We start from the raw sequence: 71,736 nt of genomic DNA, 5'->3' as shown, positions 1-71,736 counted from the left end.
CAGTGAATATTAAATAAATTTAAGCATAGAATGAAGCCCAAATATAGATTATGATTAAAATCCAGAATTTAATTGATTTCAACAGCACCCAATGTAAAGATAATAACTTGTTGATAATATCCACAGACAGAAAATCCCCAAAGGGTGAAAACAAAAACAAAATGAAACAAAAACAAAAACTGGGGAAGGATATTGAAGGGGCAGAGGGAAGAGGAAGATTGTTAAAGTAAAATAAATTTGTAATCTTTCGTGGGAGGTGTCAACATTTTTTTTTTAAGTTGAACTTCAATGGGCATTGAGGAGGGCACCTTTTGGGGTGAGCACTGGGTGTTGTATGGAAACCAATCTGACAATAAATTTCTTATTAAAAAAAATAGGGGCGCCTGGGTGGCGCAGTCGGTTAAGCGTCCGACTTCAGCCAGGTCACAATCTCGCGGTCCGTGAGTTCGAGCCCCGCGTCAGGCTCTGGGCTGATGGCTCAGAGCCTGGAGCCTGTTTCCGATTCTGTGTCTCCCTCTCTCTCTGCCCCTCGCCCGTTCATGCTCTGTCTCTCTCTGTCCCAAAAATAAATAAACGTTGAAAAAAAAATTAAAAAAAAAATAAAGTTGAGCTTCATAAACACAGATTTAAGATGAGCTTAAAATTATAAAGGGGAAGTAAAGATTGTCTAAATATTACAGAGGGCAATAAAATGGATAAATCTTTAACAAGGTAGATCAGTAGGACAAAAAATAATAAGGGTGACAAGATAAAGTACATTACTGATTGATTCAGGAGACACAACATCGAATCATGAGCTCTACGAAGGAAATGGTGCTATGGTAAAAAGGAGTAGAAGAAAAAACAGACCTTTATAAGCCACAGAGATAAACTAGATATAATTTCATATATTTTACTTTTTGTTGTTGGGAGAGCCGGGGAGAGGATGGTACAGGGCTCCCTTCAAGTTAGTGGTCTAGAATTTTCCTTTCAAAAAAAAATTTTTTTTTAATGTTTATTTATTTTTGAGAGAAACAGAATGTGAGTCAGGGAAGGGCTGGGGCACACAGAATGCAAAGTGGGCCCCAGGCTCTGTGCTGACAGCACACAGCCTGACGTGGGGCTTGAACTCGTGAACTGCGAGATTGTGACCTGAGCCAAAGTCAGAGGCTTTAACCAACCAACCAGCCACCCAGGCACCGCAGAGTTCTTCTACCTGAGGTTCAAGCAGATGGCAAAACAAATTTCTCTCCTGCACTCTGCGTCCTTGTTCACTTCCTAAAATAGTGTAGGTATTTCTCCACTGTCCTTCTCACAGCCGCCTTCACCTCTACATTCTTTAGGCTGTAGATGAGGGGATTCACCAAGGGCGTGACTGCACTGTACTGCAAGGAGGAGAGCAAATCCAGGGAGGAACCCGAGGTGGGCATAAGATAGCGAATCAAACCTGAGCCAAAGAACAGGATCACTGCGATGAGGTGGGAGGAGCAGGTGGAGAAGGCCTTGCTTCTGCCTGAGGTGGAGCTGATGTGCAGGATGGTGGAGACAATACGGGTGTAGGAAAAGAAGATTGGGAGGAAGGTTCCCAGCCCATGCAGTAAGGTGGAGCAGATCAAGATGTCAATATTGATGGAAATATCAGAGCAAGACAGAGGGAAGAGGGAGGGCAGCTCACAGGTGTAGTGGTGGATGGTTTGGGCCTCACAGAAGTCCAGGTTAATAGCCAAAAGCACAATGATGACTGAATTGAGGGAAGCCAGGCCCCATGAGGCCAGCACCAGCCTCACACAGAGCTGGCTGCTCATCACCTGGCCGTAGAGCAGAGGGTGGCAGATGGCGGCATAGCGGTCATAGGCCATCACCGAGAGCAGAAAGGCTTCAGTCCCTGCGGTGATAAACACAAAGAACACCTGAGCCAGGCAGCCCTCCACTGAGATGGTTTTCTTCTCAGACAGAAGGTCCTTCAGTAGCTTGGGCACAGTGACAGAAGAGAAGCAGAGGTCCAGGAAGGACAGGTTACTCAGGAAGAAGTACATGGGCGTGTGGAGGCGGGAGTCGGTCCTGATCACCAGCAGCAGCATCAGATTCCCCATCACGGTCAGGAGGTAAATCCCCAGGAAGAGCACGAAGAGCAGAGCCTGGATGTGGGGGTCGTCGGACAGCCCCGTGAGAATGAACTCGGTGATGATGCTGTGGTTCCTCCAGGCCATTTGTGGAGGGGATTTCCCTGGAATAGAACAGAAATAGCGATGAGATCTGTCTCCTTCAGGTCATCACCCCTCTCACCATACATCCCTCGAAGCTGCCCTTACCGCATCTCAGGAAAAGTTTTTATCCTGTTTTGTTATCACCGATCCTACGTCACAGTCTTTGCGTACTTTAGAGAATCTTCTGCCCCTTCCGTTGGGGATTTCACTGGACCAATGAATATCTTTGGTTCACCTACACATTCATAGTATTTAGATGCTACCAATTCTTCTTAGACTTTAGAAATCGTCAAAAATCTAGCACATATCTGAGTGGTTTTCTAAACCTTCTTTCTTCAATTTCTCAACCACAAGTTTTTGGTTCAAAATCATCCAGTGATTCCCTACCAGAGTTGACATCCATTAGGCACAGTAGGTCCAGTGCCTAGGGCCACAGTTGTTGCATGGCTGATGAAAACATTTTAAATTTCTTTTAAGACCAGAAGAATCTGCATTCTATTCATCTTTATAACTGCAACATTTTAATATCTCTTTGTATGGAAAGAAAAGGAGCCTAGGGAGGCAAAAGTGCCTGGAACCATGAAAGTCATAATGTGTCCTTGCTCTCTACTTTATGAACAGAGCATTTAACTTTAGTAAGACTTTTTTAAATACAGAGAATTTTTTTAATCACTATCTCAATTGTTTCAAGGCAATTCTGTAAGATTTGATAAGGAATTATTAGCCATGGGGCAAAGAATTTTATCCCCATTTTTACGTGAGAGAAGTCTGATATTAAGGGATATTTTGTAATGTCATGTTGACAACAAATAGAAGTAAAAATAGGAGAAGCAGAAGTAAATTACATTATTTTTTTTCTAATTATCAGCCCAATGTCTAGGCTTAGTGCACAGTGATAAGGAACACTTTTCTTACTCAGATGCTTCAAATTCTTCTTCATCTGCCCTTAAACTCGTGGCCATTTTGGCTGCTTCAGACACCAGAAAGGTCTATTTGTTTCTGTGTTTGCTCACCTTCTTCTTCGTATGTTCTCCTCTTAAGCCCACTGACCCAGACTCTCCTGGGTCTTCCAGTGTCATCTATAAACCTGCTTTTTGCTTCTAGCCTGTCCTGACTGCCCAGCTCTCTGTTCAAACCACTGGGACACTTGCTCCCAGGTGCCTTATGGCATAGTCTGAACTGTGTGTCTTGTCTCATGTTAGACAGCGATCTCAGTTTTCCCCTCCGGATTGTGAGCTCCTTGAGAATATAGACCACAACTTGACAACAACAATCACAAATCAGCATTTCTCTGGCTCTCGCCTGCCCGTTAGCTTCTGATTACCTCTCAGATTTCTGTCCGATTATTTTGGAAGCCTCTCCACGTCATCTCCCGCGTGCCTTAGAAAAAAACCTCCGGACTATCCTCAGCACAGTCTCCTCCCGGACTCCAGCGGCCCCCACAGCGCTAGCGCCCCGCAGAAGTCCTGCTGACATTGCTGCCCCCCAGAGTCGCCAGGCTGCCCACTCACGCTGCGCGGAGGCCACCGCGGCTGAATTTCCAGGATGCTGTTATCTACCCAGAGCACACCGCCTCACGCCGCAGCCCCTCCTGCGGTCTCATTTTTGTAGAATCCACAGCATTGTTGCCACCACTGCAAGAGGCTGCTTGTAATTTATTGTGGATGTATCATTCTTTTATTGCCCCTTGCGGGTCAGAGTGAAGAGTCTTACGATTTTCTTTTAAGTGTTTTTTGCATCCGCTTGCTCTAGGGATCAGCTGTGTAACCAAGAGGACCAGATGGTGAGCAATTTATGTTAATCGTGATACTAAGAATCATTTTGAACCCTAGCTTCTCAGACTACATCCTATGTGAAGATTCCTTCCTCAGTTGGACCTCTGAGGCTAATACAGCCTGTTTTTGTCTGTCAGTCCACAGTCCCATCCCATAGTGGGCTTTTGTCTTCACAGAAATATTTAATCTTACTGATTCAGAGAGCCCTGCTTCTGACCCTTTCAGCTTTGCAGCCATCTTATGACTAGGTGCTAACTTGCATCACGAAAAGCTTAAATTCTGATCCCATTAACAAATCCATCAGCCCCACTTGAGTCCATCTTGGACCCAAGTCTGGGTTACCTGTGTGCCAGGACAGAGAGGGCAACGTTCACCTCTGTGTGCCTGCAGGACACTAGCTTCCGTCCAGGGGTGGTGAAGCATAACTGGAGAAGTTACTTCTGAGGATCCTGCATGGATAAAATTGTAGATACTGTAGAAAGTGAACACTGTATCTTGAATCCATACAAGCAAAGTAAAATGATACGTGGAAGCCATCTTCCCAAAGATTCCTGTATTTCAAAATATTTAGGGATATGGCTACCCTGGAAATCGCTTGCCTTCTTCCGCTTTCACTCATAAGGGGGACCTGGCTACAACGTCCGCTGGGGCGTCAAGCTCTCTCATCTGAAGAAGCTTAGCATTTATGGAGAATCCTTTTCTGTCCTGCCCGACACCCACATTTTTTATGGAAGAAGGCAACAGCGACTTCTCTTGGGTGATTTCAAGTTGTCACAGAGGCATGTCCCTCCCCTTCACAATCCCTCAGCAGCACCCCAGATTGATGCCTCAGACTTCTTTCATGACCAGGAACAATTAATCCCAGATCAATGAAGCATAAAAGTAAAGCAGACCGGCAGTTACTCTTGGGAAGGGAAGCTTCCATCCTGAGATGTGGCAGACGGACACCAGAGTTAGAACATGGATTGTGGGCAGGAGTGGACGGCGGGGGGGGGGGGGCTGGTCATGGAGGGATGGGAGATGTAGAAGGAGGATTCCAGCAGTGTCTTGGATAAACGCCTGTGTTGCCATTTTGCCAACACAGATGCCTCATACCCACCAGATACCTGGTCGTTCGATCGATTTCTCTTACAAAGAGATGAGAGAGGATATTGGGTATGTTTATGAGTTTATGGCTCTCAGGAGGTTAACTGTTGCAGGGGGACTTCCACAAGGAGGAAAAAAGCCTACTGTGCTTCTAACTGTTGTGCTGAGCAAGCAGGAAAATAAGTGCCTCTGACAGTCCACCTTTCTCTCTGATACCTTCATTTCATTCCAGGTGTTTGCTTTTTGTAATCCTTTGGGGTGCTGAAGCATGAGAGGGATTTATTCCTAGACTTTACTTTTTATTTTTTTTTAAACATTTTTAAAAGAGTTTATTTATTTTTGAGAGAGCACAAGCAGGGAAAGGGCGAGAGAAAGAGAGAGAGAGAGAGAGAGGCGAATCTGAAGCAGGCTCCAGGTTCTGAGCTGTCAGCACAGAGCCCAACATTGGGCTCGAACTCACAAGCCGGGACATCATGACCTGAGCTGAAGTTGGACGCTTAACCACCTGAGCCACCCAGGCGCCCCTATGCCCAGACTTTAAAGTGTCACTTCCTTAGTGTGAAGCAGGGAGGGAGAGAAGGTGTTTAGGGCAGCTGGTACAGATGTGTCATTCAGAGAAGCAGAGATATCAGAGTCCCATCTGGGGAGATGGTCCGCCAAGGAGTCAGATGTTCCCCCCTCTGGCTTAGGGACAAGGAACGGGTGGAGCAGACACCTCAGACTTTAGGACAGATGGAAGGGATCGTGGGGTGGAGGGGGGGGAGAGGAAAAGCAGCAGAATTGAAACATACATAGCACTTTACAGGCAGAAAAACAGGGGGGCCGCCAGAAAACCAGCCGAGATATTACCATTCCCCTGGCTTTTCTTGGAGGAGGCAACTCCACATGTTCTGTCTTCCCGATCACAAGCAGACTCTTGGTAGGTAAGTCCCGAGAACAGAACCCCCGTCGCAAGCCTCTCTTCGCAGAGTATAGAGCCTTTTCTCTTTGCTGTCAGTGAGTGAGGGAAATTAGAATGGCTCGAGGTCTGGAAGCACTGGATACATCACAGAATCAGGACTATTCTCCAGAACACCTTAACCTAGAGTGGGGTCATTGTTCAATGCAGGCCGCTGTATGGAAAGACAGGGACGGTTCTTTTTAAAGAAGCTCCTGCTCTGAACAACAGGCACACATGCCATGGATCCCTTCTCACATGATCTCAGGTGCAGTAACGTGCCTGGTGTTCATTTATTTCCTCTGTGCTCCTGAATACTCTCTGAGAGCATCACCTAAAGAAAGAACAATCTAATAGAACCAGTCAGAAGGCCATCTGTACTTAGGGAGCCACGGGGCTGGGTCAGGCCCCCAGAGGAAGCTGGGCCGCTGCCCTGTATTCCCTGAAGTCCCAGTCTGAAGCCGAGCTCGGGCCTCACTAACCGCAGTTCGCACTTAACTAGAAAGGTGAATTGAGTAGGAGGCACAGAGGTTCTCTCCAGGGCAGGATTTCAAGTTTCTGAGCTGAGGGAATTATTGAAAGCCTAGAAAAGACTATTATTAGGCTTGGGGTGGGAGTGGGGGTGTTGAAAAACAAGAGCCTAAGAAAGAGATTTGAAGAAAAACTGCTGGAAAATGGACATTTCCCCCATGGCATCATTGGCCTGAGAAAGCCCGTAGAAAGTGTTGAGAGAGGTGAGCTGTGACACATTACCGCCTGAACTGCAACTCATTTCCAGTGGACATCGCAGTTTTCCTCATTCCTCCGACAGAATCGTCCGTTATAATAGTTAAACGAAAGGCTATAACTCCACCTTGGGAATATTACTCAGCCCTAAGTTTCTAGTGTTTCTATTTTAAGCACATACTGAATTTTTGAAGGAGTTTATTAAAGAATGGTAATTGAAGTATGTAATGAATTGTTTTCAGTAAGTCCCACAGAGGGTTTTTGAAATGTCTGAAGTCAAAATTTTGTATTTCTGATTTAAGGCAGAGAAGCGTCATCAGCATTTATTGGGGCTCACATATAACTAACAAACACAGAGGGCACGTTACCCTTCACCATTGGTGGAGGATGCCACGGAGTCCGTGGTCCCTGTGGAGCTGTACTCCTCCTTCCAGACCATCCGTGTGGACCCTTGGCTCGCCTCAGTGTACAGATGGGCCCGGGCAGGGCCAGGAGGGGGTAGATGGGTGATGAGAGGGCCTGACTCACCCCACTTGCTCTGTGCCCACACGGCTCCCCTGGCCCCTGGGTGGCATGACCGAAATTGCCACAGAAACAACGGGTGGAAATTAAGATGGACACACTAGTGTTTCAGCAAGGCTCGACTTTAAACTTTAAACTCCTCCTCTTTCTTGAAACCTCCCCGTCCCCTTCACTTGTTTTTCTGTGGAATGCTTTGTTCCAGGACCTCAGTATCGATGTTGACATCCCGCTGACCTCAGTATATACTTAGGGGACTGGTAGGCCGGTGCCAGCCCCGGTCATGAGACCATGGCTGGAAGAACACATGATGAACGTGGCTGGCTCCGTGTCCCGGATTTGTATCGAAGCCGCCATATTCTGTATTTTCGTAGAAACCCCTCAGCCCTTTACCCCCGGGCGGGCTTGCAGTCTTGGAGGCATGAGCCTGCAGCAGCTTCCTTCACCTGGCAGAGTAATAACTATCTACCTTCTTCACACCCAAACTCTGTCTTCGCCTTACATATCTCTGTTCCAGAGCACAGAGGTCGGTTTTCACTAACATGAGACATGTTACATGTACAGCTCCCAGATGCCCATACGCGGGTTCCGAACACTTCTCCAGGGTGGGCAGTGCTCCTGGAGGGTGCTCCCCAAGGGACAGGGAGGACGGGCCCTGTGGGGGCAACTAGACAGGACAGAACAGATGGACACATGCGTGTCCCTGATTCCGGGCAGCCGCGGTCCCGCCCAGAGTGGTGCCTGTGACCCAGCAACCCTGACACCCTAATGCATCGTGAGGGCCAGGAACTGGAAGGGCAGGGCTCCCTGACCACTGGGTGCGTGTGCCCCTGTGTGAGCTGTTATGCTGGGTGTCTGGGGGATGGGGAGGTCTGGACGGCCCACCCTGAGTTCTCTGCTCCCATCTCCAGGCTGGTCATGTGAAGCAGTCATGGCTGGGCTGGATTCCCAAGTGGTGGGGCACATAGGTGTCATTCTGCAGACATGGTAAATGGGCCCAGGCTGGTGAGTGGGCAGGAATGGTCTCCTTTGGGGCCCCCATCTTTGTGGTTACTGGTTTGTTTTTATTTTTTATTTTTTTAACGTTTATTCATTTTTGAGAGAGAGAGAGTGAGAGCAAGCATGAGAGGGGGAGGGGCAGAGAGAGAGGGAGACACAGAATCGCAAGTAGGCTCCAGGCTCTGAGCTGTCAGCGGCGGGTCTGACGCAGGGCTCGAATTCACGAACTGTGAGATCATGACCTGAACTGAAGTTGGGTGCTCAACCGACTGAACCACCCAGGCACCCCTGTGTTTATTTTTATTTATTGATTTTCTAACTGTCTAACCACATCTTCCAGTACCTGTCTATAGTCAACTTTGGAGGGACTCAGGGCAGGCTTCCTGGAGGAGAAGGCCCTGTGCCAGGGCCTCTGAGTAGTGGGTGCCTTGGCCGTCATGTTGCAGGAGTGTGGAATGCTCTAGGGCCGGAGTGGGGCAAGGTATGGATGACTATTCCAGTTGGTGTTCCTGGGTGGCCAGGAGGACAGCCAGATACCAGCACACCTGCAGCCGTCTGCCTGTAGCCCTTTGTCTCTCTCGGGCCCCAGTAAATGTCATCCTCTGAGCAAGGTTAAATCCGGACTTAACTGAATGCTTAATATGTGACAGCATGTCAGCAAAAAACCCAAACCAAAACAAAAAAACTCAGTTCTGGGGAGCAAATAGTACTCCTTGTAATTAAGGCCAATTTAGTATGATTTTTGTGGTGTTTGGAAAGCGTCGATGCTTGACTGGCATGGCATCTGTAAACTATGAAGGTAAATAAGGTAAGAGGCAGTTTAGGACTTGACGTGATTGGGTGAGAGGTGGACCAGCAGATGGAGTGGTAGCAGTTTGGCTCAGCCGTGTTGGGAGACAAGGAAAAGGGGGGCGTGAGTGGCATTGCATCTTCTCAAGCCCCCCATTAATCCAAAGAAGCTCTACTTTGATCACTTTTATTAGTTTATGTTTTTATGTAGGATTTAAAAAAGAATATAGTCAGGGCTAAAAGAGGTTTGAAAACATTCGATCTGGTTTAGCCCTTTATTTTACTTTTGAGTTTTTATTTAAATTCCAGTTAGTTGACATATCGTGTAATATTAGTTTCAGGTGTCTAATACATTGATTCAGCACTTCAGTACAACATCTGGTGCTCATCACAACAAGTGCACTCCTTAATCCCCATCACCTATTTCACCCATCCCCCCACCCCACCCCTCTGATAACCACCAGTTTGTTCTCTATAGTTGAGAGTCTGTTTCTTGCTTTGTCTCTCTCTTCCCCCACCCTATGGTTGTTTCTTAAATTCCACATATGAGTGAAAGCATATGGTATTTGTCTTTCTCTGACTTATTTCACCTAGCATGATACTCTCTAGCTCCGTCCATGTCATTGCAAGTGGCAAGTTTTCATTCTTTTTTATGGCTGAGTAATATTCCATGATACTATACACCAACCTCTTCTTTATCCGTTCATCAGTCGATAGACACTTGGGCTCTTTCCGTAATTTGGCTATTGTAGATAATGCTGCTATAAACATCAGGGCGCATGTATTCCTTAGAGTTAGTATTTAAAATTTTTTCAAGTGTTTATTTATTTTTGAGAGGGGGAAAGAAGAGAGGCTGAAAGAGAGTGAGAGACAGAATCTGAAGCAGGCTCCGGGCTCTGAGCTGTCAGCACAGAGCCCCACACGGGGTTCGAACTGACAAGCCGTGAGATCATGACCTGAGCTGAAGTTGGATGCTTAACCGACTGAGCCACCCACAAACCCCTAGGATTAGTATTTTTGTATTCTTTGTAGCCTTTCATTTTAAATGAGAAAATAAAAGTGACTTGCATCAGATGAGACAGTTGGTGGCAAAGCATGATTTTCACGTAATAAGTTTTTGTGATACTCACAATTTAATTTATGCCACCAGTCAGATGCAACAAACAGAAGGACTATGAGAGTTTCACACTTAGTAATGAAAAAAGTGCATGGGGATGACATAATGGAGGATAGATTTCATGGAGTGCTTGGTTCATAGTAAGTATTTTAATAAGCATTTATTATGCAAAAGTATGAATAAATGTACTCTATTTTGTATATGTTGCATTTTAAATGTGTGTAGAGTGGTAGGATGTGTTGCTCAATGGTCAGGAGACTAGTTTGGACTTCAGATTAGGGGGTCAAAACCATATGAGTTTTATTGACCATAGAGGTGAATAAAATAATGCCAGGAAAGAATGTATATAGAAAGAGAAGTTTCCCAAGGTCAGAATTGTGGGAATAACATCACTTATAGAAGTAGTCAGGAAGTGGACACGACAAATAGACCGAGGTGAAGTTTTCTTTAGATCCAGGAGTGACACCCAGAGGATCCAAATCAAATTACCAGCGAAAGAAAAGGCTCATCAGTACTGTGAAACTTCATCGGTTACTGATGGGAGAGACTGAAGGACTTGGAAGCACCAGTCCAAGGATCATCCCTCAAGAATAAATCCTTTGGTTTACATGAATTTCTTCCGATGTTCCCAATCAAGATTGTGTAAGTAGCCATCCTCTCGGCTCTAGAAGTACCCTCTACTCAGTCTGCAATCAAAATTACATTATTGAAATATAGTTACCTGTTTATATATCTGTTATTCTTCTTTATTCATCTTTGTACCTTGACAGTGTTAGTTGGTGAACTATATATATATATACATATATATATTTTTAAATGATTTTTAATGTGTATCATTTTTTTGAGAGGGGGGCAGAGAGAGAGGGAGAGAGAGAATCCCAAGTAGTTTCTGTGCTGTCAGTGCAAAGCCCAATGTAGGGCTCAATCCCACAAACCGTGAGATCATGATCTGAGCCAAAATCAAGAGTCGGATGCTCAACCGACTAAGCCACCCCAGTGTTCCTGTGAAACTATATTTTGTGAATAGATGCACACGAGTTTAAAGATAAGAAGATATAAGGCTGAGGACAGCAGTGTTGGAGAATAACTATTTTTTTAAGGTGGGATGAAATAGCATGTTAAAATATTTGTACCTATGGGAGAGTGTTTATACCTATAGGTATAGTTTATGCCTACAGAGCAGACGAAGTTAAGAATGCAGAATAAAATGGTAAACAATGATGAAGCAAGGTCCAGGGAAAGGTGGCAAAAGATTCACACAACCCAATACACACACACACACACACACACACACACACACACACACCCATTGCAGGTATAGAAGGTGTCCTTCTAGACTATTTCACTGGCACTGAAAGAAAGAGTTAAAGTCATGTGCAGATATAGGTAGAATTTTGAGTATGGAAGAAATGATTAAGTGATTCTCTGTCAAGTGTAAAGGAAGGTCATCTACTACAATTTTCTTGTTATATTTAAGGAGGAAGGAGACTATTCATTCTGAAGGTCAAACTATGTTTGAAGCATACGCAGAATTCCATGGAGGTTAATGTCCTGGATACAGAAATGGAGAAAGTAGTGGGGCCTGTAGATGCAATGAAAGAACAAGCTGGCAAGACATTGAAGGCACAGACACGAGAGCTGCTAAATCGATGTACAGAAATAACTAAAATGAAGCTTTTGTGGGGTGATCGTCATGGACAGAAAGAAGGGATGGACTGAAGAACTTGAGTGTTTGGAAAGCGGTGCTGCAGGTGAAAAAGTGAGGGAGCTGTGAGGACAGAAGATTTCCATCAGAGGTTAGAGACAACAGTGGTGGAACCATTCAGATAAGATGAATGGTCGGACCTTGAGGGTCACTTTATTTGTACAAGTTGAGCAATGGTGACTTAGGGTAGACATTATAAGGAATTTGAGATCAGGTTACCAACATTAATGCTGAAGTTGGCTATTATGACATTGGGAGTGAACGGGCACCTAACACTAGAGGGCAGTACCAACGGGAGGAGGAAAAGGACAGTGGGTAGATCAAAACGGTGGAGGCAAAAAAAAGTGTGTGTTTTAGGGATGACCTCCCAACCTGTGGACTTCAGTGCACCTGAAGTGTAGTAGCCCAAGCTCTGTTCTCTGATAGGCCCATTACCCGGGTGTAGACTGTCTTAATGCACAAGTCCCTTGGTCCTAGTGATTAGTGTAGGAAGGGGGATTGGACTTAACTGGCCTAAGATAAAGTTTTTTCTGTTCGAACCTCCCATATCTCTATATTCAATTTTTTTCTCCATTTTTTTCTCTCACTACCTGTAAGTGCAGCCACGTCTTTTTCTCATTGTTAAAAATGTCTTCAACCTCGACACACCTTCTTGTCATTTTCCTCTTTCATTCTCTAAAACACCTTGAGAATGTGGTGTGAACTTATTACTTCTTTAAATGTGTTCTATTTATTCAACACACTGAAGTCTGGCTTCTACCCACCACCACTGCCACTGATACTGATTTTACACATTTATGGAAGAGAATATTTCAGAGCATGAGAAACCAGTCAGTATGTGTAGACTGCCCAGGTTTACATTGGTCCAAACCAGTTCTCCTTAAGACTAATCGCTGAAAAGCCCATTTATATAAATGTGCATTTGCCTAAAATCTCTACTAGCAAATTAAATTTCACATGTGAGGGATAGCTCAGTTGCTCTGGGGACTTGACCAATTCTTATTGCTGTTTTTCTATTTTCTTTTTCCTTGTAGTGTATTCAGGATTGTAAAATCCAACACCTCTTAATGCAATAGACAAGCAAATACTGTAGACACTTGTAAGCAGCAAGGTGGTACAAAGAGACAATTGTCATGCAAACAGGCTCCCCAAGGTCATGCAAATAGATAATTGTAAGTAGCAAAGCTGAAGGTGACGTCATCTAGAGAACATTCCTTTGTAAATTGAGAGACAAAAATTATAGCACTTCTTGTTCTTTTGCCTGATATGGAAAGCAAAACAGAAGTGCAAGGAGATTGAAGCTAACCACCTCCTCATCAGGATGGAAGACCAAGTATTTTAAATTTTCAGCATTTAGAATGGTTTCATTTATGTAAAGTTCAAGGACGGACTAAAGTAATAGTTTTCCTTCTTTTAGCTTTGGTCTGTGTTTTATAAGACCATGATGTCTAGAACTGAAGCTGCCTGGGCAAGTGTTTAGGGCCAGCCTCAGCCTATGGATAGTTAAACTGTCAGCTAAAAATGCCTGGGTCTGGGTGAGCTTCCCACAATTTCCCTTTTCCAAATGAATTTTATGACTGGGCAGCCCTTGTAGTTCTTGTTATGATTGCAAGACGCCCTTCAGAGACAACCATCAGGAAACTTTGAAAAAATAAGGATTTATTAAGAAGGAAAAAACAAAAACAAAAACAAGAGGCTCAAATGGTCAGTTATGGGCATGAACCAAGATCTCTCTATCTAATCGTGTTTATTCAAGTTGCCTGGGCAACCAAAGCCTAAGTCAGACCCTTGCATTCCAAAAGAGAAAAAATAACAGCTCTCAAGGCTTACCCTATAACAAGACTGAGGATGAAGTCCAAAGCATGAAGATGGAACAGTGGATGGATGGAAAGAACCCAAGTCATTGATGATTATTGAGCATCTCAACTAACTCTGGAACCATCCATCTCCAGACCTATTGCTAATTCAGTGATAAATCTTTTTACAGTTTATGTTATTGTTAATCACATTTTGGTTACTTGAAGATGAAAGCATGCCTAATGAATACTTTCTCCGCTGATTTAAGCACCTCTTATGACATTTAGTTCAGTTTTGTTGCTTCGTTCGTATGGGTTCTGAATGCTTATTGAGTTTAATCCTGAAGTTTTTATATTTCTCTCGCCATAGTGAATGGATATTTTTCTGGAAGATACATTTTTTTTTGTTTAACTAATGTTGTGGATGTATAGAAAAACTACTGATTGCATGAATATTCCAAAGTTGTTTGCCTTTCTGAACTCTCTTAGAATATTAATAATTTCTCATTTCTTTTGTTTTTAGAGAGAGAGTGTGAGGCAGGGAGAGGGGCAGAGGGAGACAGAATTGTAAGGAGGTTCCATGCTCAGCGAGGAAAAGGACTCAGGGCTTGATCCCATGACTCTGGATCATGACCTGAGCCAAAATCAAGAGTCAGAAGCTCAACAAACTGAGCCACCCAAGAGCCCCAGTAATTTCTCATTTCTAATGAGATTTCTTAGATTTCTAGGTAGATAATCATTAGCGACTCTGAATATTTGTGGATCCCTCCCATCCCAATTTGAATGTCATATTCTAATCTCGTTTCACTGTATTGGAGGGAAACTGCATAATCTTCTTAAGTAATATGAGTGGTGTTTCTTCTTCTTCTTATTTTTTAAATGTTTATTTATTTTGAAAGAGGGAGAGAGAATCCCAAGCAAGCTCTGTGTTGTCAGCACAGAGCCCGACATGAGACTCAAACTCATGAACTGTGAGATCATGACCTGAGCTGAAATCAAGAGTCAGGTGTTTAATCGACTTAGCCAGCAGGCTCCCTGGTAGTATTGTTTCTTTTCTTCTCTTTGTATTTATTTATTTTTGAAATGTTTATTTATTTCTGAGAGAGAGAGAGAGAATGGGGGAGGGGCAGAGAGAGAGGGGGACAGAGGATCTGAAGCGGGCTCTGCAGTGACAGCAGAGAGCCTGATGCGGGGCTCAAACTCATGCACTAGGAGATCATGACCTGAGCCAAAGTCCAATGCTTCACCGACTGAGTCTCTCAGGTGCCCCATGTTGTTTCTTTTATTAAACTGTAATTTCTTCAATCTGATATTATCTGTTATTATTTTGAAACCTGTGGTTCAATATTGATTAATTTTAAATATGTTTTATTGAAAGAGAGAATCATTAGAGTTTTTATTATTAAATATTTGGGGTCACAATGATCGTAGAATTTTATTTTTATACCTGTTAAGAAGCTATGCAGGTGGAATATGATTATTCTCGTTCTAACCTATTGATTTGAGAAGTCAAACCAATAGCAAAATTTATTTGGTCATGATTATTATTTAGATTGCCATTCTTTTTTTTTTTTAATTTTTTTTTCAACGTTTTTTATTTATTTTTGGGACAGAGAGAGACAGAGCATGAATGGGGGAGGGGCAGAGAGAGAGGGAGACACAGAATCGGAAACAGGCTCCAGGCTCCGAGCCATCAGCCCAGAGCCTGACGCGGGGCTCGATCTCACGGACTGCGAGATCGTGACCTGGCTGAAGTCGGACGCTTAACCGACTCCGCCACCCAGGCGCCCCTAGATTGCCATTCTTTCAGTATACTTTTGGATTCAATGGATTAATATTTCATTCAGAATTTTTGTCTGTGTATTCATTAGGGGATGATAATTAAAAAATTTTTAAGGTTTTTATTTATTTATTTTGAGATAGAGAGAGAGCGAGAGAGAGAGAGAGAGAGAGAGAGTAAGCGGGGGGGGGGGCAGAGAGAGAGGGAGAGGGAGAATCCCAAGCAGATGCCATGCTGTTCGAGAAGAGCCAGATGCAGTCTTGATCTCACAAACCATGAGATCATGACCTAAGCTAGAATCAAGAGTTGAGTGTTTAACTGACTGAGCCACCCAGGCGCCCCAGAGGATGATGATTTTTTTAGGTTTTGAATCAGAGTTGCTTTAGCTCTGAAAATGCATTAACAATTTTCCATATTATTCTGTACTCTAAAAAATGCATATAACATTGAAGTTTGGACTCACCTGAAAAACTAACCCTGCTTGTTGCCCATGCGAGCTAATCCTTTGACTTTTTTTGTTTTTATACATCTAATGGCTCAATTTTCTTTTTCTTGAGTTACATATTTCTTAAAATTAGACAAAAGCCTGCTTTTCAGATTTATTGGGATGAATCTTAGTATTTCATTAAAATTTTTATTCTTTATGTCAATGTATTATTGATTTCTTTTTCTTTTTTCTTGAATATATTCTACAGAGTTATGTCAAATTTTATAGATTAAAAAATTTTTCTTAGTTTAATTTTTGAGAGAGAGAGAGAGAGGGAGAGAGAGAACAAGGGAGGGGCAGAGAGAGAGAGAGAGAGAGAGAGAGAGAGAGAGAATCACAAGCAGGCTCTGTCCTGCTAGTGCAGAGCCTGATGTGGGGCTCGAACTCACCAACTGTGAGTTTATGACCTGGGCCGAAATCAAGAGTTGGACACTTAACCGACTGAACCACCCAGGTGCTCTGAATTTTATGGATCTTTTTTGAATGACTAGAGCCTGGATTTATTTCTCAATTCTGTTTTTCTGTTTTTTGACTTATTAATTTGTGTTTTCAGTTCTTTTATCCTCCTTTACTTATGTTAGGTTTTGTTATTTTCTAATGCTTGGATATGAGCTTTCAGAAACTTAATTTTTTTTCTTGTTTATTCACGAATCAATATAAGGATAAAGATAATGGTTGCACTGGCATTATTTTGTAACTTTAGTATATAATGTTCTCATGTTTATAATATTCTACAAAGAGTTTTGATTGCAGTGTTAACATAGGAGTTTTTTTCTTTTTACCCAAGTTTTGTTTAAAAAAACTTAAAAGTAGTTGGTATTTGTAAAAGTTATCTTCTGTGTAATAAACCCCCCCCTTTTTTTTTTAGAGAGAGAGAATGAGCGTGAATGGGGGAGGAGCAGAGAGAGAGATGGAGAGAGAGAGTCCCGAGCAGGCTCTGTACTGTCAGTGTAGAGGCCGACGCAGGGCTCAAATTCACGAACTCCTGAGATCATGACATGAGCCTAAATCAAGAGTCGGATGCTTATTTGATTGAGCCACCCAGGTGCCCCATTCCTCCCTTGTTTTCAATTCTTTCTGCGACTCCTCAGTCAGATGCCGAATCTCCTGAAATGATCATCGTATCTTTTCGACCTAATTATTTTGTCTTATTGATCTGTTTTGTGGAAAATCGTCTCACGTTCTGTTCCAACCAACAGAGCAGCCTTTCCAAAAGAGGAGCCCAAATCAAGAACTACTGCCTTTGAAGAACAGGCAAGCTCTGTTCAGACAAGCTCTAGAGTCTTTCTTCCAAATTATCTGACACCGTGTGGGAAGAGGTGGGAACAAAAGGAGAATGCAGCGGAACATAGTCTTTGTGATTTTTGCTTAGTAAGTGTGTCTTTGTTCACTACATTAGAGATATTTCCCCAGTGTCCTTCTCACAGCCGCCTTCACCTCTACGTTCTTTAGGCTGTAGATGAGGGGATTCAGCAAGGGCGTGACTGCACTGTACTGCAAGGAGAGGAGCAAATCCAAAGAGGAACCCGAGGGAGGCATGAGATAACAAAGAAAACCTGAGCCAAAGAACAGGATCACTGCGATGAGGTGGGAGGAGCAGGTGGAGAAGGCCTTGCTTCTGCCTGAGGTGGAGCTGATGTGCAGGATGGTGGAGACAATACGGGTGTAGGAAAAGAAGATTGGGAGGAAGGTTCCCAGCCCATGCAGTAAGGTGGAGCAGATCAAGATGTCAATATTGATGGAAATATCAGAGCAAGACAGAGGGAAGAGGGAGGGCAGCTCACAGGTGTAGTGGTGGATGGTTTGGGCCTCACAGAAGTCCAGGTTAATAGCCAAAAGCACAATGACAAATGCATTGAGAGAGGCCAGGCCCCATGAGGCCAGCACCAACCCCACACAGAGCTGGCTGCTCATCACCTGGCCGTAGAGCAGAGGGTGGCAGATGGCGGCATAGCGGTCATAGGCCATCACCGAGAGCAGACAGGCTTCAGTCCCCGAAGAAAAAAACACAAAGAACACCTGAGTCAGGCAGCCTTCTACTGAGATGGTTTTCTTCTCAGACAGAAGGTCCTTCAGTAGCTTGGGCATAGTGACAGAAGAGAAGCAGAGGTCCATGAAGGACAGGTTACTCAGGAAGAAGTACATGGGCGTGTGGAGGCGGGAGTCGGTCCTGATCACCAGCAGCAGCATCAGATTCCCCATCACGGTCAGGAGGTAAATCCCCAGGAAGAGCACGAAGAGCAGAGCCTGGATGTGGGGGTCATCGGACAGCCCCGTGAGAATGAACTCGGTGATGATGCTGTGGTTCCTCCAGGCCATTTGTGGAGGGGATTTCCCTGGAATAAAATAGAAAGGGGGTGATATCATCTATGATTGTTCCCATTTTTAAGGGCATCATCATGTCTTCTTATACATCTCTCCCTCTCTGCTTCGCTTGACCTTGTGCTCAGTATCTCAAGGCTGCCCTCGTTGTATCTCAGGAAGAGTTTTTATCCTTTCTTGTCTAGTATTCATGTACTTTAGAGAATTCCATTCTTGTTTCACAGGGATTTGCTGGATAAATAGTATTGCTGCCTTGCTTACACATTAATTGTTACTCAATTTTCACTGCATGCTCGAAAGTTCAGAAATCCTTACCATCTTGTTTCAAAAGCCATTATATGACATATCTACAGCGAATGTTTTAAGCCTTTTCTCTTTTCTTCATTCTTCTTGTTCAAAATAATCCAAGACTTCTTACTTCCTAAACAGCACAATAAACTTTAATAGTGTTTTTTTTTTTTTTTTTTTTTTTTTTTTTGTAGACAGAGTATATACAAAAAATCCTATTCGTTCTCACAGCCATTTTATGGGGTATTTTAGGCATAGAAATTTATCCCATGTTACCCCTGAGGAATATGATATTGAGCCCTGTTGAGAACAAGTAGGAGAGCCAGGAAATAGGTTCTGTAGTTTTTTCCTAATTCTCATCCCAGCATCTAGAAACAAAGACCACTTTTCCTGCCTTGACATTCAGACTTCTTCCTCATTTGTCTGAATCTATCTTTTGGCCTTTTTCACCCCTTTTGATACTAGAAAGGTCTATTTATTTTTGTGTCTGTGATTACACTGTTCTGCTTTCACATGTTCTCCTTTATTCCACTGACCCAAATTTTCATGTGACTTCCAGCCTCCCCTCAAATCCTACTATTCCCAAGCTCAAGCTCATCTTAGACCCAAGTCTAGGTTCCCTGTGTGCCTGGGCCAACAGTGCAGTGTTTACCTTGGTGTGACTTCAGCTAGATCCAGTGGTGGTAAAGCATAAACAGCTGGGGAATTTACTTTTGAGGATCCTGCATGGATAAAATTGTAAACACTGTTGAAAGCAAACATTTCACGCGGAATCTTCTCAAGTGAAGTGGAATGATAAGTGTGTTCTATGCTTATCAAAGATTTGGAGAGCAACAGGTTTTTGTGGGTAGGGCTATCATGAAAACTGTTTCCATTTTTCTGCTTTCACTCACAAGAGGGTACCTGACCACAGTATCTTTGGGGAGTTCAGGGTCCCATCTAAGAAGACTGTAGCGTTTTTGAAAAAAGTATTTTTTATTAATGTGCTAACATCCACGTTATGTGTGGATGAAGGTAGCAGCTATTTGTATCATATGATTTTGGGATATCACAAAAAAGGAGCTCACCTTCCTCACCATCCTAAACAGCAACTCAAACTGATTACAGGGATTTCTTTAATGACCAAGGACAAAGTCTTCTATTCAATTCTAGATTACATTCCAGGCATGAAAATAAATCAATTTTTAAACAGGAAATGAGTATTTCATTCACTATTTAAAATGAAAGACATTGGCTTTATTTCATACTAACATAAGAGAGACTCATGTCAGATTTACACGTGAGTGAGAACAAAGGACTGAAATCAAACAAGGGGTGGCTGAAAGGGTAAAATATGTAAATAAGAGGATTTCACAAGTGGTCTAGACAACCCTTGCCCACACTGGTTTTTGGATTTATTTGGAAAGAATAAGTGAATGAAGGATGTGTTTGGAAGGTCAGTTTCCAAGTGGCTTGAGGCTTCCTGGGGCTGGGTGCCATGTTCTGACCTTCTGTGCATGAGAAGTAATTTGAAAGGAGAGGAAGATATCAGTGCTGGAAGCAGGAGGGAGCCAAAGGTCAGTGTAACCCACTTGAGACTGTTCTCATAGCTGTCCTCTCCAGTACTGTGTCACACTATTCACGTTGTCACAGTGGTGGCTAGATCTGAAGGTTGTTCTAATAATAGAAAAAAGTACGAATAGAGAAGTTCTGTGCAAGCAGGGGAAAAAGTAGCTTCAGCAAGTCAGCATCTATTTCTGTTACCCTCATTTCATTTCAGGTGTCAGCTTTCTGCAATCTTTTGGGATCCTGATGCATAAAAGGATTTATGCCTAGGCTGTGAGATGTCCCTGTCACCAGTGTCATGAGGGAGCGAAGAGAGATCTTTCTGAGGTCGTGTCCAAGGCAGCTGGGACAAACACAACATTTTCAGTAACAGAGACCTCAGAGGCCAATCTTGAGAAGGAGGTGGCCTACCAAGGAGTGGGAAGTTTCCACCACAGCTCAGGAAAGAGGAATGGGTTGAACAGGCGTCTCAGGGTCTAGCACTAGTGGGATGTATCAGGAGGTTCTGGGAGATGGGGTCAAGGTGGAGAATGGTGAGCAAAATTAAAACACATATAGAACTTTCTAGGAAGAAAAAGTAGAGGGATATCAGATATGTCAGAGGATATTACCATGCTCCTGGCTTTTCCTGGAGGAGGCAGCTCCTGTGTGTTCCGGCTTTCCCGTTCAGGTAGACACATCATTGGTAAATTCTCCCCATAAGAGAACCTATGTCACCGGAGTCTGACTATTGACAGAACAGATAGCTTTTTCTTCTTGTTGTCGGTGGATATTAGGCATCTGAATGGTTCAAACTTTAGGAACACTGAGGAGGCCAGAATATCAAGATTATTTCCTGAATACCTTAACATAGAGTGGTGTCATTCTACAGTGCAGGCCACTCTGTGGAAGGACAAGAACAATATCTATAAAGAAGTTCATATTTCCAACCAGCATACACTTCATTAAAACTTCCTCACATGATCTCAGATCTAGTAACCTGCCATCTCTTCATTTACTTCCTCTGTGATTCTGAATACTATCTTAAAAATACTTCTTAAGTAAAGAACAATCTAATAAAACCAATCAGAGGCTGTCTATGCTTATGCAGCCATGGGCTGGGTTTGGCACCCAGGGGAAGCTGGGCCAATGCTTTGTATTCTCTGAAGTCTAGTCTGAAACCAAGTTCTGGACTTCCTAATTAACACACTTTCCAGTTGACTAGGAAGGTAAACAGTAAGAGGCACAGGGGAGTATTTGAAATTTCTGAATTAAAGCAATTATTTAAAGCCTAAAAGAACTTTTATTAAGCTGGTAGGGACTGGAGAAGGAAGGATAGGAAAAGGATTTTTAAATCTCTCTCTCTCTGTCTATGTATATCCTCAACAAATGTTAGCCAAAAGGAACATATATATATATATATATATATATATGATTGAGCCTTGTGTTGGGCTCAATGCTTGGCATGGAGCCTGCTTGGGATCCTCTCTCTCTCTCTCTCTCTCTCTTTTTCTCTTCCTCTGTCCCTCCCCAACTGGCACTTTCTTTTTCTTTCTCTAAAAAAAAAAAAGAAAGAAAGAAAGAAAGAAAGAAAATTTTTCCTTGAGAACTTTAAAGATTTACTCTCTGTGATTTTCAAATATACAATACAGTATTATTAATTATAGTCACCAGGCTGTACATTGCATCCCTAGGACTTATTTACTTTATAACTGGAAGTTTGTACCTTTCGAGCACTTTCACCCATTTTTGCCTACCCTCCACCCCCTGGCCTCTGGCAACCACAGATCTGCTCTCTGTGAGTTTTTTTTTTTTTAATTGGAATATATCTGACATATAACATTATGTAAATTTAAGATGAACAACACGTTAATTTTTTTAAAAAATTTTTAATGTTTATTTATTTTTGAGAGAGACAGAGACAGAATGAGAGTGGGTTGGGACAGAGAGAGAGGGAGACACAGAATCTGAAACAGGCTCCAGGCTCTGAGCTGTCAGCACAGAGACCGACGCGGGGCTCGAACTCAGGAGCTCCGAGATTATGACCTGCGCTGAAGTCGGACGCTCAACCGACTGAGCCACCCAGGCGCCCCCATGTTAATTTGATACATTTATATAATATGATTGCTATTGTAGTGATAATTAGCACCTCTGTCATGTTATATAATTATAATTTGTTTTTAGTGGTTGGAATAATCAGGTTCTAGTGTCTAAGCAAGTTTGATGAGTATAATACAATATTGTTGCTTATATTTACTGTACTGTGCATTCGACCTCTAGGATTTATTTACTACTTGTTGCAAGGTTGTATCTTTAAGTGAAATCTCTCCTATCTCCCCACCTCCCATCTTCTGGTAACCACCATTTATTCTGTTTTTATGAGTTTGGCTTTTTTAGATTCCATGTATAAGTGATACCATGTAGTACTTGTCTTTTTCTGACTTAGCATTAAGTGCTCAAGATTCATCTATGTTGTTACAAATGGCAGGATGTCCTTCTTTTTTATGGCTGAATAATATTCCATTGTATACCTACACCACACCTTCCTTATCCCTTTATTTCTTGATGGGCTGTTAGATTGTTTCCATATCTTAGCTATTGTGAATGATGCTGCAATAAACATAGGATTGCACATATCTCTTTGATATCTTATTTTAATTTCCTTTGGGTGTATATGCAGAAGTGAAATGGCTGGATTATATGGTATACCTATTTTTAAAAAGTTTTTAATGTTTATTTTAATTTTTGAGAGAGAGAGAGACAGAGCGTGAGCGGGGGAGGGGCAGAGAGAGAGGGAGACACAGAATCCGAAGCAGGCTCCAGGCTCCAAGCTATTAGCACAGAGCCCAATGTGGGGCCTGAACCAATGAACCATGAGATCATGACCTGAGCCGAAGTCAGATGCTTAACCAACCGAGCCACCCGGGTGCCCCATGGTAGAACTATTTTTAATTTTTTTGAGGAATCTTCATATAGTTTTCCATAGTGGCCGAACCAGTTTATATTCCCACAACATAAATACCCTACATCTGATAATACCTACCAATAATGGCATCAGACCCTTTTCAAGGCTTAGTAAGAGATGGCAGAACCTATGATGCGACCACTAGTTATTCCCAACCCCCCTCCTTCCCTGGCTATATAAAATGTTTGGGTTGGGAACAAATTGGGGAGGGTGTTCATTTCATTGGCCTTATTGGGAATTTAGTATTTGTGGTGAGAAGTCGTTTCCTTCCTTTCTCATGGGGCAAGTAGGATTGCTTTTCTTTTGTGGAATCCAAATGAACGGGCTCTTAAGAGAAGAACTCACAAAAACAGAATGCCTGCAAGCAGAATATACTGTGATCTTATTCCTGTTAGACATCTGCTTCAGCAGTAGACTTGCTGATCTTTCCTCTACGCCTGTCTGAGCCAGAAAGAGAAGAATTGGAAAAGCTGACAGATGGGGTGGGGAAGGAAATGGAGATTATACAGCACAGTTGAACTAAAGAAATGGAAAAAAAAAAGTTTCATGTATATTTGCCATGGAATTGGCCCTGCCCAATAAATGGATTACATTAAAATCTTGGGGTGCCTGGGTGCTCAGTCGGTTAAGCATCCGACTCATGATTTCGTCTCAGGTCATGATCTCATGGCTTCGTGAGATGGAGCCCCATGTCAGGTTCTGTGCTGATGGTGTGGAGCCTGCTTGGGATTCTCTCTCACCACCCCCACTCTCTTCCTCTCCCCCGCTTGCACTCTCTCTCTCTCAAAATAAATAAATAAACATTAAAAAAATAAAATTTTTATGTATAAGAGACATTAGAAGAAAATATACCTAAATATGGGTGATGGAATTATTTTTTGATAATCATCATCTTTTCTTTAATGTATCTGCTTTCTTATTATAACTTAAAAAATTGGAAATACAGATGTGTTATTAATTAGTGCATGATTCGGTTATAATTTAGTGCATAATATTTTATGATAACATGTTAATGAAAAAACAAAGTAAAATGGAACTGAAGTGTTTTAACCCATTCATCAAAATGATGCGGGGTTGTGGAGCACAGGTCAAGAAAGAATTCTTGAGACATTGTATGGTGCAACTTAGTAAGTTTATTTCGGCAGCATGGGGACGGGACCCATGGGCAGAAAAAGCTACACTTTTGCTGTGTGAGGCTGGTGGTTATCTGCTTAGAATCAAAGGGTAGAGGGCTTGCAGGGAGTATCAGATTACAAATTTCTTCGAATTTCTACTCACAAAACTACTTTTGCAAGATTCCTCTGGTGCTTATCATTCAGTTCGATATTAACTACCAGTAATATACAGGCAGTTGTGAGACCCTTAAAGAATGTAGCAATCAGCACATATTTGATCCTTATTGGAACTGCGCAGACTATAAATCAGCCTAAATCTGGGCTAAGCCTAAACATTTTCCTGCTTCTGTCCCTCATCAATAACATGCATTATTAGGTATCTCAGTATTGCTGTACAGAAAATAACATTGAATGAGTATAAGTTACTACAGTTTAATCTATTTTGAGAAAAATCATAAATAGCATGGAAAAATTTCTCAGAAGATACACATGTGGTGAATTATGTAACACACACTGCGTATTTCATAAACCCATGCTAAAATACATGAAAAGGAAATTATTCCAGAACAATTGACTAAAATCCCTTGCATTCCCCAAGTAGGCTAGATGGAAAAAATAAAGCTTAAAGGAGGTGAATCGTAGCAGAGGTCTAAATTTTCCTGACTTACCCTAGAATGAGCCACATTTTCCCTCATGTTTCAACTCCGAAGTAACAACAGAGTTCTTGGTATCACCCAACTCACTGACCTGTCGCTTGTGCTGTCCAGAATTTTAGCAAGGGCTTGCCAACCAAAGCCCAAATGTCTCCACAGACCCCAAGTCTGTAACTGTTCTTTCCCCGCGGTTCAATGTTTTGGTGAAACCTCATGGTTTTCAGTGACTTTCTGTATACTTAATTCTAAAAAGTAACCCAATACACACACATTTTAAAACTCAGTGTCAATGAAACAATAGAGAAATAAATTATGATTAAAGAAAACTTTTAATCAAGGTGACTATATATTCCATTGATCTGCCTTTGAGCCGGATTTAATCTGAACCACCTTCTCCTACCCTGACCTCACCCTCAAGGTATCTTTGTGTCTCTTTCTTAAGCTTTTATGTGATACCTTTTAGCATCTAAAACAGTGGGCCATCAGAAGGTTTTAGTGTCAACCCACCAGATATCCTGAAGCCTGTAGTTCCTTCCTAGTTCATCATCTCTTTGTAGCCTGATACTTAAGCCGTTGCAAACATTTCTCCAACATTCTTCTCAGAGCTGCCTTTACTTCTTTGTTTTTCAGGCTATAGATGAGGGGATTCACTAGGGGAGTGACTGTGCCATACTGTATGGAGAAGATGAGCTCCAGCGGCGAGCCTGAAGTTGGCATGAGATAACGAAGGAAAGCTGATCCATAGAAGAAGCTCACTGTGGTGAGGTGGGAGGAGCAGGTGGAGAAGGCCTTGCTTCTGCCTGTGGTGGAGCCCATGCTCAGGATGGTGGTTGCAACACGGGCATAAGAGAAGAAGATCAGGAAGAATGTACCAAAGCCATGAAAGAGTGTGGAAGCAATCAGGACAGTGACATTGCTGAAGACGTCAGAGCAGGACAAAGGAAAGAGAGAGGGTAGCTCACAGCTGTAGTGGGAGATGGTATGGGCTTCACAGAAGTTCAAGTTCATAGCCAGGGGGATGTTGATAACTGCATCCAGGAAACCCAGGCTCCATGAAGCCCATACCAGCCTTACACACAGCTGGCTGTTCATCATCTGGCCATAGAGCAGAGGGTGGCAGATGGCAGCATAGCGGTCATAGGCCATGGCAGACAGCAGGAAAATTTCTGTTCCTCCAATGGCAAACACAAAGAAAGCTTGAATCAGGCAGCCCTCTTTTGAGATGATTTTCCTTTCGGACAGGAGGTTCTCCAGAAGCTTGGGCACAGTGACTGAAGAAAAGCAAAGATCCAGGAAGGAGAGATGACTCAGGAAATAATACATGGGTGTGTGGAGCTGGGAATCAGCTCTGATCACCAGCAGCATCGTCAGGTTCCCCATCATGGTCAGGAGGTAAATCCCCAGGAAGAGCACAAAGAGCGGCACCTGGACTTCGGGGTCAGCCGACAGCCCAAGGAGGATGAACTCCGTGATGGTGCTGTGGTTTCTCAAGGCCATCTAAAGAGCGTGTTTCCTAGAAGTAAATACAGGCATGGACTTGAAACTTCTCTTGATTACACCCAAGTACAGAGGTAGGGACCCACTTTTATGTGTATACTCCTTCCTTTTTTTTTTTTTTAATAAAGATTTTATATATATATATATATATATATATATGAAATTTATTGACAAATTGGTTTCCATACAACACCCAGTGCTCATCCCAAAAGGTGCCCTCCTCAATACCCATCACCCACCCTCCCCTCCCTCCCACCCCCCATCAACCCTCAGTTTGTTCTCAGTTTTTAACAGTCTCTTATGTTTTGGCTCTCTCCCACTCTAACCTCTTTTTTTTTTTTTTTTCCTTCCCCTCCCCCATGGGTTCCTGTTAGTATACTCCTTCCTAATTATTTTAGATTCCACGTATGCCCTTATTGACTATCTGGAATCCCTCCTTTCCCTTCTAGGGCTCGGTTCAAACTCACTGTGATATTTCCATATAGCTGTTATTCTACTTTATTTATTTATTTAAATGTTTCCTTAATGTTTATTTATTTTGAGAGACAGAGAATGAGTGGGGGGAGGGGCAGAGAGAGAGGGAGACACAGAATCCGAAGCAGGCTCGAAGCAGGCTCTGAGCTGTCAGCACAGAGCCCTAGTCGGGGTTCCAACTCATGAACCGTGAGATCGTGACCTGAGCCGAAGTCGGACGCTCAACCGACTGAGCCACCCAGGCGTCCCCACTGTTATTCTACTTTAAAGACAGCTGAGGATAGGGCACCTGGGTGGCTCAGCGGGTTGAACGTCCGACTTCGGCTCAGGTCACGATCTCACGGTTCGTGAGTTGAACCCCGACTAGGGCTCTGTGCTGACAGCTCAGAGCCTGGAGCCTGTTTCAAATTCTGTGTCTTCCTCTCTTTCTGCCCCTCCCCTGCTCACACTTTATCTCTCCCTCAAAAATAAATAAACATTAAAAAAAATTTTAAAAGATGGCTGGGGGAATTTGCAAATTTGTTCAGACCTAGTTGATGACTAATTTATTCCGCCTCCTTCAACTGAGCACTGCTTTGTCAGCTGTATTCCGTGTGTGTTTTATGCATTGTAGCAGAGTTGCTAGGGGGATATTTCAACATTTGCCTCCTCTCCTCTATTCTCCAATCTGTTCTTGCCTCATTTCAAAACCCTCCTAGGATTCATAATTGCTTAGTAGCATCATTTTGTTTTTCTTCAACTTTTTACTGTTGATGATACACATTAACATATATTGTTAATTTGACCCTCTGGAACAAGATTAAAAAATGATTGTGTGTGTGTGTGAATTTTGGATGTGGGACAAAAGAATAAGGGAAATTATTGCTGACTCCTTTTTTGCAAACTGAAAAATGAGTATCATAAATTATGTAACTTGTCCAAGGCCATGACTTGTATACCTAGCCTTTCTTTCCTACAGTGACTTTCCTTTAAAGCCTGCCTTCAAATTCTCCATCATACATGGCATTTAGACATTAAAATTGGTCTTAACTGTTTTGGTCTCAATGCTGTGGACAGACAGGTGTACTTGTTCCTGAGCACCCACAGGAATAACTTTCTCTCAGCTTTTACTCGAACATCTGCTCTACTGGAAATGCCTTTTAGGTAATTAATTGAAATCTTATTTATTGTTTTACTCCCATCTTAATTTTGACCTGTTATTGAGATCCTTTGTGATCATTTGCTTCTTTGAACTCCCACAGTACATAATGATAATAAAAAATAGCTATATATATATATATATATATATATATATATTTTAATCGAGGGCCTAATATGTCCTTGGCACTCTTAAAATTGTGACATTTTTCTCATTTAATTTCACAATTAAATGAGAATTCATTTCACAATTCTGGATAGGTCATTCTATACTAATTTTTCAAATCTAGAATCAGGAGTATGTGAGTGTCTTGCCTTCCCCGAGTGAATGAGTGGCTACATCAGGACTTCACCCGGGTCTTCATTATTCTCATCTGGCACCTCTGCCTCCCTGTTTTCTTGCCAATTTCTTGAGGACGCTAGCTCTCATCTGGTGGCAGCCTTGGAAGTGCTCCTTAAAGCACTTCTTAAAGAAAGGTCTACCTTAAAGAAAGAACCTAACATTCAGTTGTGAAGGATGCAGTTAACTGACAGCACCCAGTTGCAGGACCTTTGAGATTAACCACAGCTTTAGCAGAGGCCAAACTGTTTGCAGGGAGGCAGTGAATGAGCATGCCTTCTCGACGAGGAGGTCGTTGCTCCGATCTCCCACTGGCTTGGATGAATATTTGTCAGATCTGTACTGCAGTCTGAAGCTCTCCTAGACAATTCTGTTGGTCTTCCCTCTTTCCCGTCGCCGGTGTCACATCTGAATCACAGTCTGAAGGCTTTTCTGACCCAATCCTGATTCCTCCTCTTTATCTTTCCCAGGCCCTGCCCCATAAAACCTCGTGTAATCCTCACCATCTGCTTCAGGTGAGGTCCTCCTCACCTGAGTGAGGATATGCTTCCACTCTGTGCTAAGTCATTCACTCACCATAAACAACTCTATTCATTTTATGACATTGCTGAATCACCATCTTATTTTGGCAGTTAGTGGTTCGAATATTTATGTCATTTTATTTCTTTTTCTCCTCCCCCCACCAAACAATGACACTATATAGTTCTTTGGTGAGGGTAATTATGCTCTACATTACTTGGTATCTCTCTATCATAGTACTTGGCCCAATGAGAAGCACATACAGTGGATCTTTTAGCAGTTGTTGTTGGATGAAAAAAAGAAAGCCATGAAGTGAATTGGACAGACTCGTTAGCTAGTCTTCTTTAGAAAAATTTTCAGACCCGTAAGCTTGATAAGGATCCAGCAGTAAGAAGACAACAGAGGGGGAAGCAAAGAAATGGTACGTGTGTATATGTGTGTTTGCAGTGGGTGTATAGATTGTCTCAGTTTTGAGCAACTATTGGTGTACCTAACGTATTCCATGCCTGCTATCCCATTTCAGACTCTATAAGAAAGGCTAACATGACATTACCTGTTCATTCATTCATTTTCCTGAGCATTAATTTATTTAGTTTATCCATTCATTCTTTAATACATCTTTTCCATTAACTTAGCCTTCTAAGTTCTATACATTTATTCATTGATCTTTCTTCCATCTGTCCATCCAAAGCTCCATTCATTCACTCATGAATTTCCTGCTGTATGTCAGGTTATACTGGACTTAGAGAAAGCCACATTGCAGATACTTATGTTGAACTGCTATATACATGCACATTTCTCTGCTAGATTTTAAGTCAGTCTTATCAAGTATCCAGGGATGACTTATCTTTCTAGACTAGTTCCTTATGCTTCATTTGAAACTTGATATAGCACTCTACATTCAAGTCCTGCTTCTTTATTAAACACCCCTTGGTTGGTATCTTCACACGTTCTTCTGACCAGTCCCTTGACCTCTTAGTCTGTCTTTTATTCTCTAGCTTTGTTCTGACACCAGAGTCTGATGTTGGTATTGCCCAGAGGACTCACAACAAAAAGTTAAATCCTGAAAAACTAGCCGAGTTTTCAGTCTTTGTCATTTTCTTTACTTGGACAAAAAAGTAGAGATGTCTTTTCTCCACTATTAATATTAAACATTCATAAAGATCCCAAGACTCTGAGTCTCACTTAGAAGCTAGATCTAGATGACAGCTCAGTCTGTCCTGTAGGTGGATCTGTAGTTTTAGGATGTCCCAATTTAACTCTGATTCAGCAAACAATGAAAGCAACTTTCAGGACAAAGAGTCCATTTTAAAGAGCCTCTCTCATCTCTGAGTTTGTCAAGTCCTTTCCAATGAATATTTTCTCTATCTTCATTTTTTTAAGTGTATTTATATATTTATTTTGAGAGAGGGAGAGAGAAGAGAGAGAGAGAGAGAGAGAGAGAGAATGAACAGGGAAGGGCAGAGAGAGAGAGAGGGAGAGAGAGAATCCCAAGAAGGCTCCACACTGTCAGCACAGAGCCTGACACAGGGCTCCAACTCTCGAACTGTGAGATCATGACCTGAGCTGAAACCAAGAGTCAGATGCTTAACTGACTGAGCCACCCAGGCACCTCTGTGTATGGTGATTCTATTTGTTTATGAAACAGTCCTGACACATACCTTTCTTATAGATGGGGAGCTAAGACACAGAAAAGTTGAGTAACTTTCTCAAGATCATAGAGATAGTAAGAGTCAGTTGGAATTTGGGCTCAGGAACTTTGCATATGACATTGTCATATCCTGTCTAAGGGGATGGGTATCTTGGGTCACTCCTTGGCGAAGGAGCCACATAGCATAATACAAAGTACCTAAAGTCTTGTTAGACTCACATATATTTAATTTTTAAAATGTTAGTTAGTTGAACAAATGCTGGGATTGGTGGATTATTGAGAATGAGAAGAGAGAGAGGTCCATTGTTTCTTTTATTCACCGAATGTGGGGATGTTCTCCATGGCCAAATGCAGATGGGATGGGGTAGGAATTTGGTTACTGAGTGGCAAATGGTATAAAGATCTTTGGATGTCTAGACTCACACCAGGGCTGCGGAGGAGGGATGAATGTAGGAGAGAACTGAAAAGGAACTTTTTGAATCCAGATATTTTCCCTCAAACCTGGTCAGACTCCTGACCCTTTCTCTGTGTGCTTCACATCATAAATATTTACTGGGGTCAAGGGGAGTTAGTAAACGAAAAAAAAAAAAAATGAACTATTTATAGTAGATGTGGTTTGGCATCCTAGAAGAAGAGGGTTTTCTCAGGGTGACCATTATCTGTTGTCTACTCTGATCTACTCTGGTGTGTACTCGCTACTAGCCCCATCCACCTTGACCTTGATGCTTCCACCTGCTGGTCCCAGGTTTCACTGAACTGCTAGAGCCCAGGCCAGGGCAGACCCTGAAGCCAGGTTGCGAGACATGCCAGACCCCCATGTTCAGCATAACTCCCTGAGGGTAGAGAGTTCTTCTCATGTAGCTGGATGGGACAAAGGCCCCAGTGTATGGAAAAAGTGATTTCTGGGTCAGGAAGCTCAGTCTCCAGCAAACAGAAAGCTAATGAGAAGAGAAGAAGGCTGGATTAGGAGAGGGAAGATAGGGACCAGGAAGGAGAGAAGAGCAATCAGAGCGGACATTACCGAGTTCCAGGCCTTTTGTGATTCAGACTTCCTGTCGCTTTGGTCTTTTCATGATGAGATCTCATCTGGACTGGGATGATCTCTATGCCTATGGGAACAAATGTTTCTGTAGCCTAGTTACAGGAAAGGCGATCAGTCCTTTTTTTTTTTTTTTCCTGTTTGGAAGTCACAGTGAGAGCAGAAAACTGATTATACCAGAGCTACTCTTAAAGGTAGAAGCTTCAAGACCAGCATTTTCTGAGTTCTGTCTTGCTCCTCCTTTTCTCTCCTACTCGATAGGTGGTAAGACTATCAAATCCTCAACAAAAACTGAAGAGCTTCCCTCCAGTGGTCATAGGCCGCACCACACGGGCATCTTTTTATTTAATTTCCTCTCTGATTTTAAATACTGTCATAGGAGAATCCGGGAAGTGAGTGATTCTCACATAAAACCCTTGAGAAGGGTATATATAGATGAGGCAGTCAGTAATTGGTGAACTGAGCCTGGCAGCCTAGGAGATGAAGGAGCCAATGTCCTTTATTCCCTGAAGTCATAGCTTGAAGCCCAATTTGAAACTCATTAACTAGACAAGTTGAAATTTGTAAAAACTTCAGATGATTCGATTTGGTATGGTCTTTTGGAACTTCTGTGTTGAAGTTATGGTCTAGAATGAAATCACTCTCCCCAAATGTAGCACCTTGGATTATTGAATATTTCATGCTGAAAGAATTTGAGAAATGGCAGGTGCAGGAAGGACTTTCTGATCTTCCCCTGACACAGATCGTAAAACTCTTCACGTAAGAGGTGCCCTCCCTATACCTGGAGGAAAGGGGCGTCCTTATTTCTAAAGTGAAGGGACACAGAGAGGAATCTGAACAGGCCTTGCTAACTACCCATCCCCATTCTCCTCACTTGCACTTACCATACTTAGCTCACCTTTGTCTTATCACATCTTTCCATGACTTTCCAGTCTTTTTCATAAAAACAGGTTTGTACGTTTTGATCAACATGTTCCCATTGTGAGGTGTTAGCTAATCTATGGGGGTAATCAAATTGCAGTATATATCTAAAACAAACAGTGGTGCCTGGGTGGCTCAGTTGGTTGAGTGTCCGATTCTCAATATTAGTTCACTAGGTTGTGATCTTGTGGTTGTTAGATCAAGCCCCGCGTTGGGCTCAGTGCTGAGTGTGGAGCCTGCTTAAGATTCTCTCTCTCCTTCTCTCTGCCCCTCCCCTGGTCACTTTCTCGCGCAAAATAAAGAGACATTTAAAAACAAATTGCAGTATATAAGTATATTATTATATCAATATGTTATATACTTTAAACTTATACAATGTTATATTTCAATTATATCTCAGTAAACGTGGGAAAATATCCCACTTGAGTTTAACTGTTTCTTCTGGTCTTCATTTTCTTATGAAGATTCCCATGTCATGCAAAACTTAAATTTGTATGGGTTGTGATGAGCACCAGGTGATGTAAGTGCTGAATCACTAAATTCTACACTGAAACTAATATTACACTGTATGTTAACTCACTGGAGTTTAAATAAAAACTTGAAAAAGAAGAGAATTTGTGTGCTTCCCTTTTGTTTATTTGTCTTTTGTTCCAGGAGTCCCAGTCATGAACTTAAAAGGGTAGAAGAAAAAGATTTTTTTCCTCCCTACAGGTATAAATATTTGAACTGACTTTAGAAACCTTGGATTCATACAGTGTTTAAGGAATTAATAAGCTTTTTTTCTTTTAATCTTAAGAAATGCTAATCTTGAGAATTCGGGAAGAGGGAAACAGAAAATAATGAACACAGTTACGATACGATCCCTTTGTTTTAATCACTACATTGTCCCCTACTTATAAGAAAAATTTTCAAACAGCCAAATTAAGATATAAAATGAAGCAGTATATTATTAATATTGTCTTGTTTTTTTAGCATGCTAGATAAGATTCTTTTAAAAGGCTAGCGTTTTTAGAACAATGTTGTCATTTAAATCTATCATTCGTTACAGTTGTAACAGCACTCCACCTAATGTTAAGGGTTAATTTAAGGGTCAGGGCACCGGGGTGGCTCAATTGGTTGAACCTCTGACTGTTAACTTCAGCTCAGGTTATGACCTCAGGGTTGTGGGTTTGAGCCCTGTGTTGGGTTCTGCGAGGAGCATGGAGCCTGCTCTTTCTCTCTCTCTCTCTCTCAAGAAAAAAAAAAAAATAAACTAAAAATATAAGAGTTAATTTAAGGGTTAGCAAATTAACACACCCCTCGCTTGCTCACTTGATCAGTGACAAAACTAATTTACTTTCTTTGAGATTTGCAGACCACTGGCCTTGGGGAATGAAAGACCAGAATTTTCCCAGGTCACAGAGGCCAGAAAATCTGTTTGAAATCTCACAGGCTTTCTGATTAGCCCAGTAGCAATCTTTTAGCAAAATGTTTTTTTTTTAAGGTCACACAAATGACTTTACCAACCTCCCTTTGTGCATCTGTAGACCTTGCCCTCCTTTGCAGAAAGAATAGAGTACTCTTGCACAACCACCCCTGGGTACCAAGGAACCAGACCTTTTCGCACAATCCTCCCCCGGGCACAAGGAACTAGATAGAACTTCTTGCACAACCTCCAAGCACCGAGATAGCTCTGTAGCTGGCATCATCCAGTCTGCAGGTAATAAAGAAATGTCACAGACCAGAGCACTCCCTGAACTGAGTAAACCCCTTTAAAGATCTCTGGGCCAGGCAGAAACCCTGGCCTTCGGACAAGTCGGCCTTCGGACAAGAGTTCGCCTTCCCCAAAGGTGGCCAGCCTCCCGAATAAAGCTCATATTCCCTTTCAGTCAAAACTTGTCTCTTGAGTATTAATTGGCCTTTCAAGGGACGGGCAGCCAAACATGGGTTTCGGTCACACAATTACTATTTGGTACAGTTATAATATTAAATGTATATTTAGTGCTCATTAAATGTGTGTGTGTGTGTGTGTGTGTGTGTGTTACAAAGAAAATCACAGGCCCCAAATGGCATCACTTAGCTTAAGGCCCCAAGTCAGTAAACCAAGACTTAATAATCTTCCTGCAGTTTCAACCCCTCAGAAATGTAACCTTTAACCAGTCAACGTGGGAATTTCCTGGTCAGCACTAGGAAATTTACTGAAAGACATCCTAGCTTTCCCCTTAGGAGGTCAACCTTGCCTAAAACAATGGATTCTTTGCTAATAATTTCCTTTTTTCCACTCCCTCTCTACCTTTAAAAACCTTCCCTTTGGAGCTCCCCTCTACTTGGCTGATAGGATGCTGCCTGATTCATAAATCAATTAATAAAGCCAATTAGATCTTTAAAAAAAATTTTTTTTTAAAAAAACATTTATTTATTTTTGAGAGATAGAGACAGAGCATGAGCAGGGGAGGGGCAGAGAGAAAGGGAGACACAGAATCCAAAGCGGGCTCCAGGCTCCAAGCTGTCAGCACAGAGCCTGATGCGGGGCTCAAACTCACAAACGGTGAGATTATGACCTGAGCCGAAGTTGGACGCTTAACCAACCGAGCCACCCAGCCCCAAAAGCCAATTAGATCTTTAAAATTTACTTGGCTTTTGCAGACATCAAATATACATTACACATATACATATCAAAGCACATTAAAGTACTGAATAAAACCAAATGTGATGTCCTTGGGGAGTGTGGCACGGTAACTTAGAAAAAATGCTTTTGCATATGCAGATTGTTTTCAGAAGGAGGTTATAAAACGCTTTCATGGGGTGCCTGGGTGGCTCAGTCCGTTAGGTTAAGCGTCTGACTTTGGCTCAGGTCATGATCTCACGGTATGTGGGTTTGAGCCCCGCCTTGGGCTCTTTGCTGACAGCTTAGAGCCTGGAGCCTGCTTCGGATTCTGTGTCTTCCTTTCTCTCTGCCCCTCCCCTGCTCATGCTCTGTCTCTCAAAAATCAATAAACATTAAAATAAAACTCATTTTCTTTGCACTGTTTGCATGAGGTAGTGAGCTCTTCCATGCAAGTGTGTACTCTTTTCAAAATTTTGTTAACATATTAACTCTTACTATGCTTTTGTGCGCTGCAAGCCAAGAGGTAGTCATGAATACCTACAGTTCCTTAGTGGTTCTATGTTACCTCTCTGCCGAGGTTGTTATAAAATATTGTTATTTTGGACACTAATGCAGTTAAGACTATTTCTAGTACTCAAGCAAGAAGCAAAACAAAACAGATTGAAAATGAAACAAAATGTTGAAATGGGCTGAAACATGTTTGCCTTATATGAAAACCTAACGTTTGATAATTATAGATTGGGATAAAACGTTTTACAAGAAGAATTGATAATTGGCTAAAATGGCTTAGACAAATATCCTGTAGGTGGAAAGCCTGCGGAGTTCTGCAAGGGCAGTCTCAGGGCACCGGGACATAAAGAAGTGGGAGATGTGCAGAGAGAGAAGGACCACAGACAGGGCTTTTGGTCCTCCCAAACGGAAAGAGGTCATCATAAGCCTTGGGTAGGAACTTATGTCTGTATTTTAGTTTGTTTCATTCATTCATTCATTCATTCAGAGAGAGAGAGAGAGAGAGAGAGTGCATGAGCGAGTGGGGTAGTGGCAGAGAGAGAGAGAGAGAGAATCCCAGGCTGACAATGTGGAGCCTGACCTGGGGCTTGATCCCAGGAACTGTGAGATCATGACCTGAGCCGAAACCAAGAATTGGATGCTTAACCGACAGAGCCACCCAGGTGCCCCTAGTTTCATTTTAAAGTCCTGGGCCAAAGCCTTTCTTCATTATCAGTCCCAGGCATCAACGCAGTGAATTCCCTATATCCATACATATTCTGGGACAAGGAGATGTTCTACATTTGACAGCTTCTCAATGATCTCCTCTCCAGGCTGACTCTTTCCCCATCTCTATGAAGCACTATTTGCTCTGCCCACTTCTCTCCCTTCTCTCACCCCTTCCTTTCCGTCCACTTCATTCTAGCTTTGATCCCTTTTATGAGCTATTCTTGTGGTAGGAGTGTTATGTTTATATGTTTACTTGGTGTGAAAGGCAGAATTCTAAAGATGGCCCTTCAAGATTCCCAGTCTCTTGTTATTCAAACCCAGATCTAGAGACTGCTGTGAAGGGATTTCCTAGATGTAATTAAAGTCCCAGATCAGTTGACCTTAAAATACGAGATTATACAGGTGAGCCTAATCTAATCACAGGAGCCTTTTAGAAGCAGAGTTTTCTCCAGATGGAAGCAGGAGGGGAAATGAGAGATTTGGAGCGTGAGACGTAGGCGATACGCTGTTTTGAAAATGGAGAGGGCCCTGTGAGAAGTGAAGGGGCCTTGATAAGGAGGGAATGACCCCCTATCAGCAGCCAGCAAGGAAATGGGGACCTCAGACCTACAGTTTCAAGGAGCTGAATTCTGCCAACAACCAGAATGAGCTTAGAAGCAGATTCTTCTCCAGAGCCTGTGGATAAGAGCCCAACCCAGCCAGCAGTTTGATTTCTGTGAGACCTGTGAGACCCTAAACAGAGAACCCAGTCGAGTCTGCCCAAATTTCTGACCTAGAGAACTGGAAGGTAATAAACGGACGTTATTTTAATTTGCTAAAGTTTTGCTAATTTATTATGACAATAATAGAAAGCAATAGAGAACTAGTATACCTGGTAAATTGTGACTTGCCTCTGTTGGCTACATTTTTCTTTCCGCCTATTTCGAGACATTTTACCACCACCCATTCATTATCCTTTCCTCCACCCCCCAAAGCTCAAATCTTTGTTTTCCCTTTCTCAGAGATCCAGGATCTTTTATGCCTATAAAACCTTTCCCCAGGCACGTTAATTCAAATTAAACATTCAGGATGCAAAATATTTCAGGGTCCATCCCAATTTGAATGATTTTCAAAAATGTGAATCATGACTTGACATGTCATTAACTAAAACTGTGAAGCTGAGGTTTTCTAATTTACGTGCTCTGTGTCTGAATAGGATTGATTCTGAGCCATGGCAAGCAAAATAGCTTCCAGCACTTTCCTTGGTGATTTTTCAAAAGGGAGCATCAGCAATGCATATTGCAACATGTGACAAAATAGGAAATCAGGAACTTAATGTCAGTCATGAGATTTCTTGCTGCTGTTCTGTTCTGTTTTCTTCATGTTATACCTCTTCCGTGCTGAGACATTGTAAATATTTTATCGTCATTCTCCTCAGAGCTGCTTTCACCTCCTTGTTCTTCCAGCTGTAGATGAGCGGATTCACCAGGGGCGTGATTACACTGTACTGTATGGAGAGAATCAGCTCCAGAGGTGAACCCGAGGTTGGCATGAGATAGCGAAAAATGGCTGAGCCATAGAACAGGCTCACTGCAGTGAGGTGGGAGGAGCAGGTGGAGAAGGCCTTGCTTCTGCCTGAGGTGGAGCCGATGCTCAGGATGGTGGAGACAACGCGAACGTAAGAGAAAAAGATCAGGAGGCAGGTCCCAATGGCATGCAGGAGCACAGAGCAGAGTAGCATCGCAGAGTTGGTGGAGACATCAGAGCAGGAGAGAGGGAAGAGGGAAGGCAGCTCACAGGAGTAGTGGTGGATGGTTTGAACATCACAGAAGTCCATATTCAAAGCCAGGAGGATGTTCATGAGTGCATCCAGAAAGGCCACGACCCAAGAACCCCACACCAGCCTCTCACATAGCTGTTTACTCATCACCTGGCCATAGAGCAGGGGGTGGCAGATGGCGGCATAGCGGTCATAGGCCATCACTGAGAGCAGGCAAGCCTCAATCCCTGTAGTGGCAAACACAAAGAATACCTGAGCCAGGCAGCCCTCTACTGAGATGGCTTTTCTCTGAGACAGGAGGTTCTCCAGCAGCTTGGGCACAGTGACGGAAGAATAGAAGAGGTCTTGGAAGGAGAGGTGGCTGAGGAAGAAGTACATGGGTGTGTGGAGGTTAGAGTCTGTATGGATCACGAGTATGATCAGCAGGTTCCCCAGCAGAGTCAGAAGGTAAATCATCAGGAACAGAACAAAGAGCAGAGCCTGGACATGGGGGTCAGCAGACAGCCCGAGGAGAATGAACTCTGTGATGCGGCTGTGATTCCCTGAGGCCATTTATGGTCACTGTTCTTTAGAGAAAATTTAGGAAGACCATTCAATTTTCTTCTTTCCATAACAGTTTGCAGAAGGTATTTTTTTTTTTAATTTTTTTTTTTTCAACGTTTATTTATTTTTGGGACAGAGAGAGACAGAGCACGAACAGGGGAGGGGCAGAGAGAGAGGGAGACACAGAATCGGAAACAGGCTCCAGGCTCTGAGCCATCAGCCCAGAGCCCCACGCGGGGCTCGAACTCACGGACCGCGAGATCGTGACCCGGCTGAAGTCGGACGCTTAACCGACTGCGCCACCCAGGCGCCCCTTTTTTTTTTTTTTAAATTTTTTTTTCAACAGAAGGTATTATTCTTTGTTATTCATTCCCTGTATCTTTCCCTATATATCCCTCCTGCCTGGTCTGATCTTCATGTTCATAGCCCTCATATCTGCCTTCGATGGTTCCATGGAGTCCTTCTCCTCCCTGGCTCTCTGCGGTGCTGTCTCTGAGCTCTGGATCAGCCCCACTGGACTTTTTCCTAATAAGGCTAATGTGTGGGGGTATGGTCGACTACGTAGGCCTACCAGAGAACTGTCCCACGACTAAGTTACACAATCCCGAAGCTAGGTGAATTCCAGCAGATGTCTTGGAGAGGCTGATGCAGATCTCTGCTCACACCTATTACCTGGTTTTTACTCCCTTCTTCAAAACCCACCGACGGTTCCTTAACTGATTAATGATAGCAAAGTTGTGTTTGCGTAGCTGTTGATCTTGTACAAATGACCTCCGCACGTGTTTTCCACTGTGTGTGTGTTTGTGCAGGAGATGGTGAGGGAAGAGACTGAACTCATTTCACAGGTGAGAACATTTAAGCCCAGTGATCCTAGAACTTGTCTAGATCCCCACACTGATCAGTTCTTTGAACAGCAAGGAAATGAATCTGCCACATATGATTGTAAACAAGAGCTGATCTACTATATGACCTGCTTAGAGAAAAAGCCAAACTCCCTAGTTTGGATTTCAAAGTGTTAATCACCCAAGGTTCTCTAGACGCCCTGCTGCTGAGGCCAGTAGGCATTTCTTGTTCCCCATCACTCTTGTTTTCTCTGATTTGATTTAGGTTGACCTATTTTGTGTTTCTACTAATTGATTTACATCTTATTTATCTTGAAATTCCCACCTTATTTGCCACCTGATCCATGAGTTCTTCTTTGACCACTTCCTTCTTTGTTCTCACATAAATCTCTGGGAAAATCATCATGAACCATATTTTTCAGGTGATGAAAATAAAGCTAAATAAGCTAATGTGAGATTCTAATTAATCTCTTTCTAGTCTGGAATCGTAAAACCTTGTCTGCTTCCCTTTTCTGGGTAACAATTCATCAACACATTGTAAGTTCTGCCATTATTTATATTACTAGCTTGCTTTATCACCTAGTTTTGAGTGTATTGTTTCCTATGTCTACAATGAGAGTGCAGTTTCAAAGGAGGGCAGGAATTATTTTCTAACTCACCTCCCCATCAATATTTAATGGACCTTAAATGAACCATTGTTAAGTAAGTAAATACAAAAATAAATAAAATTGAACAGATTATGTAGTAAAAACTCTTGGAGATTATCTCTAGGTCCAGAAGGTCAACTTCAGGTCAAGGGCAAAGCATTAAGGGGGCCTGGAATTAGAAGAGAAAGAGAAGAGGTGGAATATTTCTCTCCTTTTTGCTGTAATAGACTGAAAGAGGGCCTATTCCTTCTGAAATCACTAATACCTACAGATATCTGCTTCATAGTGATCACTCCATACTTTGCTTTTTTAAGCATCCATCCATCCATCTATCCACCTATCCATAATGTTATTGAACAAAAGTTTTTTGAATCTCTGTTCACTGTAAGGCACTGTGCTGTGCATGCAGTTGAAGACAATTCTCCAGTGTACTTTTGTTAACTGTTGTGTGAATGCACCTACCCGAGTATTACTGAGGTGTGACAATCCCCCTAGCCTGTTTCCTCCTCATCAGATGCAACCTATGTTGTACATTCATACGCAGACTTTCCTGGGATCTTCATGAGTGCTTTGCTACTATTAGAGTATTCTGATCTGCCCTTTGAACTCCAAATCTTTCCTGGGACCTCTACTTTTTGTGTCTACCACACAAGTCTAATCATAGGACTTGCAATAAAAGGCATAATCTTGCTCAGAAGTAAAATTTCCTAGGCCTTGAACTTCCTCTCCACCCTCCCCGTCCCTGATGCTATATCTATCAAGTATATACCTCCCAAACTTTGTGCCCTTATTTAGAATATGTTTCTGAATTACCTCTGAATTCTGTCCAGTGGGTAACCTATAGTCCCAGGGGGTTGTGCCAAACCAATGAAGAAGATTCAGTAATGAAGAAGCACTATCTGCAAAAGTCAATTTTATCTTTGAGTCCATAAAACTCTTAATATTTTTTGACACATTACTTTACTTGCTTTTAAAAAATCTGTTATCTTATTTAAACGTACCCAGCAAAAATGCCAATAAATTTTATAAATCATAGTTTGGGTCTTTTAAAAACTAGCAACATAATATGCTTTATGATGATCAAACAACAATACTAAATCTGAGTTGTAGGAGCTGTTAACCTATAATCTGTTTGAATGTTTAGCTTAAAATAAAACTAAAACCCACCACATGCTAATATATTGTCACAAAATATTCTCAGAAATGCCCTTTGCCTCACTATGTGTCAGTATTTTTCTGTTTCTTCACTGAGGTATAAAATGCAGCCATATCAGGTGTCAAAGTACTCATTTTAAACTGCCCTATCCTGCTCATTTCAGGAATCCTATTGGATGGAAGACTGATGATATATACTATCCCCTAGCAAGTCCATAACATTCTTTTGAAAGTGAACAACTTCCCTGGATTTTACACTAACAAAATAACACTGTGAACAAAATCCATTCTAGTCAAGACTGTGAACATTTTTAAGAATTTGGTATTTAGTATTCAAATCAGAGAAATTGGTCCAATTCTTCTATGGTGACTCTCTAATATAGACCTGGCTATAAGGACCAATTCTTAGTATGAAAATACTCTAGCATCTACAGAGCATATTAGAGAAGCTGTTCATTGTGGATCCAAAACCTGAAAATTTATCCTGGAATGGAGGCACCACAGTCTATCAGTGAGACAGCTACATCATGTGACTTGATGACCCATCTCACTCCAGGCTCAAAGCATGGACCTTCTGACAAATGATACCTTCTTTCAAAGAAGGACAATGTCTTTATGTTAATCTTTAAGGAAATGATAAGATGCTAATACCAAACTCTTCTCACTTACCTCCCAGAAGAAACAGAGTGAATTCAATTCAGTCCAAAGTTGGAGTGAATGGTTCCAGATCTAAAAATGGTTGTGAATGTAGGGGGTTTGGGGTAGTTCCTGAAAATGTAGAGGTGGGAAGAGCAGCCCAAGGGTTTCTTCCGAGACTGCTTATCAATTTTCCTTGAACTGCACACAGAACAACAACAACAAAAATAAACTCATTTAGCATTCCACATTTTTTTTCAAAGACCATCTTAACAGAAGTAGAATATAAAGTTGAAATCAAATAGCATCATAAATAATCACTATCTTCCTTTTTGCTGAAATTTCACCACTGGAGATTGCTTTTACCCTAGTGAGTTTATGTCTAAAGTAAAATAAGTTTTGGTAAGGGTTGTACATGGAGATAGTTATGAAGTATCAAGTCTTTAGGTCTAATGATGCCACCAATGTTTTACAAGGTGAGCAGTAGTAGTTAAGGACCAATAATCAAAATAGGAGACTTACTTCGGTAGGTGCCTGATACTTGGCCTGGTATAGTTCAACTCAGAAAATGTTGAAGTCTTAATTGATAAGTGAAGTTAGGAGGAGAGAGCTGAAATGCTTCAGTACTTATAGAAGGGGCCTGATGATCGGAATAAATTGTTATAAATATGTATCCCACTTTTTTGCATTAATTATTTTAGCACAGATCAGAATGGGAATGGGTAATAATAGAGGAATGAATTCTTTGCACAAATAGGATTGAGGAAAAAAGAGTATATCTTAGGGCACCAATATTTTCTGATATTTTCTGCTAAAATTCATGGAATCCCCTTTCCCAATAATTAACTTTCTTCATTGAGTAAACACTGACCTCCTCATTACCTAACAAGAGAACTTGAGGACAAAGACCCACTGGAACATAACAAGAAATATACACATGCTTTAGGGAGCATTGCTATACAATGGTGTCTGTTAGTGGAATGTGAGGTGAGAAAGTGAAAAGAGGTGTCCCAGAGATGCAGGGAGAGAAGACCTGAGGAGAGATATTAATAAAAGTATAAAGTGACTAGAAAGGATTTGGGAAAAACTTTCAGAAAAATTATAGAAAATATTACCATGCTCCTGTCTTTTCTGGTACTGAAGGCATTTTGTAGTTCTTTTTCTAGGTAGAACTTATCTGAGGTTCTAGGAATTAATATTTCAATGAAATAACTCCAGGGAAAACAGCAATTTTTATTTTTCCAGTTGGGAGTCACAGTGAGGGCAGGAAGACAGACTGTCCTAGATTTAGATTGTCCTGAAGTCTTGGTCATCCATGTCTCCACTGGCCACAGTGAAAAGATTCTCAGATGCTCAACAAGTACAATTTGGGTAAGAGATTTCTCTCAGATGATCTCGGGCCCGGCTACTTGGTGTCTCTTCATTTAGTTTTCTCTGTGACTAAATATTGTGTTCAAGAGAGTAGTTTTTAGCTCTAACTTCTAGAAAAGCAATTATAGGTCATGCAGTTAGTTTATTGGCTGACTGAGCTTGGGAGCTCAAGAGAAAGATGAAGCGACAGCCTTTATTCCCTGGAGTTAAAGCCTGAAGCCAAGATTACATGCGTTAATTGGGGAAGTTGCATTTTGCAAACTCTGCAGATTATCTCAGATATTGGCTTCAGAACTTGACTTCGAAATCTTACTGGAAACTTGAGTGAGAACTCTGGGTGTCTGGTGTTTTTTCTGTACTTTCCTCCCTCCCTTCCTTCCTTCTTGCTTTTTCAGCTTCGTTGAGCTATACTTGAAAAATAAAATTTTAGGGGCACCTGGGTGGCTCAGTCAGTTGGGCGGCCGACTTCGGCTCAGGTCATGATCTCGCGGTCCATGAGTTCGAGCCCCGTGTCGGGCTCTGTGCTGACAGCTCAGAGCCTGGAGCCTGTTTCAGATTCTGTGTCTCCCTCTCTCTGACCCTCCCCCATTCATGCTCTGTCTCTCTCTGTCTCAAAAATAAATAAACGTTAAAAAAAATTTTTTTTTAAAAGAAAAATAAAATTTTATATATTTAAAATGTGCAATGTGATGATTTACATATTTTTGCTTTGTGACATGATTAACACAATCAGATTAATTAGCCCATCCATCGCCTGACATAGTTACATGTTTGTGTCTGTGCGTGGTGAAATGCTTAAGGTCTATTCTCAGCAAATTTCAAGTATACAACAGAATATTATTAATTATAGTTATCATGATGTATATTAGATCCCCAGAGCTTATTCATCCTATAACTGAAGGCTTGCACCCTTTGACCATCATCTTCTTATCTTCTCCACCCCCAGCCCCTTGTGACCACCATTTACCATTCTACTCTTCGTTTCTATGCATTCATTTTTTAAAATTAATTAATTCATTTATTTTAAAGATTTCCCATATTAGTGAGATCATAAAGTATTTGTCTTTATCTCTAGCTAATTTCACTTAGTATAATGTCCTCTAGATTCATCTGTGTTGTTGCAAATGGCAGGATCTCCTTTCTCATTGTATATATTCAATTGCATATATATATACCACATCTTTATCCATTCATCCATTGATGGACGCTTCAGTTGTTCCCGTGTTTGCCATTGTGAACAACACTGTAATGAACACGGGAGTACAGGTATCTCTTTGAGATACTAACCTTGTTTCCTTTGGATACATGTCCAAAGCAGAATTCCTGGATCATATGGTAGTTTTATTTTTAATTTTTGAGGAATCTCCATACTGTTTCCTGTAATTGTGGTACCAATTACGTTCCCACAATGTCCCAAGGGTTCCCTTTTCTCCACATCTTTGCCAACACATATCTATTTTCTTTTTGATAATTGCCATTCTAACAGGTTTGTAGTTTTGATTTGCATTTTCCTAATAATTAGTGATGTTGAACATTTTTTCATGTACCTGTTGCCATTTGAATGTCTTTGGAAAAATGTCTGTTCAGGTGATTTGCCCATTTTTTTAAATTGGATTATTTTTTGTTGTTGTTGAGTTGGATAAGTTCCTTATGTATTTGGGATATTAACTCCATGACAGTTGTATGGTTTGCAAATACTTCTCTAATTCTGTAGGTTGCCTTTTCTTTTTGTTGGTTGTCTCCTTTGATGTATAGGAGTTCCACTTGTTTATTTTTGCTTTTATTGTTTATACTTTTGGTGTCCTATCCAAAAAAATAATTGCCAAGAGCAAATCAAAGGGCTTTATCCCTATGTTTTCCTTTTTAAATTAATTTTTAAAAACATTTATTTATATTTAGAGAGAGAATGAGAGTGAGAGAGAGAGAGAGAGAGAGAGAGAGAGAGAGAGACAGACCATAAGCATGGGAGGGGCAGAGAGAGAGGGAGACACAGAAACTGAAGCAGGCTCCAGGCCCTGAGCTGTCAGCACAGAGCCCAGTGTGGAGCTGGAACCCATGAACTACGAGCTTATGACCTGAGCTGAAGTGGGACGCTTAACCAACTGAGTCACCCAGGAGTCCCAACCCCTATGTTTTCTTCTAGGAGTTTTATGATTACAGGTCGTATGGTCTTATGTTTAAGAACTTAATCTATTTCAAGTAGTTTTTGTAAGTGGTGTAAGATAGGGGCTTAGTTTCATTTTTTTGCATGTGGATATCCAGTTTTCCCAACACAATTTATCAGAAGCTATCCTTTCTATATTGTGTAATCTCGTGCCCTTGCAAAGGTTGGCTCACTATATATACATGTGTTTATTTCTGGACTCTTGATTCTATTCCAATGGTCTATTTTTATGTCAATATCATACTATTTTGATTACTATAGCTTTGCTACATAGTTTGAAATTAGGAAATATAATGCCTCTGGTTTTGTTTTTCTTTCTCAAGATTGTTGTGATTATGTGGACTCTTTTATGGTTCCATACAAATTTTAGGATTTAAGAAATCTATTTCCATGAAAAATGCCATTGGAATTTTGATAGGGATTGCACTGAATTTGTAGATGGCTTCGAATAGTATGGACATTTTAACAATATTAATTTTTCTGATCCATGAACATGGATATCTGACCATTTATTTGTGTCTTCCTCAATTTCTTTCAGGAGTGTCTGATAGTTTTCAGTGCACAAGTCTTTCACCTTCTTGGTTAAATTTATTCCTAAGTCTTTTATTGTTTTGGATGCAATCATAAATGGGATTGTTCTCTTTTCTTTTCAGACAGCTTGATCTTAGTGTATAAAAAGGCAACTAATTCTTTTTAATTTAAAATTTTTACTTAAATTCTACTTAGTTAAATTCTAGTTAGTTAACACACAGTGCAATATTGGTTTCAGGAGTAGAATTCAGTGATTCATCAATTACATACAACACCCAGTGCTCATCATAACAAATACCCTCCTTAGTACCCATCACCCATCTAGCCCATCCCTCCATCAATCCTTAATTTGTTCTCTATCTTTAAGAGTCTCTCATGGTCTGTTTTTCTCTATTCCACACCCCTCCCCCATCTATTCATCTGTTTTGTTTCTTAAATTCCACATATGAGTGAAAGCACGTGGTATTTGTCTTTCTCTGACTGACTTCTTTCGCTTAGCATAATACGGTCCAGCTCCATCCACATTGTTGCAAATGGCAAGATTTCATTTATTTTGATGGTTGAGGAATATTCCATTGTGTGTGTATATATGTATATATATGTGTATATATGCATGTATATATATATACCACATCTTTATGTATTATATGTATGTGTATATATGTATGTATATAGGATTTAAGAAATCTATTTCTGTGAAAATATACCTTTGTTCTGTATATATATATATATATGTATATATATACAGAAGATGTGATATATATATATATATATATATATATATAAAGAAGATGTGGTGTATATATATATACATATACGTATATATGTATATGTCAATGGACATTTGGGCTCTCTCCATAACTTGGCTGTTGTGGATAGTGTTATAAACATTGGGGTGCATGTACCCCTTCAAATTTGTATTTTTTGTATCCTTTGGGTAAATACCTAGTAGTGCAATTGCTGGATTGTAGGGTAGTTCTATTTTTACCTTTTTGAGGAAACTCCATGCTGTTCTCCAAAGTGGCTGTACCAGTTTGCATTCCCACCAACAGTGCAAGAAGATTCCCCTTTCTTTGCATCCTTGCCAGCACCTATTGGTTCTTTTGTTGTTAATTTTAGGCATGCTGACAGATGTGAAGTGGTATCTCATCATGTTTTGTTTTTTTCTTAATTTTTAAACAAAAAAGTTTTTAATGTTTATTTTTTTTTTAATTTTTAATTTTTATTTATTTATTTTGAGAGAGAGACACACACACACACACAGAGTGTGAGTGGTAGAGAGTGAAGAATGGAGAGAATCTCAAGCTGGTTCTGTGTTCTCAGCACAGAGTCAGATGCGGGGCTCCATCCCACGACCCTGGGATGATAACTGAGCCAGAATCAAGACTCAGATACTCAATCAACTGAGCCACCCAGGCGCCACTTTAATGTGTGTGTGTGTGTGTGTGTGTGTGTATGTATTTTTTTTTAATGTATATTTTTGAGAGAGAGAGAGAGAGAGAGAGAATCTGAAACAAGCTCCAGAGCTGGTCGCAGGGCTGCAACTCAGGCTGCAACAGTGAGATCAAGACCTAGCTGAAGACACGCTTAACTGACTGAGCCATCCAGAGGCCCCTAATTTTTTTTTTAATGTTTATTTTTGAGAGAGAGAGAGAAAGAGACAAAGAGCCAGTGGGAGAGGGGTGAAGAGAGAGGGAGACAGAATCTGAAGCAGACTGCAGGCCCTGAACTGTCAGCACAAAGCCCAACATGGGGCTTGAACCCACAAACCGTGAGATCATGTCCTGAGCAGAAGTCCGATGTTTAACTGACTGAGCCACCCAAGCGCCCCTCATGGTGGTTTTTATTTGTATTTCCCTGATGATCAGTTGCATATCTTTTCATGTCTGTTGGCCATCTGGATGTCTTCTTTGGAAAAGTGTCTATTCATGTCTTCTGTCCATTTCTTTAAAAAATTTTTTTTAAATGTTTATTTATTTTTGAGAGAGAGAGGGAGTGTGAGTGAGGGAGAAGCAGAGAGAGGGAGACACAAAATCTGAAGCAGGCTCCAGGCTCTAAGCTGTCAGCACAGAGCCTGATACAGGGCTCGAACCCACGAACTGTGAGATCATGACCTGAGCCGAAGTTGGATACTTAACTGACTGGGCCAGCCAGGTTCCCCTTCTGTCTATTTCTTAAAAGGATTATTTGTTTTTTTAGTGTTGAGTTTGCTAAGTTCTTTATAGATTTGTAAATGCTAAGCCTTTATTAGGTCATTTGCAAATATCTTTTCCCATTCCATTAGTTGCCTTTTAGTTTTATTGATTGTTTCCTTCCATGTATAGAAGCTTTTTATTTTGATGAAGTTCCAATAGTTCATTTTTACCTTTGTTTCCCTTGCCTCTGGTGACCTGTCTAGTAAGAAGTTGCTATGGCCAAGGTCAAAGAGGTTGCTACCTGTGTTCTCCTTTAGGATTTTGCTGGTTTCCTGTCTCACATTAGCTCTTTCATCCATTTTTAATTTATTTTTATATGTGGTATAAGAAAGTGGTCTAGTTTCATTCTTCTGCATGTTGCTGTCCAATTTTCCCAACACCGTTTGTTGAAGAGACCATCTTTTTTCCATTAGATATTCTTTTTTCTGCTTTGTTGAAGATTAGTTGACCATAAACTAACTTTTTATATTGATTTTGTGTCCTGCACCTTTACTGAATTAATTGATTAGTTTAATAGCTTTTTGGTGGAGTCTTTAGTATTTTCATATGTATGATCACCTCATCTGCAGACAGAAACAATTTTTCTTCTTCCTTTCCAATTTGGATGCCTTTTGTTTCTTTTTCTTACCATTATTTTCTGGCTAAGACTTACAGAACTATGTTGAATAGTAATGGTGAGAGTAGGCACCCTGTCTTCATCTTATTCTTTGAGGAAAAACTTTCTGTTTTCACATTAAGTGTGATATTAGCTATGGACTTAACATATATGGTCTTTGTTATGTTGAGGTACCTTCCTTCTGTACCTTATCGGTTGAAAGTTTTTTCATGAAACGATGTTCAATACTGTCAAGTTCTTTTTCTGCATGTATTAAGATGATCATAGGTTTTCTGTCTTTTGTTAATGTGGTGTATATCATGTTTTTTGATCTTCAGTATTGAACCATTCTTGCATTTCTGGAATAAATCCTACTTGATTGTGGTGTATGATCCTTTTAAAAAAATGTTTATTTGGGGCGCCTGGGTGGCTCAGTCGGTTAAGCGTCCGACTTCGGCTCAGGTCATGATCTCGCAGTTCGTGAGTTCAAGCCCTGCGTCGGGCTCTGTGCTGACAGCTCAGAGCCTGGAGCCTGTTTCAGATTCTGTGTCTCCCTCTCTTTCTGACCCTCCCCCGTTCATGCTCTGTCTCTCTCTGTCTCAAAAATAAATAAACGTTAACAAAAAAATAAAAAATAAAAAAAATGTTTATTTATTTATTTGTTTTAGGGAGAGAGAGACAGAGCATGAGTGGGAGAGGGGCAGAGAGAGAGGGAGACACACAGAATCTGAAGCAGGCTCAGGCTCTGAGGTGTCAGCACAGAGCCCGATGCAGGGCTTGAACTCACAGACTATAAGATCATGACCTGAGCCGAAGTTGGATGCTTAACTGACTGAGCCACCCTGGTGCCCCATGTACGATCCATTTAATGTGTTCTTGAATTCAGTTTGATAGTGTTTGATTGAGGGTCTTTGTATCTATTTTAATGAGGGATATTGGCCTGTAATTTTCTTGTAGTATCCTTGTCTGGCTTTGGTATTAGGGTAATGCTGTTATTATAAAATGTTCCCTCCTCTTCAGTTTTTTGGAAGAGTTTGAGAAGGATTGGTATGACCTCTTATTTTAATATTTGGTAGGATTCAACAATAAAAGCATCAGGTCATACGCTTTTCTTTGTTGAGAGGTTTGATTACAGATTCAATCTCTTGTTATTGGTCTGTTTAGATTTTATATTTCTTCATGACTCAGTCTTGGCAGGTGATATACATCTAGCAATTTCTCCATTTCTTCTAGGCTATGTAATTTGTTGGTATATAATTATTCATAGTAGTCTTTTTTAATCTTTGTTTTTCTGTTGTATCAATTGTAACATCTCCTCTTTCATTTCTGATTTTATTTATAGTTGACCCTTTAACAACCCGAGTCAGTCAAAAATCTGCATATAGCTTTTGACTCCTCCTAAACTTAACTACTAATAGTCTACTGTTGACCAGTCTACTGTTGACCTTACTGATAACAAACAGTTGGCTGTTGATGGTCTCTATTTCATTTTTCATTTCATTCATTGTATTCTTCAGCTCCAGAAGAAGCTGAATTATTTTTAATAATTTCTATCTTTCTGCGAAAGCTCTTACTGTGTTCATGTATCATTTTCCTGATTTAGTTGAATTGTCTTTCTGTGTTTTCCTGTAGCTTATTGAGCTTCCTTAAAACATCTATTTTGAATTCTTTATAAGGCAAATCATAGATCTCCAGTCCTTTGTGTTGGTTACTGAAAAATTATTTTGTTCCTTTGGTGGTGTCAGGTTTCCTTGATTTTTCTTATTCCTTGATGTCTTGTGTTGTCTTTGCATTTGAAGACTCAGTCACCTCCTCCAGTCTCTACTGCCCTGCTTTCAGGAGAGAAATACCTTGTGTTGGCCTTCTAGGTATTTTGAGGCTTTCTCTGAGTTTTTCTATGGATACACCTACTCTATGCTTCTTGCTTCCTCTTAGGCAGAATTCTTAAAATTGTTTGCCTTTTTTTGATCCTGCAAAGCCAGGGTGGGTACCAACAGCCTCCTGTTTGCTTTCCCTAGGGCAGTGTTGAATGCATCGATGCTGAATGCATCAGTATCCATGCATTTTCTTAGTCCTATAGAGTTGTGCCATTTTTCTACATTTTCTCACTAGCTGTCTGCAAAGGCTTATATTTGTTGCCATTAGGGACCACACAGGTTGACAGCTACAGGGTGGTAGGGTATGTGTGTTAGGCATCTGGAATATTGGAGGTGCCCATGGGCCAGGTGGGGGGGATCCACAGGTGAGGTATCACCAGCAGCTCATAGGCTGTCTTCTTGGTGGTATCTGTGAAGTGGTTAGTGGGACCCATGTCTCTTTGATGCCCTCTGAGAGCAACTGGCTGCTGTTCTCCAAGGCCCTTCATTCATAGTCATGTAGCACACCTTAGTATTCTGGAGGCAGCAAGAAAGAAGTTGGCCTCCTTCTTATCCCATACAGCTGGGGAAGCCAGGTGCTTACTCACATGCTCCCATTTTCCTCCATGGGAGAAATTATGGGCTGAGAAGGTCTCTCTTGGCACTGAGCTGTGCCCTTTGGGGAGGGTGACATGGGTACAGAATAACTGTTCATTGTACCCTCTCCAGTGCATCTAATCATGGATAATTTTTCCTCTAACAGTTTACCGGAAATTCTTCCTCTTGCCCCTGTTTAGGAGGGTGTATTAGTCATGCTTCTCCAGAGAAATAGAAAGAGTAGGCTTTGTATTCATGTATAGAATAAGTTTTATTTTAAGGAATTTGCCTATGTGATTGTGGAGGCTTGGTGATTCCAAAATCTGATGGAGGAAGTTGGCAGACTGGAGACTTGGGAAAGAGCTGCAGCTCAAGTCCAGAAACAATCAGCTGGTAAACCAGGTAGAACTGATGTTGTAAATGAAGCTTAAAGGCAGTCTGCTGGAAGAATTCCCTCCTGCTCAGGGGAGGGCAGCCTTTTGTTCTATTGGATCCTGCAACTGATTGGACAAGGCCCACCCATATTATGGAGGGCAATCTACTTTACTCTAAATCTGTGAAAATTTAATGTTAATTTCATCCAAAAACATCCTCACAGAAACATCCAGAATAATGTTTGACCAACTATCTTGGCATCATGGCCCAGCCAAATTGAGACATAAAATTAGCCAACAGAGAAGGGATAGAGTAAAAAGTGAGAAATGCTTTCAAGTACAATGATATATCAAACTTATGTTTTTCGTGGTAGTCCATTTCAAAAAAGAATTATTTTTTTTAATAGATACTTTACTCTAAGTATTTTAGAAGATTTAAAACATCCTCCCAAGCTTTAGCGTAAGAATATCTCACCATCCACCAGAATAGTCTGGAGAAATATTCAGAATGCCTTGGACCATGTGGTACTTGTCATGAATTAACTGATCCGTGCTGGTCACAACATTGATTACCATGGATGATGAGATTGGAGATGGGAAGTTCAACGGTACATTAAAAGAATTATTCACCAAGGGTGCCTGGGTGGCTCAGTCAGTTAAGCATCCAGCTGTTGGTTTAGGCTCAGGTCTTGATCTCACAGTTCATGAGTTTGAGCCTGGAGTCAGGTTCTGCCCTGACAGTGCAGAGCCTGCTTGAGACTCTCTATCTCCCTCTCTCTGCCTCTCCCCCATTTGTGTTCTCTCTCTCTCTCAACACAAACAAATACACTTAAAAAAATAAAAGAATTATTCACCATGATCAAGTGGGATTCATTCCTGGGCTGCAGGTCTGGTTCAATATTCATAAATCAATCAATGTGATATATCACATTAATAAAAGAAAGGATAAGAACCACATAATCTTTTCAATAGAAGCAGAAAAAGCATGTGACAAAATACAGCATCCTTTCTTGATAAAAGCCCTCAAGAAAGCAGGGATAGAAGGAACATAAACATGATAAAAACCCTATATGAAAGGCCCACAGCTAATACCATCCCTCAATGGGGAAAAACCTGAGAGCTTTCCGACTAAGATCAAGAAGTAGTATTTTTTTTAAATAAAATTTTAATTTTAGAATAGTTTTAGATTTATATAAAAGTTGCAAAGATAGTACAGAGCATTCCCATATACCCCCACCCAGTCTTCATTATTATTAGCATTTTATTTACATTAGTATGGTATACTTATCATAATTAATGAACCATATTGATAAATTATTACTAAAGTCCATAATGTATTCATATTTCCCTAGTTGTTATCTAAAGTCCAATTTCTATCCTAAGATTCTATCCAGGAGAGCACATTACACTTAATTCTTGTATCCTTAGGCACCTCTTGATTGTGATAGTTCTCAGACTTTGTTTTTGATGACACTGGCAGTCCTAAGGAGTACTAGTCAGATATTTTGTACAGACCCCATCAATTTGGTTTTATTTGATGTTTTTCTCATGGTTATATTAGTGTTATGGGTTTGGGAGATGAGGACCACAGAAGTGAAGTACCATTGTCAGTCATCACATCATATCAAAGGTACATACTATCAACATGACTTAACCATTGCTGATATTAACCTTGGTCATTTGTCTTAGGTAGCATTTATCAGGTTTCTCCACTTTTTTCCCCCTTGTCACACTGTATTCTTTAGAAGGGGTCCAATACACTATGTTCAGCCCACATTTAAGGAGTAGGCAGGTACGCTCTACACTTCATTGAGAGTGCAGTTTCTACCTAAGTTATTTGGAATTCTTCTGAGAGGAAGATTTTCTGTTCTCTTCCATTTATTTCATTATTCAATTATTTATTTATATTAGTATAATACGTATTGATTTTATGCTTTTGGTTATAATCTAATATTATGTTGTTTCTTTTGTTGCTCAAATTGTCCCATCCTTAGTCACCCGGGTCTCTTTCATTTGGCTCCTGTGTCCCTTTAACATACCCTTATCATTGTGGGTGTTGTTGTTGTTGTTGTTGTTGAGTGCTTCCTTTCTGTTGCTACGAGATGCTTCAGGCTCATCTGGTACCTTTTCTGTTTCAGCCTTCAAATCTACCTGTTCTCTGCTCTCTGAGCTGTTGTAAACCTTTTTGCAACATTCTTTTCAGAGCTGCTTTTACTTCCTTGTTCTTTAAGCTGTAGACAAGGGGATTCACTAGAGGAGTGACCACACTGTACTGTATGGAAAAAATTAACTCCAGCGGGGAACTTAAGGTTGGCATGAGATAGCGAAGAAAAGCAGATCCATAGAAGAAACTCACTGCAGTGAGGTGGGAAGAGCAGGTGGAGAAGGCCTTGCTTCTGCCTGAGGTGGAGGTGATGCTCAGGATGGTGGAGATAATACGGGTGTAAGAGAAGAACACCAGGAGTAAGGTTCCAGAGGCATGAATGACGGCAGAGCACACCAGGACTGCAAAGTTGGTGGCGATATCAGAGCAAGACAGAGAGAATAGAGATGGCAGTTCACAGCTGAAGTGAGGCATGACATGAGCCTCACAGAAGTCCAAATTGCAAGCCATGAGGGTGTTAATGAGAGCATCCAGAAAGCCCAGTCCCCATGAGACCCATACCAGACCCCCACACAACTGTTTACTCATCACCTGGTCATAGAGCAGGGGGTAGCAGATGGCAGTATAGCGGTCATAGGCCATGGCAGAGAGCACAAAAGTTTCAGTCCCTGCGATGGAAAACACAAAAAATGCCTGAGCAAGGCAGCTTTCTATGGATACTGATTTCTTCTGAGACAGGAGATTCTCCAGCATCTTGGGCACAGTGACTGAAGTTAAACAAAGATCCAGGAAGGAGAGGTGACTCAAGAAGAAGTACATGGGGGTGTGGAGATGGGAATCAGTCATAATCGCCATCATGATCATCAGGTTCCCCATGATGGTCAGGAGGTAAATTTCCAGGAAAAATGCAAAGAGGAGAATTTGGGTGTGAGGGTCAGCAGATAGCCCAAGGAGGATGAATTCTGTGATGGTGCTGTGGTTTCCTAAGACCATGATGGAAGATGTTCCACTGGAATGAAAGCATAAAGAAGCATGAAATATTCACCTTCTTTTTGTGCCACCTCAGAATCTCTACTTTATTCCATGTATGCACATCTTCAGTGTGCTCATCTTTTACACAGATTTTTAAAACATCTACTCTCCCTCCCTCCCAGGATTCTTCCCTCACTTGATTGCCAACCTCACAGGTCCCGAACTCTGAACCAGACCATTAGTACTCTTGTGGCTCCTCTCCCACAAATAACTCTGGAGACCTTCATATAATTTTTCAGTTTAGTCTATGACTGAATGGTTTCATCTCCTTGAACTGTCCTTTGATGGTAACCTACAATACTACTGGTCAAACTATATCCAATACACTTCTTGGAGAAGTGATTCTAATCATCTCTGGTTTCTTGACTCACACAGTGTTTCACTCTCCATTCAAAAGCTTGTAAGAGTTCGATATTACTTTATAATATCATGCTATATTTATTATATTTCTACCATTCATGTGTCTCTCTCTAGTGTATTTGGTTATTTAATTCCAAGGACAGTTTCAAAATGTATGTGTGTGTGAGTATATGCATGTGGTGGGAAATGGGGTTAAGAAAGGAGATTGCTGGGAGTGCCTGAGTGGCTCAGTTGGTTGAACATCTGACTCCTCATTTTGGCTCAGGTCATGATCTCATTGTTAGTGAGTTCTAGCCTGGCACTGGGCTCTGTGCTGACAGCTCAAAGCCTGCTTGGGATTCTCTCTCTCCCTCTCTCTTCACCCCTCCCCTGCTCATGCTCCCTTTCTCTCTCTCAAAAATAAATAAACATTAAAAAAAAAAAAAGAAAGGAGATTTCTAACCTATATTTTTAAGATTAACCCTCCCCCACCCCAAAAATTCAGATTCATAGGACTTGTTCAGTTCCTCAGTTTGAACAGTCAGGATTTGCATCTCCTCTATATAAGCCTATGACCAGAACTTTTAATTCTACAGTGCTCCTGAATAATTATAAATTTATCTGGTTGGTATTTAAAGATTACTCAATTTTTGAAGTAATTTCTCTACCAGCAGAGAACCTGTTTTACTTGGTCTTTTCTGTGATGGATATTTTAAGCATTGCCCAGGTGGTTCTGCTACCTCTGTGCTACAGAATCAGGCATGAACTGGTCAGACCAGACTTGCCCCGGTGCCCTCATTACTCTCCTATTCTCTGCCTTGACTTCAGCTGAGACTCTGTTGAAAATTTTCCCTACAAATCTTGACCTAAATCCTACCTATTTTTCCATCTCACCTTAATTTCTATTTCTTCCCTTATATTACCTCCTTCCCTGCCTGGATGGATTATGGAAAATAATGATCCCTATTATTTCACTGGTCCCAATTATATCTAGGTATTATCAAATGTTTAGCTTTTTCTCTACTGGGAGATCTCAACAAAACTTCAGGGGCTGCATTATTTCAAATTTTAGAATATGGAAATTGAATCTGAAAATGCTGTGGTAACTTCTGGTGTTGAGAGGATTAGTGGATAAGCTTAACATCCCTCCCAGGTCTGTGAAGCTTCCATATCTGTGCTTTTTACACTCTGACTGGCTGACATTCATTTGCTTAAGCATGTCTACTTCTCTTCACTCTATGTTCTCTTTTGTCGCTTACTCTCTGAACTGTTTTGGGCCTTCACCTGGGTATCTATCTTACTCTGGCTTTTAGTAGGATGTATGAGTAGTGTTTCTTTTTCCTCCAAATGTGTTGCTTGTTTATGAAGAATACATTTGGTATTTAATCATCCATATTATCTTAAATCCCGAACATACAGCAGAATGAAAGGCAATAATGGGTGCTCAGGATTTGTTAAATGTAGAAAGAATGAAAGAATAAAGTAAATATGACATGTGCTTTGTTAGAGGAATATACCTAGCTTTAATTCTAACTTTAGAAATAAACAGAACTGGGGCACCTGGGTGGCTCAGTCAGTTAAGCATACAACTTTGGCTCAGGTCATGATCTCACGGTTCGTGGGTTTGAGCCCGGCATCGGGCTCTGTGCTGACAGCTCAGACCCTGGAGCCTGCTTGGGATTCTCTGTCTCCCTCTCTCTGCCCCTCCCCCACTCACGCTCTATCCCTCTCTGTCTCTCAAAAATAAACAAATGTAAAAAAAAAAGAAACAAACAAACAAAACTTGGGGCACCTGGGTGGCTCAGTTGGTTAAGCATCGACTTCAGCTCAGGTCATGATCTCACGGTTGGCGTGTTCGAGCCTGGCAATGTGCTGACAGCTCAGAGCATGGAGCCTGCTTCAGATTTTGTGTCTCCTTCTCTCTCTGCTCCTCCCCCGCTCGTGCTCTGTCTCTGTCTCAAAAATAAATAAACATTAAAAAAGTAAAAAAATAAATAAACAAAACTGGAGGATGCCTGGGAAGTGGTGGAGAAAGGTTGCAAAGACAGAAGACTTATCTTTTGTTGTAATAATTGGTACCTAAAGGTTCCTTCCTCCAGGGAGCAGCTCATTCTTACTAGCTAATTTCTGTCCATGCTGGGAGGGTGGCTTAAAACCATGACATTTATGTGTACATTCCATTGTCCCCCCTGTCAATTCAGTAATCTATCCATCTGTGTTCCTGTTCAATTATTTATCCATTAATTTATCAGTTCTCTCATTTACCTAATTATTCAAAATATTATGGGTCTACTTTGTGCAAGGCCTCCTACTTATAACAGATTGGCCAAACAACCTTATCTAATGTTTGTTGAACTGTTGTGTGAATACACTTATTTGTCTTGCTTTTCCAGTCATACATTTCTAGCATTCATAGCTGAGTTCTTGTGTTGGTTAACTTTTTTTATACCCAGCTTGAAACCTCAGACCCTTCCTTTAGTGAGTCTTTTCTGGTATGTAACTCTTTGCAATAATCATAACCTGTCACCCAGAATTCCGAATTGACTCTGAATTTCCCAGCTTTCATTCGGGGAATTTCACCACAGTGTCATGTTATTCTGGCCCACAGAACTCACAAGAACAGGTTCTATTCCTGCGGAGTGAGCCAATGTCCTGCTTTTCCTTTCTTTTCGTCTTTGTTTCTTTCTCTTTTTTTTGTTTATTTATTTATTTATTTTGAGAGAGGGGGAGAGAGAGAGAGAGAGAGTGAGCGAGTGAGCTCGAAAGCAGGGGAGGGGCAGAGACAGAGGGAGAGAGAAAGAATCCCAGGCCTGCTCTGCACTGTTAGTTCAAAGCCCAATGTGGGGCTCAATCTTATGATCTGTGAGATCATGACCTGAGCCGACACCAAGAGTTGGTTGCTTAACCAGCTGAGCCACCCAGGTGCCCCATCTTTTCTTATTTCTTATTTACACAAGTTCTCATATTCCCACCCCTTATCAGAACCCATATTCAAATCACCTCTCTGTTCTATCTGGCGAGTAACTTGCAGCCCAGCATGATAGCTCAGATTAATTCAGATTCTGTAGTGAAGATGAATAACCAGAAGGAAAGTTCAGTTCCTGCTGTCTCTGAATTTATAAAATCTCACTGGAATAAACGGTTTCTTTTGTTTTTCAGTAGCAAAGTAAACAGTCAATTCAGTACATTTACTTTAACTGGAAAATTTCTCAAGATTTATAACTTACTTTTTGATTTTGGCCATTTTCTCCATATTTACTCTCTAGTTTTTTCCATATTTGTTCTCATTGGAGACCTGGCCACAATCCCATTTTTATTTTTGGCATGTAACCCAAGCAAACTCCAGCATAACCGAAGGACTTTTGGAGCAACTGTGAGTTAGAGACCCGATATTTGAAAACCTCTGTTCTATGCTGAGGACCCACAAAGCCAACCCATCAGGAAGGCAGGTGGAAGCCCAACTTGTGAGATTCCGTGATTTGCTCCGCCTGGAACCTAATATAGATCCTCTGACTGTGACCAACTGAGGACAGGGCTTCATTTCAACCATGTAGCGAAAGCTAAGCACTAATTTCAAAGTCTCTTCACTTACCTTGTGAGAGGGAACAGTGGCTTCAATTCACATTGAAGTTGAATGTCTATTTTGAAATTCAGAAAAAGGTGAAGAGAGAGAAGTTTGAGTGCTCACATAAAGGAGGGTGGAAAGTAAGAAAGTAGAACCCAGGGGATCGTTTTCCACAAAATGTATTATTTACCACTTTGCCTGTATAGCTGTGTTTGAAACTTCTCAAATAGGCTGCTTCTTGCTATCTCGTATGTTTATGTCAGATATCACCTTAAAGAGAAGTGAAGCAGGAAATTGCATTTTCTGGGTCATTTAAAAAATAATCACAAATAATTATCACCATCCATCCTATGATTTTTGGCTGAAGTTTATGCTCCTGTGAATTCATTTTACTTAAATTAGCATTTGCCTAAATTTAAGATTCAATCAATTCTGAGAGGCAAAGAACATCAATTCCATTATAAATTATTAACTTGTTTAGATATAATAATCTTATATCATTTCAAGAAGACATTCCAAGAAAAAAAAAAAGTCTCAAAAGTTATCTGTTTGGTGAAAACACACAGAAAATATTAGTTAATTATATACATGACTGGATAGATAGATTAATGAAGATAGTATGAAAGGCAGGTCTAGTGCTGCAAGGCAGAGATGGTCTGGGTAACTATTCTTGGAAATATAGAACCTTTGATGTTCTGAGGTCACCTGAAATGGGAAGAAGGGCCAAATTCTTGTGGTTTGTATGCATGGAAGACAAACTTCAAATATGTCAATATTTTCCTTAAAATCTTCTCTGATTTCTGCTATTTCGCTTCCCCTTTAACCACTAATATTGATGACCAGAGTTGATGGAGTGGTTAATAATATCAGAAAAGTAAATTATTTTTAGCACATGCATTTAGGGTCTAAGAGAAGAAGGAGGATCTCAGACTACTGAAGTCTATCTACTATGATGTGCTTTTACCCATTCCTCCCCAGACTGAGAACCTCTTAGCTCCTGGTTTCAGTTTTCCAGACCAATGCAGATTTCATAGTCGCTGTAGACTCAATGCTAGAGAGCATAGAGAGGATTTATTTAGTAGATGCTAAAAACAGTTGAGGATAAGAGCCTCAAAGGAGAGAAATTTCCACAAAGGTCCTAGTGGTTGTAACTTAGTCTGCAGTACAAGCAAAAGATGATGAGAGAACTTAAAGCAAAAAGGAGTTGCCTAAGACAAGTAGGTACAGAAGACTAGATAAAAACAGTGGAAATCTCCAGAGGGGAATGTGGGGAACCTTTAGAGAAATCATAGAAGTCTGAATTTTTCTGGCACAAAACTCATCTTCTGGCTCTAGTCTTACCATAGTATAAGAAGTCATCTTTGGTCAGGTGTTCACTATGCACAGGAGAACCACTATTTCTCTAGCCTAATTTTAGAATGCATACATGTTTTCTATTCACAAGCTTCGAGGAGGGAAGGAAAATGTTTACTCTCACTCACTAAATACAGTGGGAAACATTCAAATTCTGAAAGGAGTACAAGAGAGACTTTTCTCATGTCATGTCAGACCCAATCACAGAGGCTACTACTCACTTATCTTTCTGAGTTTATACACTGGACAAAGAATATCAGTGAATTGAGTGATTTTCAGATATAATCTAGCTGAAGGGAATCAGATAGTCTGGTGGATCTCAGCAGTGCAAGGAAGCTGTAATCCCTGAGGTCATGGTCTGAAGCCAAACTTTAAGCTCATTAACTGGAAGAGTGAAGTTTGTAGAAGTCCTAGGGAATTCTCACAGATATAGGCTATAGAACTTTAGGGATGAAGTTTTAACTGGCCTTTGAAAGTAGGCAAGCTGGGAAGTCTTTTCCTGCTGGCCACTTATTAGGAAATTATTAAGGAAGGTATATAGTGAGATATAATTAACCTAACAGGCGACTTTCCCACATCATAAGGAACTGTATCTTTAAACAGCTGGGCCGAACATTTTCTGATTAAATCTATTAAAAAATCAGAAACGGTTACTTATTCAACTATCTGACTCATTGGATGCATCTGTGAAACCTCATTCTATGCAGTAGTATGGCAAAGAGCAGTGTGGAGACTAACATGATCCCAGGTCCAGCCTCACATCCTCATGGGAGGCATCTTTATCTCTGAAGATGAGTTGTTGGACATTAATGAGAAATTTCTCAGCTTATATGAAATTTTTTCTTTGAAATGTTTCCATTTTTGGAGCCTGGGAAGGGGACAAAAAAAGTTTCTATTTTTATTTAAAAAATTTAAACTTGAGGGGCGCCTGGGTGGCGCAGTCGGTTAAGCGTCCGACTTCAGCCAGGTCACGATCTCGCGTTCCGTGAGTTCGAGCCCCACATCAGGCTCTGGGCTGATGGCTCAGAGCCTGGAGCCTGTTTCCGATTCTGTGTCTCCCTCTCTCTCTGCCCCTCCCCCGTTCATGCTCTGTCTCTCTCTGTCCCAAAAATAAATAAACGTTGAAAAAAAAAAATTTTAAAAAATTTAAACTTGAGATATAATCAACATGTAACATCGTATAAGTTTAAGGTATAAATGTGTTGATCGATACATTCGTATATTGCAATATGAGTGCCATTGAAGTATTAGTTAACACCGAATAATTATAATATATAATATGTAATCATAATTACTTAGTAAATTAAAATATATATGTCACATAATTATAATTTCTTTTTTTTTTGTGGTGGGATCAAGAGCTAATCTCTTAGCAAGTTTGATGTTTGTAACAATACAGTACTGTTGCCTATAATCACTGTAAGGAATTTTAGATCCTCAGGGTTTATTTATCTACTGGTTGCAAATTGGTATCCTTAAACAAAATCTATCCAATTTCTCCATCCCCTCAACCTCTTGTAACCACCATTCTATTCTCTCATTTTACAAGTTTGGCTTTTTTTAGATTTCATATGTAAGTGATATCTATCATATGGGATTTTTCCTTTTCTGTCTAACATATCTCATTTGGCATAATGCCTTCAAGGGCCATCCATATTGTTGCAAATGGCAGGATTTTCTTCTTTCTTGTGGCTGAATATTCTCTGTGTGTATGTATATGTGTGTGTGTATGAGTGTATATATTATATGTATGTGTATATATATTATCATCTGTGTATATGTATGTGTGTATACACACACATATACATATAATAATATATATCTTCTTCATATGTTCTTCCACTGATGTATATTTAGTTTGTTTCTGTCTCGGCTATTGTAAATAATGCTGCAATGAATAAGGGGGTGCAGATATCTTTTCCAGATATTGATTTCATTTCCTCTGGGTATATACCAGAAGTGGAATTACTGCATCATATGATAGTTCTATTTTAATTTTTTGAAGAACCTCCATACTGTTTTCCACAGTGGCTGAACTAAATTACATTCCCACCAACAGTGTACAAGGGTTTCCTTTCCTCCACAGCCTCACCCTCACTTGTTGTTTTGTTTTGTTTTGTTTTTAATTTACATCCAAGTTAGTTAGCATATAGTGCAACAATGATTTCAGGTGTAGATTCCTTAATGCCCCTTCCCCATTTAGCCCATCCCCCCTCCCACAACCTCTCCAGTAACCCTCTGTTGTTCTCCATATTTAAGAGTCTCTTATGTTTTGTCTCCTCCCCCCCCGTGGTTTTATATTATTTCCGCTTCCCTTCCCTTGTGTTCATCTGTTTTGTCTCTTAAAGTCCTCATATGAGTGAAGTCATATGATGCTTGTCTTTCTCTGACTAATTTCACTTAGCATAATACACTCCAGTTCCATCCACATCGTTGTAAATGGCAAGATTTCATTCTTTTTGATTGCCAAGTAATACTCCATTGTATATATATACTACATCTTCTTTATCCATTTATCCATCGTTGGACATTTGGGATCTTTCCATACTTTGGCTATTGTTTATAAGGCTTCTATAAACATTGGGGTGCATGTGTCCCTTTGAAACAGTATACCTATATCCCTTGGATAAATACCTAGTAGTGCAATTGCTGGGTCGTAGGGTAGTTCTATTTTTAATTTTTTTGAGGAACCCCCATACTGTTTTCCAGAGTGGCTGCACCAGCTTACATTCCCACCAGCAGTGCAAAAGAGATCCTCTGTCTCCACATCCTCGCCAACATCTGTTGTTGCCTGACCAACACTTGTTATCTCCTCTTCTTCGTGATAGCCATTCTAGTAGGTGTTAGGTGTTTTGATTTGCATTTACCTAATGATTAGTGATGTTGAGCATCTTTTCATGTACATATTGTCCATTTGTATGTCTTCTTTGGACAAATGTTTATTTAGGTTATCTGACCATTTCAAAATCAGGTTGTTTTGTTTTTCTTTTTGGTTATTGAGTTGTAGGAATTCTTTATACATTTTGGTTATTAGCCTCTTATCCAGTATATGGTTTGCAAAAATGTTCTCTCATTCTGTAGGTTGCCTTTTCACCTCATTGATGGTTTCTTTGCTGGGCAAAGGCTTTTATATTTTAATGTAGTCCTACTTGTTGATTTTTGCACTTTTGGTGTCACATCTAAAAAATCATTGCCCAGATTAATGTCAAGGAGCTTCTTCCTTATGTTTACTTCTAGAAGTTTTACAGTATCAGGTCTTATGTTTAAATCTTTGATCCATTTTGAGTTAATTTTTGTGAGTGGTGTAAGATAGGGGTCCAGCCTTGTTTTTCTGCTTATAGTTATCTGGTTTCCCAGCACCATTTGTTGAAGAGGCTATCTTTTCCCCATTTGGAGTTCTTCGTTCTCTTGTCAAATATCAGTTGACAGTATATGCAGAAGGTTAATTTTGGGCTTTCTATTTTGTTCTATTGGTATACATGTTTATTTTTATGCCAACACAATACTGTTCAATTATTATAACTTTGTAGTAAAGTTGAAATCAGCAAATGTGATGCCTCTGGATTTATTATTCTGTTTCAGGATTTTTTGGCTCTTTGGGGTCTTTTGTGGTTCAATACAAATTTTAGGATTCCTTATTCTATTTCTGTGAAAAATTCTTTTATTTAGGTAAATTCCCAACACCAGTGAAATCACTGGATCATATCAGAAAACTATTTTTAATTTTTTGAAGGACCTCCACACTGTTTTCCATAGTGGCTGCACCACTTTGCATTCCCATTAATTGTGCATGAGGCTTTCTTCTTCTCCACAACCTCGCCAACACTTGTTTCTTGTGCTGAGTTTAGCCATTCTCACAGGTGTGAGGTGACATCTCATTGTGGTTTTGCTTTGCATGTCCCTGATGATGAGTGATGTTGAACATCCTTTCATGTGTCTGTTGGCTATCTGTATGTTTTCTTTGGGAAAATGTCTGTTAATGTCTTCTGTCCATTTTTTAAAAAAATATTTATTTATTTTTGAGAGAGAAAGAGACAGAGCATGAGCAGGGGAGGGTCAGAGAGAGAGGGAGACACAGAATCCTAGGCAGGCTCCAGGCTTCAAGCTGTCAGCACAGAGCCTGACACAGGGCTTGAACCCACAAACCCCAAGATCATGATCTGAGCGGAAGTCAGATGTTTAACCAACTAAGCTACCCAGGCACCCCTTCTGTCCATTTCAATTAGATTCTTATTTTGTGTGTGTGTGGAGTTGTCTTTATATATTTTGTATATTAACACTTTATTGGATATATACAAAGCAGAGTGAAAAGTAGGATATCAATACATATAGTATAGACATGGAAAAGATAATAAAATGAATATTATAAGCCACTTTAATTGTTAACAAATCTGAGAATTTATGTGACTGGGCCAATTTCTCTAAAAACACATTTTTTCCAAGTCTGGCAGAAGAAGCAGAGGTCTGAATCGTTTAATAGGTATTAAATAACTTGAATTCATTATTTTAAAAAAGCTCTTAGAAAGAAAGCCCTAATCATATTAGTTTAATAGTGAATTCTTATGAATATATGAAGAAGTAACAACCAATATTACACAGTTCTTCCACAGAATAGAAAAGAGAGGATGCATCTTAATTCTTTTTTTTTTAATTTTTTTTAATGTTTATTTATTTTTGAGACAGGGAGAGACAGAGCATAAATGGGGGAGGGTCAGAGAGAGAGGGAGACAGAATCTGAAACAGGGTCCAGGCTCTGAGCTGTCAGCACAGAGCCCGACGCGAGGCTCGAACTCACGGACCGTGAACCACCCAGGCGCCCCGCATCTTAATTCTTTTTATGAGTCTATTAAATCTTGATAATAAAACCGATGTGAAGCTTTACCTTTAATGTTTACTTATTTTTGAGAGAGACAGAGCACAAATGGGAGAGGAGCAAACAGAAAGGGAGACACAGAACCCAAAGCAGGCTCCAGGCTCTGAGCTGCCAACACAGAGCCTGATGTGGGGTTCGAACTCACAAACCATGAAATCACAACCTGAGCTGAAGTCAGACACTTAACCAACTGAGCCACCCAGGTGCCCCATGAAGTTTTATCTTTAAAAATCAACTAATAGAATTGACCTTTCTAACTAATAAAATTAGAAAATCTAGATGATAGCTCAATAGATACAGGAACACCATTTGATAAAACTTGACATAATTTATGCATAAAACACTTAGCAAACTATGAAAAGGAAAGAAAACTTTCTAAATCTGAAAAAGTTGATCTACAAAAAAAACCCCTTAAAATTAAGGAATGAATTTAACAAGTTCACTGATACATAAAAATAAATTATATTTTTCCATACCAATAAAATCACACATAGAATAACATTTAAAAATAATACTGCTTAAATAAGTTAAAAAACATTAAATGCCCAATAATACATTTCACAAAAGGTACAAAAACCCTCTATAATAAAAGCTATAATATATTTCTGAGAGAAATTAAAAAGACCTAATTAAATGGAAAGTTATAACTTGGTTAATTGGGTGACTCAATATTGTGAAGATGCCACCCCTTTTCAACTTGATCTATAGATTCAGACACAATCAAAATCCTGGACGTTTTTGCTGTTGATAAGCTGATTCTAAAAAATTGTCTGAAAATACAAAGAACCAAGCACATCCTGAAGAATTGTGTTACAAGGAACCCTTCTACTTCCAAACTTCGAAGCCTGTTATAATGATATAATAGTAAACATAGTTTGTTATTGGTACAAAAGCAGACAAACTAATCATGGAACAAAACGGAAGAAGATTCAGAAACAGACCCACACATACATATGATTTATGATAAAAGCAATATTACAGTGCAGTGGGAACATAAATGGTGATGGGTAAATGCATTTCCATTTGGAAAAAAAGGAATCTTGACCTTTATCACACATTATGCACAGAAAGCAATTCCAGGTGGATTATAATAAAGCACTAAAGCTTAAAAAAAACCAGAATATTTTCATAAACTAAGAGTAAGGAAAAAAATTTTAACACAGCACAAAAATAGCAAGTATATTATAAAGGAAAAACGATTAATTGGGGTTTATTACAATTAAGAATTTCTCTTCATCAGAACAACATTAAGAGAATGAAAGTCAATCCACAGGGCAGCAGAGGAAAAGGTGCTTAGCTTTATTAGCCATCAGAGAAATGCAAAGTACAGCCTTAAATGGAATCACAACTCACCCACTAGAATTATGAAATGAAAAACATAAAAATACCATGTGTATTTTATGGAGCACCTGGAATTCTCATAAACTACTATGGGAATATACAATTTTACAACCACGAAGGGAAAGTTCTTGGAAGTATGATGTATACCCTATTATCAAACAAAGCCATCTCTAGGTGTATACTAAAACAAAGCAAAACAAAAGTATCTATGCTCATTAAGGGATGTGTACAAGAATACTGACAGCTACATAAGTCATAACAGTCATAAACCAAAACTACACAAATATCTTTCAACAGTAAAATGGGTGAATAAATTATACGTTCACACAGTGGAAAATAATGCAACACTGAGAATAAACAATGAACAAATAACATTATACCTGAAGAGTTAGCTCTCTAAGTGCAATATTGAGTACATTAAATCAGGCACAAAAGAAAAAGAACTAGATGGTATGATTCCACTTCTGTGAAGAGCAAAAGAAGACAAAAGTGATATATGGTATTGTATTACTTGTGAGGGTGGGATCGTGTTGCAAAGGGGGACTTGATTTGGTTGCCAGCTTTTTGGTCATATTCTCTTTAAGAAAATTGATTGTGTTGTATACTTATATTCTGTGCACTTTTTGTATGTATGTCATATTTTGGTAAAAATAGGTCAAAAATGATTCCTGTCCATTTATTATTGAGACTGCTCAATAATTTGTTCAATTACGATCTCTATGTATAGAAAAAAATTAGAATAAGATATACTGAGTCTGGGTGTTAAATTATATACTAAGGCATCTGTCAGCATTTAACAAGATAGGCATTCAGCCAATTTTACTTAACATCAATTCAACAGGTATCTGCATGCATGCAGTTCTAGCCTAACACCTAATCATCTCCATCCAGTTTGCTACCTGTACTATTGCAAAAACTTTCCCAAGGTTCTTCTCAGTGCATTTTTAACCTCCTTGTTTTTCAGGCTGTAGATGAGGGGATTCACTAGGGGAGTGACCACACCATACTGTATGGAGAAGATGAGCTCCAGAGGTGAGCCTGAGGTTGGCATGAGATAACGGAGGAAAGCTGAGCCATAGAAGAAGCTCAGTGCAGTGAGGTGAGAGGAGCAGGTGGAGAAGGCCTTGCTTCTGCCTGAGGAGGAGCTAATGCTCAGGATGCTGGAGACAATGCGCACATAGGAGAAGAAAATCAGGAAGAATGTACCACCGCCATGCAGGAGTGTAGAACAGACCAGGACAGTGAGGCTGGTAGAGACATCAGAGCAGGACAAAGGGAAGAGGGAGGGCAACTCACAGCTATAGTGATGGATGATTTTTGCTTCACAGAAATCCAAGTTCATTGTCAGGGGGGTGTTAATGAGTGCATCTAGAAACCCCAGGCTCCATGAGCCCCATACAAGCTGCATATACAGCTGATTATTCATTACCAGGCCATAGAGGAGTGGGTGACAGATAGCAGCATAACGGTCATAGGCCATTGCTGAGAGTAAGCAGACTTCTGTTCCTCCAATGTCAAACACAAAGAAGGCTTGAGCCAGGCAGCCCCCAACTGAGATGGTTTTGCTCTGAGACAGGAGGTTCTCCAGCAGCTTGGGCACTATGGCAGTAGAGAAACAAAAGTCCATGAAAGAGAGGTGGCTCAGGAAGAAGTACATAGGTGTGTGGAGATGGGGATCTTCCCTGATGACCAACAGCATCGATAGATTTCCCATTATAGTAAAGAGGTAAATCCCAAGGAAAAGCACAAAGAGCAGAACCTGGACGTGGGAGTCAACAGACAGGCCAAGGAGGATGAACTCTGTGATGGTGCTGTGGTTCCTCAAAGCCATTTAGAGGGAATATTCCCTAGAAGTAAACATAGGCAAAAACTTAAACCTCTGATGACCACATTCAATTACCAGAGGAGGGGGGTTTGAACCCAACTAACTTATATTTAATATTTGCCCATATTGAATCTTTGGATCCTCTCTTCCCATACAGATATTCTGCTTCATCTGAATGGGTCAATCTCAGTATGATATTATCCTATAGTTGATATTCTATCTCAGAGATTGCTGAAGAAATTCACAAATTTTAAAAAAATATTTATTTTGTGTGAGAGAGAAAGGGGGGGGAAAGGGGCAGAGGGAGGGAGGGAGAGAATCTTACGCAGGCTCAGTGCTCAAACCCACAAACAGTGAGATCATAATCCAAGCCAAAATCAAGAATCAGTTGCTCAACCAACTGAGCTACCCAGGTGCCTCGGAATTCACAAATTTGTCCAGACCAGGACCATGACTAATTTAGTCAATTCTTTTTGTTGAAACTTGTTAGCAGTGCCTGTAATTTGTATATTTTAGTGAACTGTCTATAATGGATGTTGCAACACTTGTCATTTCTCTTCTGTCACTGAGTTTCTTCCATTTAAAACCTTGCTAGGTTGCATAATTGCTCAATGACATTATTTTGTCTTTCTTTAGCTTTTTTACAATCACTTTCATCTTTGCAGCAAGACTGAAATGTAATCATGAATGTAATGCATCATGAATCATGAGTGTAATTCATGTAATCATGAATCTTAGTGCATGTGTGCCTGTGTGTGTGTGCATGTGTCTTTCTTTGCCTTTGTATGTTGGAGAACGGAGTAGCATGAATAAGGGCAGAGCTTGCTGGATCCATTTTACAGAAGAGAAAATGGAGTATCAGAGATTATATTACTTGTCTAAATTGCCAATTTCAACAGTCAGCATTTGGTTGCACAGCATTTGGTTACGCTCCAAGACAAGAGGTATCTCGTAGATATATCCTACCATGTCTTCCAACCAAAGCTTGGCAGTGAATGTCCTCCATCACCTGGTATCTATGTACCTATAGAATTGTCCATGTACTTCCCTCTAGAAAGCCCCAATTCTGAGGGCAAACGAGTGTTGTTTTCCTCCGAGTACTTCATGGACATCCTTTCTTTCTGCCTTTGCTCAAGCATCAGCTCTATCTGGAATGCCCTGTCTTTAGATCCAAATCTTATTTGTTTTTTGACATTTACCTTAATTTCAACTTTTCCCCCCGAGATCTTCATTGATCATTATCTTTCTGAATTCACCATAATATGTAATGATAGGAGAACTACTTATTATTGAGTGCCACATAAGTCCTAGGTACTTCTACTAAACTCCAGATGCAAGTTGAAGTAAATCATTATGTAAAGATTTTTTAAATAAGGAAACAAAAGTATTTGAGTATCATCCCAAATGATTAATACCATGATTCCAACTCTGAACTCTTTGATCATGAAGCCTGAATCTTTTCTATACTGAGTCTCTACCTCTTTTCTGAAGAGTTTCTTAAGAATTCTTGTTTCTCCATAATATGATCTAGCTCATCAGCTCATAATAAGTAACTCTCTTCCTTGTAGACTACCACATGAATCCCTGTTTTTCTGTCATTGTTAATGTTAGTACACATGTATAGTGTATTAATGTTTTCCATTTCGTGATACTGTAACTTCATGGAGGCAGTGATTGTGTTCTATAATGTTTGGCATCCAGAACCCTTGGCCTAGTGAAGGGATGTGCACAGAATGGAACCCCAATGAATATTTGTGGAATAAAGAAAGAAATGATGAAATGAAGAGTATAGACTGTACAAGTAACATTCTTGGGAAAGATTCCAGGCCCATAAGCTTGATAAAGATTCAACATTAAAGATAAGTGAAAGAGAAAGTAATTCTGTGTGTGTGTGTGTGTGTGTGTGTGTGTGTGTGTATAGGAGGAATCGGAGTCAGAATTGGAGTCAGATTGCTGTAGCTGGAGAGGGTCTGGGAGTAGACTTCACCTGTTCCATTCACAATCCTTTTCTCCATTTGTTTATACTTCTATCATATTTCTATAAGCCCATTTATTCAGACATCAGATATTCACAGGTGGACTCCTATAAGCCAGGCTATGATAGGCACTAAGAAGAAGACAACCTTGTATATACAGCTGTTTAACTATTTTATAGGTACTCAGTTTTTTCTCTTTGTTTCACTCTTGTCTAGCATTCAGGGATTTATTCTCTTAGCTTTTCTTCTTGTGCCTAGTTTGAAATACTGTCTGGGGCTACATACTTAGGTTGTGCCTCTTGAAATCTGCCTGGCTTTGTAATGCCACACAAACTCTAGTCTGTCCCCTTGTGCTCAAAATCTGCTCTGTATTCTTGAGCCTTGTCCTGATACCACAGAGTCTGACCTTGACGTTGCCCGAAGGGATCACAATGAGTTCAATCCTGTAGAGTGGTCGTCTTCCCAGTGCTTGTCCTTTCTGATTATTTCCCCACTATTAATATTGAATATTTACATACTTTCTCAAACTATAGGACTTTCTTTTTTTTTTTTTAAATTTTTTTTTTTCAACATTTATTTATTTTTGGGACAGAGAGAGACAGAGCATGAACGGGCGAGGGGCAGAGAGAGAGGGAGACACAGAATCGGAAACAGGCTCCAGGCTCTGAGCCATCAGCCCAGAGCCCGACGCGGGGCTCGAACTCACGGACCGCGAGATCGTGACCTGGCTGAAGTCGGACGCTTAACCGACTGCGCCACCCAGGCGCCCCTATAGGACTTTCTTAAATCCAGTTTACATCTCAGTTCTGACTATTGTCTTATATGCAGAATAGATGGCTGAAATAAACTTAAATTTAGCAGGTAAGGAGAACAAACTTTTGAAAAAATAAATTTCAAGGACCCCTCTTATCTCTGCTTTTGTCAAGTCCTGTTAGAAGAAAACATTTTTCTGTTCTCTACACTAGTAAGTAAAACAAAATTAAAAAGTAAATTGAGGACACTCTCCTCAAGAATATGAACACTTCTTTGTTTGGAATTTTCTGTATGAATTAAGCATATATTAACTTCAATTCTGTCACATTTACTCTGTCTGCCTTGTGTGTACTTACTCGTCTGGAAGGATCACAGTGCTCCAATTCACAGTGAAGTTTGTGAGATATAGCCTAGATTCAGAGTGAGTGGAGAAGAGATGCCCCAGATCTTTAAAGAGAGAAGAGAGGTCAATGCAGAAGACAGTTTAGAAATACGCTGGGTTTTCTAATTTGCATTGGTGAGTCACATATGAACACTTTGTCAAACATGTCTGCAACCTTCAATTCTGTCTGATCTGCTTTACAGATCAAAATGATGTTGATTTGGGGGGCTTAAAAAAGTCATCCTATTTTATCATTGCATATTTATTCCACTGGAATGACTGTGTTTAAACACTTCAAATCAGTTACACTATTAACCCCTGTAGATGTAATGAATCAGGGTAGTGAGGATGGTGATGATATTGAAAAGATAATGCTTGATTCCAAGCACTTTATATATATTAACCTACTTCTTTCATGCAAAAGTCCCATGATGTGGGTGTTTTATCTTCTTATCCCTTTTCTTTTTTTTAAACAGATGAGGGCCTGAGGCAGACAGCATTTAAGAACCATGCCCAAGGTCAAATAGACACCAAGTGGAGGAGCTGGAATTTGAGCTCAGGAAGTTCGGTAATGTATCTTTATCACATCCTTTCCAAGTTGTTGGGACAAGTTGTTGGGAAACCTCCCTTGACAAAGAGAACAAACATAAGTTTCTTAACACTTTATCAATCTCAAATGTATTTAGTTTAAAAATGTTAATTTCACAAATGTTGGGATAGATGCATTAATAAGAAAGGCAAGAGAGAGAGTTTCAGTATTTCCTCTATTTACTGAC

General features: G+C 40.6%; 6 protein-coding genes across 6 annotated transcripts; all 6 read right to left on the bottom strand.

The window, feature by feature from the left end:
• Window positions 1-1,250: 1,250 nt before the first annotated feature.
• LOC124502350 (olfactory receptor 8S1-like) lies at window positions 1,251-2,189 on the bottom strand. Its single transcript, XM_047066974.1, has one exon. The coding sequence runs from the start codon at window positions 2,187-2,189 to the stop codon at window positions 1,251-1,253; it is 939 nt and encodes a 312-aa protein (XP_046922930.1).
• Window positions 2,190-17,297: 15,108 nt separating this feature from the next.
• Window positions 17,298-18,221, bottom strand: LOC124502335 (olfactory receptor 8S1-like). The gene has a single exon (XM_047066949.1). The coding sequence runs from the start codon at window positions 18,219-18,221 to the stop codon at window positions 17,298-17,300; it is 924 nt and encodes a 307-aa protein (XP_046922905.1).
• A 7,091-nt stretch (window positions 18,222-25,312) lies between these two features.
• Window positions 25,313-26,266, bottom strand: LOC124502357 (olfactory receptor 8S1-like). The gene has a single exon (XM_047066982.1). It carries the CDS (start codon window positions 26,264-26,266, stop codon window positions 25,313-25,315), a length of 954 nt encoding a protein of 317 aa, XP_046922938.1.
• An 11,249-nt stretch (window positions 26,267-37,515) lies between these two features.
• On the bottom strand, window positions 37,516-38,463 carry LOC124502342 (olfactory receptor 8S1-like). The gene has a single exon (XM_047066965.1). It carries the CDS (start codon window positions 38,461-38,463, stop codon window positions 37,516-37,518), a length of 948 nt encoding a protein of 315 aa, XP_046922921.1.
• A 15,088-nt stretch (window positions 38,464-53,551) lies between these two features.
• Window positions 53,552-54,514, bottom strand: LOC124502360 (olfactory receptor 8S1-like). The gene has a single exon (XM_047066985.1). It carries the CDS (start codon window positions 54,512-54,514, stop codon window positions 53,552-53,554), a length of 963 nt encoding a protein of 320 aa, XP_046922941.1.
• Window positions 54,515-66,928: 12,414 nt separating this feature from the next.
• On the bottom strand, window positions 66,929-67,858 carry LOC124502345 (olfactory receptor 8S1-like). Its single transcript, XM_047066967.1, has one exon. The coding sequence runs from the start codon at window positions 67,853-67,855 to the stop codon at window positions 66,929-66,931; it is 927 nt and encodes a 308-aa protein (XP_046922923.1). The 5' UTR covers window positions 67,856-67,858.
• Between the last annotated feature and the right edge of the window lie 3,878 nt (window positions 67,859-71,736).

This window comes from Lynx rufus, unplaced genomic scaffold (genome assembly GCF_022079265.1).
Source record: "Lynx rufus isolate CCGP_SWC_20201006 ecotype Redwood Valley unplaced genomic scaffold, mLynRuf1.p SCAF_7, whole genome shotgun sequence".
NCBI classification, from domain to species: Eukaryota; Metazoa; Chordata; class Mammalia; order Carnivora; family Felidae; genus Lynx; species Lynx rufus.
This window is presented reverse-complemented; position numbering and strand designations above follow the sequence as displayed.

Coding starts and splice junctions, on each gene's coding strand:
- LOC124502335 (XM_047066949.1), bottom strand. CDS start 18,221: ATGGCCTGGAGGAACCACAGCATCATCACCGAGTTCATTCTCACGGGG.
- LOC124502342 (XM_047066965.1), bottom strand. CDS start 38,463: ATGGCCTCAGGGAATCACAGCCGCATCACAGAGTTCATTCTCCTCGGG.
- LOC124502345 (XM_047066967.1), bottom strand. CDS start 67,855: ATGGCTTTGAGGAACCACAGCACCATCACAGAGTTCATCCTCCTTGGC.
- LOC124502350 (XM_047066974.1), bottom strand. CDS start 2,189: ATGGCCTGGAGGAACCACAGCATCATCACCGAGTTCATTCTCACGGGG.
- LOC124502360 (XM_047066985.1), bottom strand. CDS start 54,514: ATGGTCTTAGGAAACCACAGCACCATCACAGAATTCATCCTCCTTGGG.
- LOC124502357 (XM_047066982.1), bottom strand. CDS start 26,266: ATGGCCTTGAGAAACCACAGCACCATCACGGAGTTCATCCTCCTTGGG.